Genomic DNA, 72,089 nt, shown 5'->3' on the forward strand with positions numbered 1-72,089 from the left:
CACTGTTCTATAGCACCTGCTTATAAAACATGAGTGGTTGACATGTTTCAGCCCTTGTGTGCCCAGTTGGGTCATTGGGCTTTCTTCAGGACCAAGTGGTTGCACGTTTACTGTTCTGTTACGTGCATAGGTAATTGATGCACTTACCCTTCTTCTTACATGCGCTAAATAGCACAATGACTGGTTATAGGTGAGTTAAACCTCAGCAGACCCCACTGACCTCAGGAACTACCGACCCATCTCCCTCCTCCCCTTCACTGCCAAAGTCACAGAGAAGACCGTCAATGTAGAACTAACCAAATTCATCAAACAAAACTCCATCCACAGCAACCAAAGCACCGAAACCGCTCTACTCGCCACCACAGACGACATCCACATCCTCCCCGACCAAGGACACACCACAGCCCTGATCCTACTCGATCTCTCTGCAGCGTTTGACACCATCTCCCACCTCACACTTTCCGCCAGACTCCACGACACCAGCATACAAGGAACCGCCCTCGACTGTATCCACTCATTCCTCACCGGCATAACCCAAAGAATTAGACTACCACCTTTCCTCTCCAAACCCACGGAAATCTCAGCCCCACGCTCTTCAACATCTACATGGCCTCCCTCGTCACCATTGTCAGACAGCACAGACTCAGCATAGTATCCTATGCCGACGACACCCAGCTCATCCTCTCCCTCAACAAGGACCCTATCACCACCAGACTCAACTTCCAGGAAGGAATGAAGGATGTAGCATCCTGGATGAGCAGAAACTGCCTGAAGCTCAACTCGGAGAAGGCAGTAGTCCTTGCCCTCGGACCCTCTCCCTTGGCAAGGGACAACGCCTGGTGACCTATGGCCCTCAGCATTTCCCCCACACCCACAAACCATGCCCAAAACCTCGGAATCATACTCAACTCCTCCCTCTCCATGACACAACAGGTCAACGCCATCGCCTCCAGCTGCTTCAACACCCTCCAAATCCTCCGAAAAACGTCCAAGTGGCTCCCCCCGAATCAAGGAAGGCCATCACCCATGCACTCATAACCAGCAAACTGGACTACAGAAACACCCTCCATGCCCGCATCAACAATTCTCTGCTCCGCAAGCTCCAGACATACAGAACACCGCAGCCAGACTCATCATCTGCATTCCTCGACACAAACGCACCTCCCAACACCTACGGAACCTACACTGGCTCCCCGTTGAGAAGAGAGTCACTTTCAAGATACTCACCACGCTTACAAATGCCTCCGGAACACCAAACCCCAATACCTCAATGAAAGAATCTCCTTCCACATACCCAACAGAAACCTCCAATCCGCTGACCTCGCCCTTGCCGAAACCCTGTGCATCCGCAGAGCCAGAACAGGTGGAAGAACCTTCTCCTACATCGCAGCATAGACCTGGAACAAGCACCTGCTCAATATCAGACGCGCCCCCTCCCTGAACGTCTTCGGGAAGACTCCCAAGACCTTGATTTTTGACTAACAGGGAGCAACTCACCCCGCCCCCACCCCCACAACACCTTGAAACCCTCCCAGGTGAGTAGCGCGCTTACAATTCCCCTGATTTATTGATTGATTGACCCTCTTCAAGAGGGTGGTAATGCAGTCGCAAATTGGAAGGGATCACCAGGGGACCCCTTCCACTTTGTGACTGTCTCTAAAAATATTTTTAAGGGGCAGGCAGTGGTCCCAGTGACCACTACCTGCCATTAGAAAATGAAACGAAAACTTTTCCTTTTTTTTTTAAATGCATCCTGTTTTCCTTTAAGGAAAACGGCTGCATTTTAAAAACAAACTGCTTTATTTAAAAGCAGTCCCAGACCTGGTGGTCTGCTGAGCCCAGATGACCACTATACCTGGCAGGGCTTGTCATTCCCAATGGGCTCGCAAATTGCGACAGGCTCATTAATATTAATGAGACTCCCAATTTGCGACTCCATTGGGAATCGTGAACAGTGTTAAACACACTATTGTGCATGGCAAATTGCGCCTCACAAATTGCGCCTTGCAAATGAGTCGCAATTTGCAAGGCACTATTTAGCTGGTTGTACATCTGGCCCCTGGTGACCTTTGTTAGTTGGCAAACAGAGCAGGACCCACAGGGATAGTGACCAATAAATGGTGCAAGGTTCCACATGTTTGTTATGGATTCTGTTCTGGGTGTGTTTGTGTGTGATCTTATGTGGACCAGCAGATCTCGGATGTTCTTTATTCTTCTGTTGGCGGATCTTGTGAAGGAAGTAGCCCGATTCTGGTCACTCGGGCAACTCACAGCCACCTCTCTGCCTTCAACAAAATGAGGAGTCGGTCAGACAGTAGAGAATACAACCCAATATCTGTTTATTTTGAGTACGCTCAGAGAAGAGCCCTATCTGCCTAGTCGCTCAGAGTGCTGCAGAGAGAGTCTGACATCTGCAAGCATAAAAATGCATTATGTACATTTCAGAATCAATGAAAACACGCCCACCATGGAATTTTCCAGTGAAATGCAGCTGGACAGTAAGTTACAAAAGAGAAAGTTTTAATTCTGGGGCCGGGCACACATTATCTATCTCTTAACATTTCTCTGCCTGTGCCCGCCACCGGACAAGTGGGAGAAAGATTACATCTCACAAGAAAGGTATGCGTTAATAAGAACAGTGCATTCATTAGTGTGCCAGAACCCAGCTCTGAAGAAACATAACCTAAAGAAAGATGTTTCTTGGAAATAGCAAAGACTTAGTTTGGGTCATGATTCAAAATGGCGCCTGTACAGGAAATGACGCTGCAAATGCTAACTTATGTAAAACAATACAGAAACAGCATACTGTTCAACAAACCATGAATACATTTAAGAACACTCCATATCTTCAGCATATGGGGGGGGAAACAGTAAGGAGGGACGAGGTCTCGAAAATACCCTTGTCTACATGCATAAGGCCATCGAGCTCTTTCTGAAGCATTATTGTTGCGTTAGTATCATGAACTTATATTCGTTTAGGGGCGAGAAGAGTGGTGCAGTAAGAGCAACATAAAGGGAGACATTCCAGCAGAACGCAGCAAGCAATCAAAATCACAATTAAATGGATCACAACCCCATCCACTAAAGAGGGACCAACACCAATTTCTGCTGTCCATTCCTTTAACATTTTCCAAAATGTCTAAAATATGTTGGGTAATATTCTTTTCCATGTTAGTGATCCCAACTACACACTGGTCTCCTACTACTGAGCACACACCAACGTTCTTAGCTAGGATGAATATAAAAGCATATCTGGTTTGCTCTGAATTTATTCCCATACTTTCCAATTGGGTGGTGATGCCACGTAAAGCCGCTACTGTGGAATTAGACAGTATCTGCAGCTTACATCCAAATTATTCCCTAGCCCTAGAATATACCCAGAGGTGATACCATTATTAAAATTAATGACCTCAAGGTCTGTCACCCCTTTGTCAGTGTTCTTTTAATCCATCTGACCTTAGGCTTCATATGTTTACAAGGAATGCCTAGAGTCAACACCATCCCAAGGGCCACATCATTTGTATCATTGAAGTCCCATTAGATAAAAAGAAAACCCCTGGCTGTGCATAGATAGGCCTATCATAATCCACAGCTGCATACCTAGAATTTCACCCAACGGTACTAGGGTCTTTTGGGTTTACCCTAGAGTATGTGCCCTTATGCCAAACTATCCCTGAGCAGTTAGCATACAAAATGAGTTTGGTAAAATTAACAATTGGGCAACATGTAGGGCAATAACCAGCCTCTCAGGGAACTGTCAATTCTTTGTACTACCAAACCACCAATGGCACGTTCTGTTTTTCCATATAGAAATGATAACATTAGGAATTGTTGTTACATCCTCGATAGCCTATACCTTGTGGCTTTCGATAATACAGACATTGGCCTGTATAACCTAACCCAAATGCCCCCTTTACTTCTACGAAACCAGGGGGCCAAGCATAAGTATAATTAACAAGTGACAATGGATATGCAGTTCATAAGCTAGTAACAGACTTAGTAGGGTAACAAGCAATACCTTATTAAAAGAACCTTTTATGTGTGTCTAGGAATACATTACTCGGGGCTGTCCTTGAACTTGAGAAACAATCTTGCATTTAGTACATGATGGTGCATTCTGATCACATTCCCAAAACCCAAGACACCCCGCCCAAAATTAACAACAGCACTAACACAAGAACAGCACAGAATATTTTTTGGTTGGTAGACCAAAATATCCGAACGTGAACAAGGGGAATTACTGGCTGCTCTTCGTCAGCAACCATTCTGCCAAAAGGGTGCATAGCAAATGATAAAGCAAAGGGATAAATTGACAGCAAGAGAAGTATAGAAGTTTCCAGTGTCTGTTAGAGTCTCACTGGTACAGGCTCCTATTGTTCATCAAAACGTTGTCTCTCTTGGTAGAGCTTGTTCTGTCCTAAGCTCTTGATGTATCCCACGCCGATCAGGATAATGTATTTTCAATCTATCCTGTCAAATGTTCAAACAGTGCACAAATCTCACATCACCCTAAACTAACTTTGTTGGTACTATAGCAAAGTACACCCTAACTTACACAGTCCATCCTTGACTAATCTGACTTTTCCTTTGGTGTACTATTCCTCAGCCCCTGACGCAGATTGTATCTGGTAACTCCAGGCACAGAGGGATTAGTGAAAAGGGGATCCTGAATAGCTCCTATCTCTGGTGGGATAGCCTCGTTCAGGATGTCATAATTCTCCTTGTCACTTTGGGTCCATGTAAGGACAGTGTTGCTAAATGGAACAAAACGAGGAACCTGTTCACACTTGTGGCCAGCTACCACCTCCTTAACCCACTGGTCATAAAGTAACAGCAGGGGCACGCTCCTACAATGGGAGGCATGAATCCAGTTCTTTCATCCAGAAACTTTAATGGCAGTGCGGGTGGCCAGCAAGACCTGAAGATGCCCATTCCAGCGCGGCTTCAAACTCTTCTTCCGCTGAAAATTTTGAACTAATATGTCATCGCCGGGCTGAATGTTGTGTCCGGGCCCCTCTGGCATAGCTGGTAGGGTGTCCCGGACCTCTTGGTAAATAGAACACAAACTTTCAGTTAACTGGCTTAGGTAATCAGTCAACAAGGGGTACTCAATATCGGAAACCCGTCAAGGACGCAGGACTCCCCAAACATTTGCGGGGCGTCCAAACACAACCTCATACAGTGACAATCCTGTCCTAATGTGCTGTAGTTCATGTTGATAAAAGTGCTAATTGTAGGGCATCTGGCCACTTTAACCCTTTAAACAACCACTAATGCATACTTCAAATAATTTCACTGTTCCAGTTCTATAAAGTCCATCTGGAGGACTTCAATAGGGAAAATAGGTGGTGCAAAATTGCCGGGTGGGGTAGGAGTACCTTTTCCAGGATTGTAAATCATGCACACTATGCAATACTTCACCAAATGTGCAGCGGTCTTCAAAATGTTATCATTCTGCCATACAGGATCTAACAACTTGCAAATATGCTTAGCAATAATGTGGGTTGGGCCGTGGGCCATTGTAACTACAGGGAGAACGTATGCATCTTGCAACATCCATCTCTGTTTCCCTGACTTGTCAACCCAATATCCCTCATTGTTCATTTGTACTGTATTTTCTTGCCACACTGCTATCTCTTCTGTTGTGCCTTGCTTTGTATCTCCTCGACATTCTTAAGTGTGTCTTAGAACATAGTAACCTCAGGAACCCACCTAGCAGGACCTGCTACAAAACTTCTTTACATTTTGGTCCGGGCTGTTTCCTTAGCTGTCTGATCTGTAAAAGCATTTCCCCAACCTATATTGTCAGTGACTTTCCAATGGGTACTACACTGCACTAGAGCCAATTTCTTAGGGAGCATCAAAGCAGACAAAAGCCTTAATATGAGGTGCCCATGCTGTAGTTTGGTGCCATGTGAAGTTAGGAACCCTCTCTCAGCCCAGAGTTGCCCAAAGTTGTGCACAACTCCAAAGGCATACTGGCTGTCAGTGTAAACATTGACAACCAGTCCTTGACTCAGTTTGCAAGCTCGTATCAAAGCAATAGGCTCTGCAGCTTGGGCCGACTGATAGGGAACTTGTGATGTCTCAATGACTGTACGCAGTGTGGTAATAGCATATGCGGCAGTTGTAGTGCCATCTGGTCATTGAAAACAAGAGCCATTAATACATAGTTCCCCTTGTGGGTTAGATAACGAAACATCAGTCAAGTCTACCCATCCTTTCGTCTCTTCTTCTGTCGGGAAGATACAGTCATGTTTATCAGTCTCATCATTCTCAGAAGGGAGGGGCAGTAACATGACTGGATTCAGAGTGGCACATCTTTGAATTGTGATGTGTTTAGCAAACAATGTTAATTCATAGAATATAAGACATGCACTGGTGTGGTGCTGTGTCTTAGTCTTATTCAAAAATGTGTCACCAGCCTGAGGTACCATGACTGTGAGGTCAGTATCAAGTACAAGTCCAGCCGCTCTCAGACAGCTCGGGAGGGCTCTTGCGACACGGTCAAGAACCGCAGAGAAATAAGCACACAGCTGTCGTTATCTCCAAATCTTTGTGTTAAAACAGAATGCGCGCAACCGGCCATCTCATGAATGAACAACACAAATGGTTTAGTGTAATCTGCCAAGTACTGGAGCCAAACAAAGCACAGTTTTCAATTGCTCAAAAGAATGCTGACATTCAGGCATCCAGGGTAGTGGCTCATGCGTACCTTTTAATGTTAGTGAACGCAGCGGTTTAATTAGTAACGAATAGTTAGGTATACACTGACAACAGTGGGAAGTGATATCTATAAAAGCGCGCGCATCTTTCTGAGTTTGTGGAATGGGCCTTTTAACAATGGTGCTGATGCACTCCGGGGTCAATCTTCCCCACTTCAACAGTAGGTGGCCGAGATAGGTGACCTCCTGTTGACATTATTGAAATTGGGAAAGAGGCACCTTATGGCCATGGTGGGCCAAATGCAACAACAACTTAACTGTACTATCTTTACAACCTTGTTCCGTGTCGGAAGTGATGAGCAAGTCATCAACATACTACAGCAATACTTTATGTGCGGGAAGTGAAAGGGAATCCAATTGGCTCTTTAATGCTAGACTACAAATATTCAGACTTTCTGTATAGCCCTGAGGAGCTCGACAGAATCTAAAGATTCTACTAGCTAGGGGAAAACCAAACAAATACTTGCTATCTGGATGAGTAGGAATACTGAAGAATGCGTTTTTCAAATCAATGACAGTAAAAAAAATTGCAGTAGAAGGAATAATTACCAAAAGAGTAGTAATGTCAGGGACGACTGGAAACTGAGGGACCACTATTTTATTAACTTTGCACAAATCAATCACAAAACGGTAAACATCTTCATGGTCATCAGAGCAACCTGAGGGCGTCCTTTTAAGAATTGAAAGAATAGGGCTATTGCAAATATCAGCAGTTGTCTCTTCAACCACTCTCTTCTGAATCAAATCCTGTATAATTTGTAATAAGGCTCCAAACCCATAAAATTTTCACCACAATTAGATAGCAACAAGTATGGTGAAAGGACTAATAGTCAGTGCAACAGGTTTGGAAATGGGGCTTACAACCTGTGCACCAGAGAAACCAACCAACACATTATTATGGCCAGACAGAGCCGCCCCAGGGACCATATTTCGAGAAACAGAACTTTTTGTCGCACCTGTGTCCACCAAAAACTCCTTAGTCAAACCTTGCAGTTCTGCTAATAAGGACGACGCTGGTCTATAGGTATCAGAACTGGTCCCCCACTCTGTACCTGGCCGTCCTAGCTGGAATCAGAAATGGTGGGTTGTGCTGTGCACTCGCGTTATTAGTTTGGTAGTTTATTTACTCCTAATATTGTTTTTAGCCACTGTTTAAACAGGGCGTGCTAGGTGGGAAGGAGGAAGCTGCCCTCCTGTTTTTTCAGACCTGTATTACAAGTGTCAACGTGATCACTTGACCCTCCCTGCACAGCGAATGCAAACCAATGATTTGCCATTTTTAATAACACAGTTTCTTAATCTTTATGTGTTTAAAAACCCAATTTTTGAAGGGACAGTAGGATATATTCTCTGAGGGGGATGTGGAGGCGGGGTCGGCCATCCAACAATTCTTCCACAAAAGTATCATCTTCCTCCTGAACCACATATGATTTGTCAATATGTAATCGAAACCTTCTATCTTCACATTCCATACCCTACTCCTGTTTTTCCCTATCATATGGTACAGCCTTCTGGGTCAACGTCTGCATTCTCCTTTTCCTGGCCTCCTTCTCTGCCTTCATTTGTCTCCGCTTAGCTGCCTTTTGCCACGTTCTGAGGTAATCAAACAGACTGCCTACTTCACTTCTTTAACAACTATTCCTGTAAATACGTAATCTTTTGTTGCCCGTCAAAGGCCACTGAAACGCAGCATTGTCCCTCGTATATTTGTGCCATATGTACTAAACATAATAGGGCCAACACCATGCTTCACATACATATCAAAATTCGGAGTGCCTTCTGGAGGTGCGGGCTGACTTTCTTCCAATCGAGCATTAATAGAACAACAATGACAGCACAAGGCAAACAATTTACTGAAACTAGGCATTCTCAAAAGAAAACAAGTTCACTATTTAATGCCTAGCAAAACAATAACTTTTGTCCCAGAGACGGTCTTTAGACAGTAGCAAATACAAAACAAAATGGTACCAGTCCATATCCACAAAGAACCAAACCAAAATCACCTGATATTTGCTGGTCAAACAAATCTATTCTCTACTGCCTAATCTTCAGACCAAACAGTTAGATTCAAGGGTTTTTCCGTTCAAGACTCCAATCAGGATGACCTCAAGTCACTATCTGGCCAGACAGAAGGGGCAGCTGTGAGTATCAAGAACTCTTCGTGCAGGGTTCCCTGATCCATCAGTCCGACCTGAAAATAGCCTCCACCTCCCCCCGACTGTGGAAGGGAAAGGGCCACTCCCCCGAAGGAGTTCCTGTTGGGGTGACAACTGCAAGAAGTGTCCAGATTCGGGTCAATTAGGTCACTCACAGCCACCACTCTGCCTTCTACAAAACAAAGAGTCGGTCAGACAGTAGAGAATACAAACCAATATCTGTTTATTCAGAGTACGCTCACAGCGGAGTCCTATTTGTCCAGTCGCTAGGAGTGCTGCAGAGTGAGTCTGACATCCCCAAGCATAACAATACATTATGTACATTTCAGAATCAATAAAAATACGCCCACCATGGAATTTTCCAGAGAAACGCAGCTGGATAATAAATTACAAAGGAGTACGTTTTGATTCTGAGGCTGGGCACACATTATCTATGGCTCAAGGTTACTCTGGCTGTGCCCGCCACTAGAAAAGTGGGAGAAGGCTTACATCTCACAAGAAACGTATGCGTAAAAAAGAACAGTGTATTCATTAGTGTGGCAGAACCCAGCTCTGCAGAAACATAACCTAGAGAAAGGAGCTTCTCGGAATTAGCAAAGACTTAGTTTTGATCATGATACAAAATGGCGCCTGTACAGGAAATGGTGCCACGAATGCTAACTTACATAAAACAATACAGAAATATAATTTTTATTCCAACACTTGGTTTCAACCATTTAAGGGTCCCTGACATGGGAATACACCAGTTCCTGTTTGCAATTTTTTATACTGTGTTGAATGCCATATTGTACGTTGTTACGCACGTGAGTATATCTTCAGTTTGTTCTTTTGTGGTGGTTTCTAAGAGATTTTCTCTGTGCTGGTTTTTTGCTCTCTTTTGGCACTGCTGTATTACTCTGTCCGGGTAATTTCTCGCTTTCAGTTTTAAGCTCAGGTCTTTAGCTTGTGTTTTATAGTCCTGGGTTTTGCTGCAGTTTTGTCTGACCCGCAGAAATAGATCGTATGGTAGGTTTTCTCTTAGGGGGCATTGGTGAAACTGTTAAAAGAGAGGGGACTATTCTTTGAAGTTGGTTTCTAAAACATTTTTGTGTTGATGTTGTCATTTTTTATGTTTATTGTGATGTCAAGACAATCCAATTGATGTGCATCAGCTGTGTATGTGAATTGGAGGAATTCATCTCTGGTGTTAATCCATCAGTGGAATTCTGGTAGGTTGTCTGGGGTGTCATTCCAGATTTTGATGACATTGTCGATGTTGCGTTTCCAGAAGAGTATCTTGGCTCTGTAGGGATTTGTGTCATTGAGAATATGTTTGGTTTCAAAATTGTTTACATAGAGCCCTGCTATACTGGGGGCAAATATGCTCTTGTGTATTTTGGGTAGGGAATAGAAATAAGGCGTACTGGTTGACTTGGTCTTGAGAAAATCTGACTCATTTTTATTGATCCATTGGTTGGTCTCTGCTTCGTCTGTCATCAGTTTAATGGTCCTTTGTAGTCTTGGTGTCGGGTCCGTATTCAGGATCTTGTAAAATTTTTGATCTGACAGGAGATCCGAACATTGCTTGTCATAGTTGTCTTTGGTTAGTAAGACGATTCCCCCACCGTTGTCTGCCGGTTTTATGATTAGGCCTTCTTGTTTTTGTAGTTCCTCAATTGCCTGGCATTCTCATTTCATTATGTTCATGAAGGGCTTCTTTGTATTTCCACTGGTACTAGATGGATCGGTGGACAAAGGTGGATTTATTCCATAAGTTGGTGTCGCTCTTCGTGGTGTTAATCTCTTTATCTTTGAAGAAGGCTTTGAGTTTTACTTTCCAGCAGAATTCTGCCAGTTCACATTGTAGTTTCAACTGATCCATGGGTGGTGTAGGTATGAAGCCTAGGCCTTTGTTCAATACCATGGGGTGATAGTCTGTGAGTGTTAGGTCAGTTAGATTTACAATTAACGAGCTGTCTAGCTGGGTCCCGGTCTCTCTTTGGACATGCTGCAGGATAGGACTTGATGGTCTTGTTCTGTTCAGGTCACTCCTTTTCTTCTCCCTCGACGGTTGTTTGCTTGAGGTGGTCCCATTGGTGGAGGTCCTTGCATATAAGGATTCATTCATCCTAGGAAGGTTGGCGCATATGGTTGGAATAGTGGTTGTAGGTGTTCCCCAAATTGGGGTGTTCTCCAAGAGTTTTGCCACGACGTGTGTGGCGTCTGTTTTGTCCTTTGTTGCGTCATTGGTATGGTGCCTTATCGCTGCTCCAGTCAGTGTTGTCCAAGGAGTTGCCTTCAGAAGACTCGTTGTCGCTTTGTTGTTCAGATGTGGTGTAATTTTCTTTTGAGTATGAGTGCATTTTTCTAGAGAGAAACGTTTAAGATCTTTTCTGCATTTCTATTTCTTATTTTCTGTGATATATTTTCTAGTTTCATTCATTTCTTTATTAATTTCTTTGAGTCTTTTCTTATAGACTGAAATGTGGTCCGTGAGATGTGGTCTGTTGTCTTTAGTTTAGCTTCGCTGACCTGTAACTTGACGGTGAGGGCTTCTGAGAGTCTTGTAGCTGTTTGATGATATGGACTAGATAGTCTCTTGTGCATTTCTATGATATTGCCTACCAGTCTTTTCAAAAGAGGATGTCCTGTAAAAATATTCTGGGGGCGTTGTCGACCCATAGGCCTTTGGGGGCAACATTGACGCAAAGGTATCCAGTCATGATCAGGCCATGGATGGCGGATTTGAAGTATTCCTTTTTTGTTTCTGTGAGTTCGTCCCAGTAATTAGTTTGGGCCCGCGTTTGGTTGAGCTCGCTTTCTTGTAGTATAGATGGACCAGATAGGATGGCGTTAATCTCTTTGTCCGTGTAGCTGAGTCCAGGGTTTCCTGCCATTCTCAGGGTAATGGTATTCTGGATGTGTATCTAAAGTTCCCACAAATCAGGTCGGAGATAGCAGATTCTGATTGTCCTTTTTCAGAGATACTTTCTGGTGAGTTTGAAGGTGTTGCAATTCCTGCGAAGACTCCCACAGCTGTGCACTGCTTTAGTAATCTAATAATGTATGTGAGTATCCGACCCCGAGTGAGTGCACGTTCTGGCTCTTAGCTCGCTTTGAAATTGCACTGGTCCACTGTTTGCTGTCTCTACCTAGCTCCGCTAAATTTTAACTCGCCGTTTTTTTAATCATTTGGTTTGTAAATTTGGTCATTATCATAGCGCCGATATTGTGTGAGCATTTCTGTACCTTGTATTGCTGGGATTTGGTTCTGGTCACTCCCCCATAGTCTGATCCTCGTTCTACCTTTTGTCATATGTCTCCGCCCTTAGCGTTCGGCCCCAGCGGTCCCCGGAAGTGAGGCGGGGCCGCATTGCACCGGGGTTGACGCTCTAGCCTTTTGCTCGACCGCCCCTATTAATTTGGAGCTGGGAAGGGAGCGCAGCTGTATGTGAGTATCCGACCCCGAGTGAGTGCACGTTCTGGCTCTTAGCTCGCTTTGAAATTGCACTGGTCCACTGTTTGCTGTCTCTACCTAGCTCCGCTAAATTTTAACTCGCCGTTTTTTTAGTCATTTGGTTTGTAAATTTGGTCATTATCATAGCGCCGATATTGTGTGAGCATTTCTGTACCTTGTATTGCTGGGATTTGGTTCTGGTCACTCCCCCATAGTCTGATCCTCGTTCTACCTTTTGTCATATGTCTCCGCCCTTAGCGTTCGGCCCCAGCGGTCCCCGGAAGTGAGGCGGGGCCGCATTCCACCGGGGTTGACGCTCTAGCCTTTTGCTCGACCGCCCCTATTTAACGTCACTATGAGGCGTGCGCGCAGCGGACGCGTGCAGAGGGCGCGCCGTATGCGCGCCGAAGGAGCGCCAAAGGAGGGCCCGTCTGTGCCCGTCCGTGCTCTGGCCGGGCACAGGGCCATGACCCCTGGCAGTTTCTCTCCAAACTCTACCCCGCATGATGTTCTCCGGTACTCATCGGAAGTTCTCAGGTCTCTAAACGTTCCCGCCTGTGAGTCAGCGCATACCTGGGTGGCTCTGGATAGTTGTTCCAGAGTTTGCTCTTGCTGCAACTACCAACTTATTAGTCCTGACCCCCTGTCCACCCAATCCGGCCATGAAATTAAGAGCTTTCAGGCGGGCCTAATCAACGCCAGATCACTGGTGTGCCACACGGCGGAGGTCTTTGACCTTTTAGCAGAAAATGATTTGGATCTGCTCTTTGTTACTGAGACCTGGATGACCGACTCTTGCGCGCCTGTAGTCGAGCTGGCTATTCCCCGTGGCTTTAGGATCTGCCGTGCTGATCGCCAACAGGGAAGAGGTGGAGGGGTTTGCTGTGATCTACCGGGATCACTGGACCCTCACCTGTGAACATCTGGATGAGCTGGTGGAGGCAGAACTTCTCCACTTTTGCCTGGAGCTCACTCCGCACTTTACTTTAGGTGGCCCCTTAATTTATCGCCCCCCAGGTTATGTTGGCAACTTCATTGGAACCCTGGAGGAGGTCATTGTGCCACGAGCCCTACGGTTTCCCCGTTTCCTTCTGCTGGGCGACTTCAATATTCACGAGGACTTAGGGAATACCACTGTAGCTACTCGTCTCAGTGAGACTTTTAGCATGGCCCATCTCACTCAATGGGTGGACGCCCCCACTCACGTGGGTGGCCATGTCTTGGATCTGGTTTGCTACAACTTTGACATTAGTATGTCCCCTCCCTTGCCTGTGCTGTGGTCCGACCACTGTTTGATTAAGTTCACTTGGCAGTTAGATAAGGACTCGAGTAAAATTCCTTCTTTGGTACATAGGCCACAAATTAATCTGGCATCATTAACTGAGCACCTCTCCTGCACCCGTCCGGACCCGTCGACGGAAACGGAAGCGGCGGTCGATGCATTCAATCTCTGGATTGCGAATGGCTCCGCAGCCTCCACTAATGTGGGAGGCATCCGTCGGATGCGATCAAGACCCTCTCAACCGTGGTTCACGCATGCCCTGCGAGAACAAAAGCTGGTTTGTAAGAAACTAGAAAGAGCCTGGAGACATGCTTATCTGCCAGCCGATAAGAAGACCTTACGGGTTGCACAAAAGGAATATTATGCTGCGATTAAGGCAGCCAAAAGCAGATATTATTCGGACAGAATCGAGAAGGCGGATAACAACAGCAAAGAGATCTTCTCGATTGTCCAGAACTTCTTATCTCCTTGCGCCGCCCAATCCTTGCTTCCTTCTTCTGCACCATGGTGTGAAGAACTGTCTTGCTACTTTACGGACAAAATAAAAAAAATCCAACTGGACCTGGAAGCTGCTCAAAAGGCCTTTGTGACCTCTTCTGTCTTTTCACTACCTGATAGACGATGTCCTGAGGCTCAGTTTGCTGCCTTCCGGCCAGCATCGGAATCTGACATACGGCAAATCCTGGTGGCCTTAAAGTCCGGATCTCCCTCGGACCCCTGTCCTGCCAGGGTTTTGGGAGGGATAGTGGATACCATCGCTCATGAGGTGACCCAGATTGTCAACCTCTCCCTTTCCACTGCCTCGATTCCGAGAAGTTGGAAGGAGGCAAAACTGCTTCCGCTGTTAAAAAAGGCTGGTCTAGATCCATCAATACCATCGAGCTACCGGCCTATCTCACTGCTGCCAGCTCTAGCTAAGGTGTGTGAGAAGGTGGCCTTTAAGCAGCTGGATAGTTTCATCGAATCCTCTCACGCCCTGCATCCTGCTCAGTCGGGTTTCAGGGCGGCTTACAGTACCGAGACGGCACTGGTTGAGGTTTCCGAGGCAGTTCGGGAGTGCCTGGACGGGGGCGGCAGAGCGGTCCTGATTTTATTGGACCTCTCTGCTGCCTTCGATACGGTGCCCCATGCCTTGCTCACTGCAAGACTGGGAGCCATTGGCATCTCAGGGCTGGCCCTTGATTGGCTTTCATCATCCTTGAGTGACAGAACTCAGCAGGTCTGGCTGCCCCCTCATTCTTCGGCCCCAAAGAGACTGACAACTGGAGTTCCGCAGGGGTCTACGTTGAACCCTTTATTGTTCAACGTTTATATGACCCCCCTACTCTATCTGGCGGAACAGCTGGGAGCCAAAATAATGGCATACGCTGACGACACACAGCTGCTTTTCACCTGGCCTAAGGATGTGTTGGATCCATCAGCAATCCAGCACTGTTTGTCGGAAGTCTTTCGGTGGCTTGCACAAGTCCAGCTTAAGTGCAATGAAGACAAGTCGGAGGTTTTGTTTTTTGGCTCCTTCCCTGCTAACTTCAAGTACCAGATCTGGCCTTCAGACCTTCCCTGTCCTAATGCGATGGGTGGCCCAGCTAAGAACTTGGGGGTGTGGTTCGGCCAGGACCTGAAGTTTTCGGAGCACGTAAAAAAATTAACTGGTATCTGCTTTGGCACCCTGCAGACCCTGAGAAGATTTTTTCCTCTCCTCCCCAGGGCTGCTAAGGAAACTGTTCTTCGAGCCCTGATATTGTCTCGGCTCGATTATGCCAACGCCTTATTTTGCGGCTTGCCTGGGTATATGATTCATCGCCTTCAGGTGATACAAAATGCCGCAGTACGCCTGCTCTTCTCGCTCCCTAGGAGGTCGAGCGTGCGGAGCCACTTACGTAGCCTGCACTGGCTCCCGGTACCACACCGAATTATGTTTAAAATTCTGGTGTTGGCATTTAGAGCGGCACATGGTCAGGGTCCGATGTATTTGCGGAGACGATTTTCATTTTACATTCCTAATCGTGCCCTGCGATCGGCTAACCAATGCCAACTGATTGTTCCTAAATATAGATATGCTCGATTGGGAGGCCAATCTATCTCAGTTAAGGCAGCTTATGCTTGGAATGCCCTCCCCCTCTCTCTCAGAGCCTCTCCAACCATCACTGTCTTCAAAAAAAATCTTAAGACCCATCTTTTTAACGCCCCACTATAATAGATGTGCTCCACTCTCGAGGCTGAACTACTCACCGCGCCAGGATACCCCATGGTAATGGAGCGCGCTATAAAAGCTTTTAAAATAAATAAAATAAATAAATAATCAAATGAGGGCAAGAGAAGCTGAGATTCATTTGGCTTCCATCCGATAAGCAAGTAATCAAAGGAGAATGAATCACTCGTCCTGTTTATAGTCAGGGTCTAGTGTTCTTACCTTCTTTAAAAACCCTAATTCATGTGAAAGCTGTTAGTGTGGTATATCTTGGTTTTCCGCAAGGATTGTTATGTGAAAAGCATAATCATCAGGTCTTTGTTATGCTTTGCTCTACCTGGAGGGAGAACAACTGGTATTCACAGTAGCAATCAGAGATGGTCAGGGTGAGAGTGAAGTGTGTTTAAAATTACCTCCATCTATCAAAGCTAGTTTTTATTCTGTTGATGATGTGGTAAAGCTAAAAAGGGAGTTGGTGCATGAGTAGAAGAGCCATTGTTCTATAGCACCAGCTTAAAAAACTTGAGTGGTCGACATGTTTCAGCCTTTGTGTACCCAGTAGGGTCATAGGGCTTTCTTCAGGACCACGTAGTTGCACGTTTACTGTTTCGTAACATGCATAGGTAAGTGATGCACTTACCCTTCTTCTTACGTGCGCTTAATAGCACAATGACTGGTTATAGGTGAGTTGTACTTGTAAGTGGAAAAGGAAAAAGACAGTAAAGACAGAACACAGGAATCGATCTCTTATGCTCTAATCTTGTAACATGTGATGCTGAATTCCAACCTGCAGGGCCAAAGGGGAACCTGAGTAAACGTTCCTAAGGAAAGCATCCACGTTCTTATCTAGAAGATCCCTAATAACTGCATCCTCAGCCAATGAAGTCTGACCCACCATACTAGCAACAAAAGAATAAATTGGGATGGAGTCTGGCAAATCCTTAGACATGTCCTGAAGAGGATACAGCTTGGCATTGAAACAGGGAAGTACAATCAGGTCCTTCCACTCCCGTTTCAACACCTCATGTATGTAGGGATGGACAGCACATCCACTGCGGCTGAACTCTGAAATTGACGCAGCAACAAACCATCTGACATGCTGGGAGCCTCCTCGCCAGGAAAACCGATGTCAGATTTTACATGTTTTAGCAAATCCGATAACAGGTCCTCATCAATGTACTTCCGCTTGTGCTCATCTCCCCCATCCAATCCTCCTCATAATCAGAAGAATGAAAGTGCTGACCCGGGTGAGAGCTCTTGGGTTGGGTCCCCCATCTCCTGCAAGGATTCTTTAATCAGCCTTTTAATCGTAGCATCATTCCCCCTTCCTGCAGCGCTTACACCACGCCGGAGAAGGAGAAGCAGATGAAGAAGACCCAGAAGACGTAGAGGAAGAGTGCTCCATATGTTTGTGCTTCCTGAAATGTTTGCCTATCCCTGCAAATACCAAAAGAAGCACAGTGCAGAAAAGAACCAGGAACAGGGGCACACCAGGAACCAAGTCACTGTCCTATAGAAACACAGATGTCCAGCAATCAAGGTATCAGGTAAAGGATCACCCAAAACTCCTTGTGCAGCCAACTGGCACCGTAAGGTCTGACTTCCTGGACTGCGAAGACACCAGAGGTTAGGATACATGACCTGGAAGTATCCCGCACTCCGGGACCACACCAGCCGAAACAGTAGACGCTGCGCCTCCCAATGTGCCCAGCCACCCAGGAGGTGCCGCCCGATAAACGACACCTCTGGCAGTGATCACTGAGCTAGAGGGACCAAGCAAGTCTCCCTCCAAGCCCGGCAGGGAGGTCGACACGACTGCCAGCAACGTCCCCACCATCCAGCAGCAGAAACATGAGTCCAGCAGAAGCCCACCAGCTCCTGGCTCATCCCATTCTGTTGGAAGACAGTCAGTCAGTCAATAATACTTTTATTTAATTTTGTTAAAAATCATAAAAGAGTGGATAAAGCACTTAGTAGAAAAATGTTAAAAAATGGGGGTGTGGGAAGGAGGAGCAGGAGATCCCTTCCACTGCGGAACATATCCAGACTTCCTGCTTGCCACCAACCACGAATCCGGAAGTGTGGGGCAGCGCTCTAGCGCTCGGCAGGCTGAAAAGGGAGGAGTCGCGTCCACCAGCGGAAGAGAATGGAGCAGAGGCGGGGATAAGAAGCAGAGGCGGAGAACGGACGTTGTGTAGTGACATCGAGGAGAAAGCGGAGCACCTGGAGGAGGACCGAAGAGTGGAGAGCGAGAGGAGAGCGGAGGAGGACCGAAGAGTGGAGAGCGAGAGGAGAGCGGAGGAAAACCGAAGAGTGGAGAACGAGAAGTCCGAGCAGGGAGACAACGCGGTGTGGAGCAGGACGACACCAGGACCAAAGAACAGAAGAAGGCGAGTCCAGACAGCGTTTTGTATACCGCTTCCAGACCCGGTGGGCTACAGGAGGGAGAAGACGCCACGAGTCCCAACGCTGCGGTCCGAGAGGCGGGCCGTAGCCCAAGGCAAGTACCGTTGACGGGGGGATTCTGGTGGGGAGTGTAGGGAGGGGGAGGTAAAGCATTAACGGGAGGCGGGAGGTCGGGCACGCACTGAGGTGTAACCCCCCTAATAACTTAGCACAACAATCCCTAGTACACACTCCTTGGTGACGGTAGCACTGCTCCCAAGTGATTAGCGCTGTGTATAATCCCCGGTTTTTTTTCCCTTCTGAGGCCAAGAACCCGGGACTACCACAAGAAGAGGCAAGACTGAGGCCGGTTTGCCCTGGACGATTGAAAAGACAGGATCAGGCACACCTCCGCAATTAAGACTTTACATTTTTGTTGATATTACCTAAATAAAACCCCCTTCTAAGGCTGACCTACCGTGGTCTCGTGCTCTGTACCCTACTACCCCTGACAGGAGGTTAAAGAGGTACAAATATTAAAACACGATGCTGTCATGTACTGAATCATCATCAATAGATAGTAAACAAAGTATACATTTGTAGTTGTTACAATTTTGAGCAGTGCAAAGCTGTACAGTGAGCAAGAAGTCTGGAAATAATATCAGTGCAAAAGAGAAAGGTCCAAGCAGTCTTGTCGAAACTGCTCCAGTTCATTCATTTTTGTTGTCTAATTCTTTGGATGCCATTTTCCAGAGCGTGATGGCTTTACAAGATAGTTCGATTGACTAGCCTCCATGTCATTGTATGACTGTGGCTCTGCATGTAGCTGTTTTTTTCTCAACAGCTCGCAGAGGACCATTTTCCAAATTTTTAAAAGTGAGGGGCAGATGCATAGGAGATGTAAAAGACTCTCTTCTCCTTGTCCGCACAGCCGGCATTCTTTTGTTAGCCATACATGTTTGTATTTTGGGGTTAAATCCTTCGTGGGGAATGACCCCAGCCGTAACATTGACAAATAATGCTTGTTATGATTTGAAAAGTGTTCTAAAAAATATGGTTGTGGTTTAAGCGTCTGATAAGATTGAATCACTGCCCAAGCATGATTTTTCTTTGAGAATGCAGTTTTGTCCATTAACTGCGAGATTTGTTTGGTTGCACTGTTTACTGCATTTTTAAAACCAGAGGTGTTAGAACCGTGGCGATGGAATTATTTAGCCTTGCTTGCTTTTTGATTTCTTCCCAGCAAGAGTGGGCTAGTGTATTATCTTCTGCTTGCCTCAGTATTTGACAACCGCCCCTTGTCTGGCTGGTTTCTGTTTTTTAAGCCCGTATTCCAGTCGAATCTGCTTAGGGTTTCAGAACAAACTCTTGAAAAAGCTCGATTGGGCTTGGTTTAGGGCGGCTGCGTCTTTTGTGTACATTATTTCCGACCCATATGATATTGTTGGTATGAATTTTGCTGCGATTACCTTAAGCAGAAGCCCTTTTGAGAAGCCTTTTAATTTCCTATGTAAAGTTTTGAAGGCGTGGAGGAGTTGTTTTGCTTTTATATTCCCTTGGTGCAGCTGTTATTTAAAGTTGAGGTTTTGATCAAGTTGAAAACCTAGGTATTTGTAAGACTCCACCTGGGATATTGGTTTGACACCTAGGTTCCAGATGAATTTGCCTTTTGACCCTTTTTTATGTTGTTTTGAGAAGCACAGCACCTTGGTTTTCTTGAGATTTATTGTTAATTGGGCTGCGATAGCATAGGCTCCTGGTTGGGTCATTGATTGCTGCAAGCCAATCTGTGTTTGTGATAGAAGGACAATATCGTCTGCATATTGAAGGCTGGTGATTAGTGTTTTGCCCAGTTTTGGGGGGTCAGTTTGAACTTGTTGAAGGTGTTTCTCGAGGTTGGCGGTATAGATGTTGAAGAGGCAAGGGACTAGCACACACCCCTGTTTCAGCCCGTTTTTTGTTTGGATCTTACTTGGTATGCTGCGCCCGTCTCCTTTTTTTATTTGGACCCACGTATCTGAGTAAAGGTTGATAATTGCCTCCAGAAGTTTTGTTGGTGCCCCCAAGCTTTGCATTTTGGCCCATAGCTTTGCCAACTGTACTTTATCGAATGCTGCTTTGAGATCAATGAAGCAGGCATAGAGGGAACAGAATTTTGCCATGGCTTGATTGACTAGGAGTGTGACTGCGGAGATGTTAGTGAGGGTGCTCATTCCAGCCCGTAAACCAGTTTGCGTATTTGGCATCAAATTTGTGTGACTCACCCAGTCTTCTAAATCTGCCAGCAGGTTCGAGGCGTAAATCTTGGCTTCAACGTCGATGAATGCAATCAGTCTGTAGTTAGCTGGGTCAGAACGAGAGCCCGATTTATATATGGGGTTTAGGATGCTTCCTCTCCAGGATTCTGGAACCGTGCCTGATGATAGTGCATGTGTGAATAGCGGAGTGAGGATATCGGACCAAAATAAAGGTTCGTCCTGGAATACTGCGTTTGGCAATCCGTTGGGTCTTGGAGCTCCATCAGGCCTTAGGTTTTTTATGATTTTATGGACCTGCTCTTGTGAAGTCTGCGGGGGGAGTTCTGGCAGTTCTATCTTTGATATGTCGTGAGCTATTCCTGCAGTAGAGGTTCCGTGATTTATAGCTCCTGAGGCTGGGGTGTCATTGTATGTTTGATCAATGTGTGCTTTCCAGGTGTCCTCCATTACGATTGAGTTGAAATGTTGGGTCTTGCCATTTGATAGCTGGTTAATTATATCCCAAAAGAGCTTGGAGTTTCTTTGTTTACTGGTGTGGAGGAGCTTTGCCCAGAGATAATCTCTGAAGTCTTTCTTAGCCACCTTGGTGTCTCTTTTTAGGTCTTTTCTTAATTTTGATATCAGTGAGAGAATGTCCTGAGGGGATTCTGGGCCTCAAGTACGCAATTGCCTTAGATGTTAATTCAGTTGATTTTTTTGTTTCCTTAGACTGTTGGTGAACCACCCTGCCCCTGCTGGTCTACCTGCTTTACGGCCTTTTCCTTGCTTAGAGAATTCTTTGTTTAGATCTTGAGCAAAAGATTCCCGGGCCTTTATACGTGATGGTTTGACTTTAAAACTTTCCAAAAGAGCAGTGAATGTGGTTGTGTTGTCACCAATATTTTCCTTTTTCCAAATTAAACATCTCTGGTTGTAACATTGCGTTTGTTTGGGACATTGCTTTATCTGTTATTGAGTTAGCCGTGCTTAAGAGTAGAGTGAAGGTTTGAGGATGGTGGTCACTTTCTGACCTTTCTTTGATTTCGAAGTTAGAGATGCGTGGGAGAATGTCCAGGTCTGTTATTGTATAGTCAATGATTGAGCATGTTTTCTGCTTAACCCTGGTATATGCTGGGAGGCTCTCTGATGTTACTCGTCCGTTTAAAACACCCAATGATAATTCTTCCAGCAGGGATGCGCATCTGTTACCGTGTGTGTCACGTTGTTTGCTAGCTAGAATATGGCCCGTTGGACTTTCTTTCCTCACATTTAGTAAATTCATGTTAAAATCTCCTGATAGAATGATATTGGCGTGTGGGTGAGCAAGTTTAAGAGTGTCCAATGTTGCTACTGGTGTATCGATATTTAATCTCTTTTGTTTGGATGATGGATGGATGTAGATGTTCAGTATTAGTAAGCTGAAGAGGTTAGAGGCCGTAAGTTTGATACAAAACATCCATGTTGAGTCTAAATCTACTTCCGAGGCCTGCCATGAAATGTAGGTCGAGACATAGATTGAAAGGCCTCCTTTAGCTCTTCCGTATTTCGAGTCTTTCTTGGCCGGATTAAGGTATTCTTTGTATCCTACTATTGGTGAAAAATGTGTCTGCCATGTCTGTTGAAGGAGGATAGGTCGTCTGTTTGAAAAATTCCATGAAATGCGTCTTTCTAGTTTTGAGCTTAGGCCGTTTACGTTCCAGGAACAGATGTTACACCCGTTGTCTGTTGTTTTAGCTTTGGTAGAATTTGTTCTAGCCATACATTGGTGGGATCCGGCTGTATTCAGTTTCCTTTGCCCGGTATATTTAACTGCTTCGGGGTGGGCGAAGGTTATGGTAATTTTCCTCCCCGCTTGGTTTGTGCCCTTTGTTGGGCTTTGTTGTTCTGGGCCTTTCGTACCTCTCAACATGCCCTCTGTGGTATTTAGTTGTAACGGAGCTGGGTAGCAGGGGGGAACTAGCTTTTTTAATTTTATACCCCATTTAGCAAATGAAACCTGCTGCTGCCAGATTTGCTCCATGATGGAATTGTCAGAGAAAGTTGCTGCAGTGATTTCTCGACCAGATGAGTCAGAATTTGGTCTAAATTCTATACTTTCAAGAGTGCCCGTGTCGATATGATGCAGAGAAGGAAGTGCCTTGAGCAGTTTTAATATTACGCTTCTATTGAGGATATCGTGAGTTCCCCTCGATACGTAATGAGGGATGAATTGCAGCTTATTGTTAGATGTTAATGATGTCAGAAAAGACCAGCCCGCATTCGGTGTATTGGCTCTTTTCGGTTTATTTTTCCTCCGCGGTTTGTCCTAGGGGGATCGGGCGAAAATTCTAAGCATTGCATGCAATATTTTGAAGTTGTTTATCGTTGTTCATTGCAGTCGTTGGAGCACCGCTTTCCGTACGATTCCTGTATGTTATGTCAAGGGTACTCCCGTCCTTACTGACTCCCTCATTGGACAAGTTTACATCATTTAAGCTGGTTTTAACGGGTTCTGTCATGTTGCGTCCGGGAGTTGTTTTAGGGATTTGTGTGGCCTGAGATGTTGTGTGCCGTTTCTCATCATTTTCAACAGTCTTGAATATACTACATAAGTTTGCTGGCTGCGAATGTTTCATTATAGGTTGGTTGTGGATTGTTGAGCTGGTGGGTTTCTTGATAGATGGCGTTGTGTCGACCTCAAGGCTTGCTTTCTCAATATTTGTAGTTGTTGCGTCGTCTTCACTTTGAGTCACATTTAGCTCCTTCTTGGTGCTGGTTACGTTCAGTACCTGTCTTGTTTTTTCCCCTTTCTGACCTTTCTCAGGTGTTTTCTCTCCCGCTTAGATAGTGGAGCTGCAGCATTTGTTTCTTTTGCAAGTTGCTTGTTGCAATGATCTATTAGTGGACTGGTCGAGATGCCTGTGTTGCCCGTAGCTGGTTTTGGTTGTAATGTTTTTGTGCTTTCGGGTGTTGGAGCTATGTTAGGACCCAATGCTTTTTCATTATGCTCTTTTAGGGGACAAGGATGCACCTGATCCACTTCCTTCTATTTTTCTTTGGGTTTCATAGTTGGTAAATTAGTCTTGGCTGAGGTGTCCCTGGTGACCCCCAGTAGCTCGGACATTAAATTTGGAACTACGGATAGTTGGTATATTATTTGGGTGCAGTGGCAGTGACTCATTAGGTAACTTGTTTCTCGATCTTGCTGCACCCTCTTGATCATCTCATTAAGGTTTTGCAGCTTTTGTTTCACCCCCTGAACGTAAATGGCTAGAATGTTTAAGAGATCCACTTGGGCATCTAACTTGTCTGCATGGTAAGTCATGGCTTTGCCGATGGTGTCCAGAGTGTTTAACAGATGAAGCCAGACTGCAGAGGGTGGTGGGCTGGCTACCTGTTCCTGTAGTGGTAGATGCTCCGAAGACGTGAAGTCCAGAGGAACTGGAATTTCACATACATTCTCCCTTTTTTGCGACTGCGGCACCGTGGGAGAATTTTCGAAATTATTGAAATCATGAAAGAAGTCATTGTGTTGCATGGAAAGCAATTTTTTTCTACTGCTTTGATGGACAGAATCCGATGAATAATGTGGCGAGGCAAATTGGTATTGCTTGTTGGTATTTGCTTGGACAAAGTCGTTCTCAAGTACATCCGGCGGCGGCATGTGTGTATTTCCGAAAGGGCTTAGAATGTCTGTGCTTATCTGATGTGTTGTGACGGCTTCTTTGTTGCCGTAATTGCCATTGTGGCTGAGTAACAATTGTTGTTGCCCCTTCGGTTGAAATTCTGGGATGGGCGGGGATGGTGTATTTGTGCTTCGATGGCATTGACTTTGTGGGTATGACCACTTTCTAAAAAGGGATTTAATTGTTAGAACTTGGGGGCAGTGGGCTTCGCTTTTTGTTCCGTCATCAAGATCTAGTCCCGTTTCCCAAAGTTCAACTGTTTCATTGCTGTGACTCTTGATGCTCCTATCCTGAGAGATATTCATTTCGGCTTCACTTTGAACGTCGTTGGTGTCGTTGCTGAGATTGGCGTATTTAGAGTGTTTGAATAGTTTAGGGTTGTTGAGTTCCTGGTTTTTCTTGAGAGTTTTTGTGGCCACTTTTAGGAAGTCGGTGATCAATGCCCGTTTGCTACTGTTTGGGCATGAGTTATGCCTAGTAGGTGCCGAAGGCGTGCCCTTCTTGCCGCCTTCATGAGTGACAGGCGGGGCAGACTCTGTGACTTTTTTGCTGATGGTTGACTTTGCGCTTGAGAATCCAGAGGTAGCTGTAATACGCGTGCTTCTTGTCGCTATTTGTATCCCTTCTGTTGGTGGGATAGGATTATTTCATTTGTTTATGAATGGAATGAGGACAGGAGGGATCTGGGGGTAATGTTCATTCTCCCCCTATTTTGATTTAACCCTCTTACTTTTGAATATTTCATTGTAAAGTTCCCAAATACAGCTGAGGACCAGATGCGATACATAAATGCCAAAATGATATAAATTGTAAAAAATGCAACTGAATAAATATTTTACTATGTTTAGCATAAATCAATAAATGGAAATTAGAGTTGGTGTGTGTCGGAGAGGCCAAAAGAAATGGTGCCTGACAACATATGCAGCAGGGCTGGATAAAATCCACACAGGAGTGTCTGCAGCAAATGAATATCTTTTGGAAAGTTATCGTTTTGTTTAATGATTATGGTTTGACAGAGTTTTATATGTAGCTAGTTAGCGAATCAAGTTCCTTCTGTGGGTTGGGAGTTGGTACTGTGAAATAGGAACTATGGGGCAGGTTTATGAAGGCCTTGCGCCGCCGGTGCGTCATTTTTAACATGGGAAAAAGTGACGCACCGGCGGCGCAAGGCCTTCATAAATCTGCCCCAATGAATTGATGTGTGATCTAGAGGAAGGAATTTGTTCCAGGGAACTAGCACACATTTTACAGGCGATTAAAATGAAATAGGCGCATTTTAAAGATAATAGTGAAAATCACACCATGCAAAAACATTAGTATCTAAAAAGAAAGGCTAAAGTGTTTGACTGAAAATAAGTAATGTAATAAGTCCGTATTATATCACATAGGAATTCACCATATAAACATTTGTCATGGATTTACACACAATTATCGAAAGAAATCATGAAAATTGCATTTATTAGTGCAATATTGGTATTGGCGCAATATTGATATTTGCGTACATAAATCAGCCTATTGTATCCAATTTTTCAAAAAACAAAACTCGCAGAGGACCATTTTCCAAATTTTTAAAAGTGAGGGGCAGATGCATAGGAGATGTAAAAGACTCTCTTCTCCTTGTCCGCACAGCCGGCATTCTTTTGTTAGCCATACATGTTTGTATTTTGGGGTTAAATCCTTCGTGGGGAATGACCCCAGCCGTAACATTGACAAATAATGCTTGTTATGATTTGAAAAGTGTTCTAAAAAATATGGTTGTGGTTTAAGCGTCTGATAAGATTGAATCACTGCCCAAGCATGATTTTTCTTTGAGAATGCAGTTTTGTCCATTAACTGCGAGATTTGTTTGGTTGCACTGTTTACTGCATTTTTAAAACCAGAGGTGTTAGAACCGTGGCGATGGAATTATTTAGCCTTGCTTGCTTTTTGATTTCTTCCCAGCAAGAGTGGGCTAGTGTATTATCTTCTGCTTGCCTCAGTATTTGACAACCGCCCCTTGTCTGGCTGGTTTCTGTTTTTTAAGCCCGTATTCCAGTCGAATCTGGGCCTGAGAGATCTGCTTAGGGTTTCAGAACAAACTCTTGAAAAAGCTCGATTGGGCTTGGTTTAGGGCGGCTGCGTCTTTTGTGTACATTATTTCCGACCCATATGATATTGTTGGTATGAATTTTGCTGCGATTACCTTAAGCAGAAGCCCTTTTGAGAAGCCTTTTAATTTCCTATGTAAAGTTTTGAAGGCGTGGAGGAGTTGTTTTGCTTTTATATTCCCTTGGTGCAGCTGTTATTTAAAGTTGAGGTTTTGATCAAGTTGAAAACCTAGGTATTTGTAAGACTCCACCTGGGATATTGGTTTGACACCTAGGTTCCAGATGAATTTGCCTTTTGACCCTTTTTTATGTTGTTTTGAGAAGCACAGCACCTTGGTTTTCTTGAGATTTATTGTTAATTGGGCTGCGATAGCATAGGCTCCTGGTTGGGTCATTGATTGCTGCAAGCCAATCTGTGTTTGTGATAGAAGGACAATATCGTCTGCATATTGAAGGCTGGTGATTAGTGTTTTGCCCAGTTTTGGGGGGTCAGTTTGAACTTGTTGAAGGTGTTTCTCGAGGTTGGCGGTATAGATGTTGAAGAGGCAAGGGACTAGCACACACCCCTGTTTCAGCCCGTTTTTTGTTTGGATCTTACTTGGTATGCTGCGCCCGTCTCCTTTTTTTATTTGGACCCACGTATCTGAGTAAAGGTTGATAATTGCCTCCAGAAGTTTTGTTGGTGCCCCCAAGCTTTGCATTTTGGCCCATAGCTTTGCCAACTGTACTTTATCGAATGCTGCTTTGAGATCAATGAAGCAGGCATAGAGGGAACAGAATTTTGCCATGGCTTGATTGACTAGGAGTGTGACTGCGGAGATGTTAGTGAGGGTGCTCATTCCAGCCCGTAAACCAGTTTGCGTATTTGGCATCAAATTTGTGTGACTCACCCAGTCTTCTAAATCTGCCAGCAGGTTCGAGGCGTAAATCTTGGCTTCAACGTCGATGAATGCAATCAGTCTGTAGTTAGCTGGGTCAGAACGAGAGCCCGATTTATATATGGGGTTTAGGATGCTTCCTCTCCAGGATTCTGGAACCGTGCCTGATGATAGTGCATGTGTGAATAGCGGAGTGAGGATATCGGACCAAAATAAAGGTTCGTCCTGGAATACTGCGTTTGGCAATCCGTTGGGTCTTGGAGCTCCATCAGGCCTTAGGTTTTTTATGATTTTATGGACCTGCTCTTGTGAAGTCTGCGGGGGGAGTTCTGGCAGTTCTATCTTTGATATGTCGTGAGCTATTCCTGCAGTAGAGGTTCCGTGATTTATAGCTCCTGAGGCTGGGGTGTCATTGTATGTTTGATCAATGTGTGCTTTCCAGGTGTCCTCCATTACGATTGAGTTGAAATGTTGGGTCTTGCCATTTGATAGCTGGTTAATTATATCCCAAAAGAGCTTGGAGTTTCTTTGTTTACTGGCGTGGAGGAGCTTTGCCCAGAGATAATCTCTGAAGTCTTTCTTAGCCACCTTGGTGTCTCTTTTTAGGTCTTTTCTTAATTTTGATATCAGTGAGAGAATGTCCTGAGGGGATTCTGGGCCTCAAGTACGCAATTGCCTTAGATGTTAATTCAGTTGATTTTTTTGTTTCCTTAGACTGTTGGTGAACCACCCTGCCCCTGCTGGTCTACCTGCTTTACGGCCTTTTCCTTGCTTAGAGAATTCTTTGTTTAGATCTTGAGCAAAAGATTCCCGGGCCTTTATACGTGATGGTTTGACTTTAAAACTTTCCAAAAGAGCAGTGAATGTGGTTGTGTTGTCACCAATATTTTCCTTTTTCCAAATTAAACATCTCTGGTTGTAACATTGCGTTTGTTTGGGACATTGCTTTATCTGTTATTGAGTTAGCCGTGCTTAAGAGTAGAGTGAAGGTTTGAGGATGGTGGTCACTTTCTGACCTTTCTTTGATTTCGAAGTTAGAGATGCGTGGGAGAATGTCCAGGTCTGTTATTGTATAGTCAATGATTGAGCATGTTTTCTGCTTAACCCTGGTATATGCTGGGAGGCTCTCTGATGTTACTCGTCCGTTTAAAACACCCAATGATAATTCTTCCAGCAGGGATGCGCATCTGTTACCGTGTGTGTCACGTTGTTTGCTAGGTAGAATATGGCCTGTTGGACTTTCTTTCCTCACATTTAGTAAATTCATGTTAAAATCTCCTGATAGAATGATATTGGCGTGTGGGTGAGCAAGTTTAAGAGTGTCCAATGTTGCTACTGGTGTATCGATATTTAATCTCTTTTGTTTGGATGATGGATGGATGTAGATGTTCAGTATTAGTAAGCTGAAGAGGTTAGAGGCCGTAAGTTTGATACAAAACATCCATGTTGAGTCTAAATCTACTTCCGAGGCCTGCCATGAAATGTAGGTCGAGACATAGATTGAAAGGCCTCCTTTAGCTCTTCCGTATTTCGAGTCTTTCTTGGCCGGATTAAGGTATTCTTTGTATCCTACTATTGGTGAAAAATGTGTCTGCCATGTCTGTTGAAGGAGGATAGGTCGTCTGTTTGAAAAATTCCATGAAATGCGTCTTTCTAGTTTTGAGCTTAGGCCGTTTACGTTCCAGGAACAGATGTTACACCCGTTGTCTGTTGTTTTAGCTTTGGTAGAATTTGTTCTAGCCATACATTGGTGGGATCCGGCTGTATTCAGTTTCCTTTGCCCGGTATATTTAACTGCTTCGGGGTGGGCGAAGGTTATGGTAATTTTCCTCCCCGCTTGGTTTGTGCCCTTTGTTGGGCTTTGTTGTTCTGGGCCTTTCGTACCTCTCAACATGCCCTCTGTGGTATTTAGTTGTAACGGAGCTGGGTAGCAGGGGGGAACTAGCTTTTTTAATTTTATACCCCATTTAGCAAATGAAACCTGCTGCTGCCAGATTTGCTCCATGATGGAATTGTCAGAGAAAGTTGCTGCAGTGATTTCTCGACCAGATGAGTCAGAATTTGGTCTAAATTCTATACTTTCAAGAGTGCCCGTGTCGATATGATACAGAGAAGGAAGTGCCTTGAGCAGTTTTAATATTACGCTTCTATTGAGGATATCGTGAGTTCCCCTCGATACGTAATGAGGGATGAATTGCAGCTTATTGTTAGATGTTAATGATGTCAGAAAAGACCAGCCCGCATTCGGTGTATTGGCTCTTTTCGGTTTATTTTTCCTCCGCGGTTTGTCCTAGGGGGATCGGGCGAAAATTCTAAGCATTGCATGCAATATTTTGAAGTTGTTTATCGTTGTTCATTGCAGTCGTTGGAGCACCGCTTTCCGTACGATTCCTGTATGTTATGTCAAGGGTACTCCCGTCCTTACTGACTCCCTCATTGGACAAGTTTACATCATTTAAGCTGGTTTTAACGGGTTCTGTCATGTTGCGTCCGGGAGTTGTTTTAGGGATTTGTGTGGCCTGAGATGTTGTGTGCCGTTTCTCATCATTTTCAACAGTCTTGAATATACTACATAAGTTTGCTGGCTGCGAATGTTTCATTATAGGTTGGTTGTGGATTGTTGAGCTGGTGGGTTTCTTGATAGATGGCGTTGTGTCGACCTCAAGGCTTGCTTTCTCAATATTTGTAGTTGTTGCGTCGTCTTCACTTTGAGTCACATTTAGCTCCTTCTTGGTGCTGGTTACGTTCAGTACCTGTCTTGTTTTTTCCCCTTTCTGACCTTTCTCAGGTGTTTTCTCTCCCGCTTAGATAGTGGAGCTGCAGCATTTGTTTCTTTTGCAAGTTGCTTGTTGCAATGATCTATTAGTGGACTGGTCGAGATGCCTGTGTTGCCCGTAGCTGGTTTTGGTTGTAATGTTTTTGTGCTTTCGGGTGTTGGAGCTATGTTAGGACCCAATGCTTTTTCATTATGCTCTTTTAGGGGACAAGGATGCACCTGATCCACTTCCTTCTGTTTTTCTTTGGGTTTCATAGTTGGTAAATTAGTCTTGGCTGAGGTGTCCCTGGTGACCCCCAGTAGCTCGGACATTAAATTTGGAACTACGGATAGTTGGTATATTATTTGGGTGCAGTGGCAGTGACTCATTAGGTAACTTGTTTCTCGATCTTGCTGCACCCTCTTGATCATCTCATTAAGGTTTTGCAGCTTTTGTTTCACCCCCTGAACGTAAATGGCTAGAATGTTTAAGAGATCCACTTGGGCATCTAACTTGTCTGCATGGTAAGTCATGGCTTTGCCGATGGTGTCCAGAGTGTTTAACAGATGAAGCCAGACTGCAGAGGGTGGTGGGCTGGCTACCTGTTCCTGTAGTGGTAGATGCTCCGAAGACGTGAAGTCCAGAGGAACTGGAATTTCACATACATTCTCCCTTTTTTGCGACTGCGGCACCGTGGGAGAATTTTTGAAATTATTGAAATCATGAAAGAAGTCATTGTGTTGCATGGAAAGCAATTATTTTCTACTGCTTTGATGGACAGAATCCGATGAATAATGTGGCGAGGCAAATTGGTATTGCTTGTTGGTATTTGCTTGGACAAAGTCGTTCTCAAGTACATCCGGCGGCGGCATGTGTGTATTTCCGAAAGGGCTTAGAATGTCTGTGCTTATCTGATGTGTTGTGACGGCTTCTTTGTTGCCGTAATTGCCATTGTGGATGAGTAACAATTGTTGTTGCCCCTTCGGTTGAAATTCTGGGATGGGCGGGATGGTGTATTTGTGCTTCGATGGCATTGACTTTGTGGGTATGACCACTTTCTAAAAAGGGATTTAATTGTTAGAACTTGGGGGCAGTGGGCTTCGCTTTTTGTTCCGTCATCAAGATCTAGTCCCGTTTCCCAAAGTTCAACTGTTTCATTGCTGTGACTCTTGATGCTCCTATCCTGAGAGATATTCATTTCGGCTTCACTTTGAACGTCGTTGGTGTCGTTGCTGAGATTGGCGTATTTAGAGTGTTTGAATAGTTTAGGGTTGTTGAGTTCCTGGTTTTTCTTGAGAGTTTTTGTGGCCACTTTTAGGAAGTCGGTGATCAATGCCCGTTTGCTACTGTTTGGGCATGAGTTATGCCTAGTAGGTGCCGAAGGCGTGCCCTTCTTGCCGCCTTCATGAGTGACAGGCGGGGCAGACTCTGTGACTTTTTTGCTGATGGTTGACTTTGCGCTTGAGAATCCAGAGGTAGCTGTAATACGCGTGCTTCTTGTCGCTATTTGTATCCCTTCTGTTGGTGGGATAGGATTATTTCATTTGTTTATGAATGGAATGAGGACAGGAGGGATCTGGGGGTAATGTTCATTCTCCCCCTATTTTGATTTAACCCTCTTACTTTTGAATATTTCATTGTAAAGTTCCCAAATACAGCTGAGGACCAGATGCGATACATAAATGCCAAAATGATATAAATTGTAAAAAATGCAACTGAATAAATATTTTACTATGTTTAGCATAAATCAATAAATGGAAATTAGAGTTGGTGTGTGTCGGAGAGGCCAAAAGAAATGGTGCCTGACAACATATGCAGCAGGGCTGGATAAAATCCACACAGGAGTGTCTGCAGCAAATGAATATCTTTTGGAAAGTTATCGTTTTGTTTAATGATTATGGTTTGACAGAGTTTTATATGTAGCTAGTTAGCGAATCAAGTTCCTTCTGTGGGTTGGGAGTTGGTACTGTGAAATAGGAACTATGGGGCAGGTTTATGAAGGCCTTGCGCCGCCGGTGCGTCATTTTTAACATGGGAAAAAGTGACGCACCGGCGGCGCAAGGCCTTCATAAATCTGCCCCAATGAATTGATGTGTGATCTAGAGGAAGGAATTTGTTCCAGGGAACTAGCACACATTTTACAGGCGATTAAAATGAAATAGGCGCATTTTAAAGATAATAGTGAAAATCACACCATGCAAAAACATTAGTATCTAAAAAGAAAGGCTAAAATGTTTGACTGAAAATAAGTAATGTAATAAGTCCGTATTATATCACATAGGAATTCACCATATAAACATTTGTCATGGATTTACACACAATTATCGAAAGAAATCATGAAAATTGCATTTATTAGTGCAATATTGGTATTGGCGCAATATTGATATTTGCGTACATAAATCAGCCTATTGTATCCAATTTTTCAAAAAACAAAACTTAAATGCAATTGTCAAATCATTACATTCAGAGTGCTCTCAGTGAGAGGGGGTGAGGGAGTGTGGAGGTTGTGAAGGACCGGGTAAAGGTGGTGTGATTTTTTCAAGACATCACGTTAAAATCAAAACGCCTTTACAAGAAATGTACAAAAGGTTCCAGAGTAGCATCACACATAGGTCAAATTAATAGTTTTCTTTGTGTCCTATGGTGTGTTCAGATGGCGTAGTCTACGTTTCGACCCCCAATGTACGCTAGAAGGGTAATTATTGCCTCATGTTGGGGTCTTCATCAGGACAGTGGTATGGAGAGCATAAAAAGACGGTCAACATCTGTGCCGTCTTGGCGTGGGCCTGGGCGGGCTCCTAATGATTTTGGACTACGTTCCTTTCTGACGTCGGAGCCTCGTGTCAGGGCAAAGTCCTGGTGTTTTCACAAAAGTTTGACGCATTAGGCGTGTTAAGGGCCGAGAGTGCTCCTAGCTTGCTTGCTCGGTGTTCGAGGAGCAGCCGCTGAGTGCTGACTGGAAAAATGGGCTCGTCAGTGTGGACCACACTGACGAGCCCGACGTCAGTAAGGAACGTAGTCCAAAATCATTTGGAGCCCGGTCCTTCACAACCTCCACACTCCCTCACCCCCTCTCACTGAGAGCACTCTGAATGTAATGATTTGACAATTGCATTTAAGTTTTGTTTTTTGAAAAATTGGATACAATAGGCTGATTTATGTACGCTAATATCAATATTGCGCCAATACCAATATTGCACTAATAAATGCAATTTTCATGATTTCTTTCGATAATTGTGTGTAAATCCATGACAAATGTTTATATGGTGAATTCCTATGTGATATAATACGGACTTATTACATTAGTTATATGGTAACTCGGACCATTTGTTATTTGTACTGTTACATGGACCCAGGTCCTTGAGTTATAAGGGCCTACCCCTTTATTACTCATAATGACTGAAAATAAGGGCACAAGTATTTCATGTTTTTTGTTTTTTATGTAATCATGTAATTTTAACTACATTCTGAGTGATACTCTTTGCTTTCTAACTAAGAGGAGACAGAACTGTTTTCTCCATATGATCTGAGGATGAATACAGGCCTACAATTTATCCATGGAGGAATCTCTGCCATCTGAAGGGAAATATGAAACAGAAATTGCAAATATGTTGCATTTTGTCAGCAAGTGAAGTCCCAGCATGCGCGCTGGTAAATGCTGTAGTCTTGTGAGCAGAATAGGTGCTGTGCTGATCTTCACCGTGTGCTTGAGTCACAACCTTCAAAGGTAAAACATCAGAAATCTTCTCTGCAGACTGCCTTTTATTTTGAAAGTACATTTCTGTTGTTTTAGGGATTCACAAAGAATCCCAGGATAACTAAATGAAATTAACAACAGTCACAGATGTTGTCGTATGCTCCAATTGTTAACATTTTTTAATGTAAACTTGTCTCCAGATGCAAACGTTTGAGTGACTAAATGAAGTGTAAATGAACATTAACACGTATAGCTTTTTTTTCTCCACAGGAAAACTCCTTCTCATCTGTGATACATCCTCTAGTCACTCTGGAAATTCGCTCTTTCCTGAGTTTCACAGGAACAAATTTACATGTGTTGCCATGGTGGGGAAACTGACCAACAACAGGTATGAGAACAGCCACACATGTGTCAATTCAATTCATAAAGCTTTATTGGTTTGTTACAAATTTACAATCATAAAAGCACAGGTGAAACAATTTACATTACATCCAATCAGATAAAGTTATGAATAGCAGCAATCTTGTTGGGCAAACACATTCATAGATAACATTTATACAATAACATTGTTAAAAACAGTTCAAACAAACAGTTATATTTCATCAGTAGTAGTTAGACTTTTCCTTAAATAGAGTACTCTCTTTAAAAACATGGCAAGCCTCCATATTACATGTTCGTTATCCAGCAGCTGAAGTTTTAAAAAAGCAGGGCGACATTGTCTTAGCCCATAAGTTTTTAAAAGCGGAACTAACCACACTTTTCCTAATTCAGAGTAGAATTTACAAAAGAGAATGGAGTGGATAGTAGACTGGCTTGAGTGGTTATCACAAGGACATGGTGGGAGCTGGCTCGACCAATCAATCATTTTGGGCCACGACACCAACCTATGAAATATTTTAAACCTACATCTAGCCAGTAACATTCTGTCATAAATAACAGTTACAAAAGACAAATATGGCTCCATTCCAAATGTGGTTAAACTATTTTGATGGTGGTTAACGGTGGTCTTCGTGAGTTCACTAGACAGTCTAGCCTCTTCCAACATACAAAGCCCATCCCTTTTTAGTGTTTCCCGTGAGATCCTCTGCAAGGAACTTGGATTAGTAAAATATTCGAGGTGTCCTAAGTACTTCATAAAATGATGAACCAAACTGATCCATGGTATTTTTAAGGCTCCATCTAATTTAAGACAATCAGCAAGAATATCCAGATTTAACTGTGTCTGCTCCTTAAGCCAGATACTATGCCACAGTAGTATTGGTTCTATTTTAATTAAAACCGATATAAAGGGGAAAACCAATTCTTCATGGCAAACAAAAGAAGATGTACTAGGGGGAACGGATAATATAAATATTAAAAAAGAATTATCCACTTGTTGCAGCTGCATGGTATTTGCTAATCCCCATACCCCCGCTCCATACATTGCAGAGGTGATACACTTCGCTTAATAGAGTTTTATCTACTCCACAGGGGGTTTTGGCCCAATTTCTTAGAAAACCCCACCAAAGTGTTAGATAATGGGATAAACATCAGTTTTTTTGCATTTATAGTTTGGGCCCACGATTCATTTTGAATAAATAACACGCCCAAATATGAAAAACTCTTGGTTGAGCTTAATTTCTACCCCTCTACAAAGATGTTCTTCACTTGCATAGGCCCACGGCCACATCTCATTACATATGTCTTTGAGATATTAATGCTGAGGCCTAGATTATTCATAAAAATAGAGAAACCATTAAGGACCCTTTGGAGAGCAATTTGGGTTCTTGCCAATATGACTGCGTCATCCGCATAAAGGAGTGCCGGAATAGGTCGGCATGCAACATGGAGAAGGTCGTCCTATCCCGTTAGTATACAAATTAAAAAGAAAGGGGGCCAGCACGCAGCCCTGCCTCACCCCCTTCTAACGGGAAAGTTAGCTGTACGTTCCACCCTGACCCATGTGAATCAGTGGTTGTTCGCAATACCATTGTAATTGCAGTTTTTTCCTATTTGTATTTGTAAGTGGACACAAGGAACATGCATTTCCACAAATACTGACTCAGGCAGTGGAATTTACTTGCACACAACTTTTTGTTGCACTCCTAAGTGCTACTGATGTGCTCTTCAAAGTTGGTCAGTAATGCCTCATAACTTCAACACTTATAGCACTAGAAATTGGAAGACTTAGATAACAGCAACTGCAAACAAAACAAGAGCTGAGTTATCGAAACCAGATTCATTTACACCGCATTGCGGTTGTGAAGTTTGAGGCATTTTAGAAAATGTGCTAAATGTTTGTAGCTTCCAAAAGTGTACTCATTATTCAACTGAAGTGCGAATGGTACAAAATGATTTGTATTTAATGGAAAGAAAGTGAAAGCTTTCTGTAAGTGCTATGCATGAGTGGGAGTTGCATTGAATAAATACAACTACTCAGCACTCGTTCTACCCTCAGCAGCCTTTCCATTACCATAGAAATGCAAATACAGATAGGCCTGTCTTTCGATCTGTGAATGCTTTGCATAAAACACAGACTTACTGAAAGTTGTCTGTATTCTGGATTTAATGGTTAGCTCAGGTGAAATGTGATGTATTGACAAACATTGGAGCCTGTATCTTTATTATTCATGGTGCATAGTGTTAATAACTCTATAAAGAAAGTAGTTTGAAAATAACTTCACTTGTGAAGTTTCCATGAATTAACTGACCCTCTCCAATTACTTTAGGAGAAGTTTGTCTGCCTTCATTCTTTCTATTTGGAAGTGGCCTTTCCTTCACTTTCCATAGCCGGTCAGATGATTGTGTGTCCATTGACTGCTACTTCAATTAGCTTCTGGTCCTTGCAATGACACAGAACACACTATGGCTCTGATTATGAATGGGTCGGTGTTTTCTGACCCTTGCGGAAACCCTGTTTGCACGGATTTACAACATTCCGAGTTTCATGGTATTTACTACACCCAATATTTACGGGGTGCCTTATAGGTCTCACCCTTCCTTACGTTTCTGCAGGTTAAACACGCCGGAAATTAATATGGAAAACCGTGCAGTACTTACCCTGATATGCGGATTTTGGTGCACTAAGCAGCAGATTCACATTTTCCCCCAAAAACTCAGAATAAGTGCTTTTTTTCACACCCAACACATTCCCAAATCAAGGAGTCAGGCTTTATTGGGGTCAATAAATAGCAACTAGGCCTCCAGCACACTAATAATCCGGGCAAAGGCCTAGTATGAGTGTGTCAAAAACCTGCCTGGTAATTCCCCCACTGCAATTATTTATACCACATACATTGGTAATGGCACAGGGAGTATAATTTTTCACGATTACAGATTTTTGGGGAATGCCATGAGAGACTCAGTATTTCCACATCAACACCTGCATGTTTTGCCCAATATTTCACCTAGAAGTTTCACCTACTATAACAGGTAAACAGTCTCTTCAAAATCTAGGTAAACTAATTCCTTGAGGATGATGCTGCAACCTCTAGTAAATAACTAATTATTATCACTTTGACTAACGAATACCATTAGGTGACCTCAAGATCCAATTGGATTGCTTCGAATATATCTGATAACTGCATGCTTAATGCCCAGTTCAATATTTTCCCTTCAAAGAGAGGGAACCTAAAATGTTTATGTCCAATCAATGGACAACCATAGACGCCTTTAGTTTCTAGTTTTGTTTGTCTTGACTTCACTAGGGGAGCCAGAGAAAAGCGCCCCTACAGTCTGTTAGGTTTCATTAGTCCCGAAGCAGTACTTTGAATTTTGGATTTAAGTCTATTCTAGTGCAACTCTCCCAAATAATGTTCTGGAAAATACCATTCCAAAATAGTAATGGTAATTCACAACTTCAAATTTTACTCCACCAATCCTTCTGGAAGGTTTTACTAATTTCTACTCAAATGTAGGTGAAATATAGATCTACGTCAAGTGTTGTGGACCACAGGGTCTGCTCAACAATTTCTTTAAAGGCCAGAAGATACTTGATAGATATTGGGTTTTAGATTGAGGAGGGTGAAAACCCTTCTCAGGCAGCAACCACAATCCTTGTCAGGGTGAACCACAAAAGTCACTAAATTAGTCTATGCTTAACCTTCTGATAGCTTTTCACAAAAGAAGTCAAGCTTAACTGTGAACAGTATTTATGGAGCACTTAACAGTATTAAAGTGAAAACACAATGCAAGAAAAATCCCACATCAATTTAGAAAAATAGAGTAAAATCTAATAAATAATGTAACACCAAACAAACAACAAAAATCCAATCAGTAGAACCAGAGTTATACATTTGTAAAGTTTTCAATGAAAAATAGTACTTAATAGATCAAAGCACCAAATACGGGCATCTAGTTGCCTGAGACAGGGGCAAAGTCAAAAGTTACGGCTACCGCAATGGCGCGCGGTTCATTTATATGAAGTAGATTGGGCTCGGTCATGGCTTACCTTCTAACTTAGACGAAATTTTGAAGAAAATGTCTCTGAAGGATAATTTCAGTGGAGCAAGGCAGCCTGCCGTGTCAGCGGAGGTAGTGTTGTTGTTGGGGAGCAGCTGGACGCTTTTGCGGTGAAGATTTCTACATTCAGACTTAGTCATATTTTTGGCAGTTGAAAATCTCCAGCAGGCTGTAGCTGATGAGACTCCCCTTCTGCGAGGAGGCACTGAATGGGATTTGATGCAGCGGAGAAGAACGTAGCTGGAGCTACCGCAAAGAAGAATGGGCCCCATTATGATGACGGGCGGACATTGTTCACCCGCCACGTAACGGGAAACGGGACCGACCGCCAGAGGTGTGGCAGTCCTTCCAGGCCATTTAGGATGCGCCCGCTACACTGGCGGGCGCATCCTCGACTTTAACATTGCCGCGGGCAGTGCTGTAAGCAGCACCTGCCGTAATGTTAAAGTCCATGTTGTGTATTGCCATGCACAACGTGACAGGCACCGCACGATGCATGCCACATTGTGCATGGCAATGAAGGGGGTACCCTAGGTACCCCCCAGTGCAGCCACCCACCCAGGGGGCCCGCAGTGGGCCCCCAAAGCGATTTACCATATGCCTTTCCAAGGCGGAGTGTGCGCCATGGAAAGGCATCCCCACCACAGGCATCATAATATGAATGGCAGTGCCTGCAAGGCACCGCCACCATATTATGGCCTTCTTCCGTCCGGCCAGCAATCATAACAATTGCCCACTGGCGGAGAAGCAGGGGACGGTCTTTCCATCCGCCATGTTGCCCCTCGCTATACTAATATGATGGGTGGTAAACCGTAAAACAGGAACAGATGGCGGGCAGATCACTACCGCTGGGACCGCGGTGGCCACAGCCGGCCTGGTAGTGGCGATCCACCGGCCATACTATTAGGCCCCTAAGTGTTGAGAGTCCTATTTAAAGGTCTTGGCTAGACATTGCATGCACTGTCTCGAAGAGACTTGTGTTTAATCTGTGGGTTTCAGCCTGCCCACAGGCTTTCCATTTGCTTGCTCCATCGTCTGTCTCTTATTCTTTGTCACCATTTGTCCCTGGCATGCATGTTCATGCCTCTTCTTGAGTTTAGCTCCCCCTAGAGCATGGACCAAGTACTTGTAAACATCCATTGCTCCCTTTTTTTACTCCCATTTTAGGAACTAATTTTCTATTTCTCTTTCAGCACTCTACACAGCAATCATGCTTTTACCAGCTCGCTCTCCTTCTACTCACCCTCATGTCCCATCCACAGGTCAAACCCTCCCCATCACTGCTTTTCCCATCATTGCTGCTTTTTGTTTCCCCCACCTCCTTCCTTCTGTTTCTGCTTCCTCCATCGCACCTCGTGGTGCTTGCCCCATCCACAAATCACCCCTTCCCCATCACCGCTTTTCTCTCTGTTGCTGCTTTCAATCTGCCCCACCTCCTCCCTTCCATTGCTGCTTGCCTACTTGCACCGCCAGGTGCTTGCCCTGTTTACAGAAAACCCCCTACCCCTACCCCGTCACTGCTTTTCCCTTTGTTGCTGCTTCCATTTCCCCCACCTCCTCCCTTCTGTTGCTGCTTGCTCCCTTGAACCTCCAGGTGCTAGCCCCATTCACAGCTCACCCCCTCCCCCACCCCGTCAGTGCTTTAAACTCCCATTGTGGTCTATTTTGCTCTAGTGAGTGGTCATGTGCTGCCTTCTAATGTTCTGTTAGTGTATAGCTGACACTCTGATTGGAGCATGATTGCACAGCTGCTATTACTTGGCACATGTGTAGTCTCTGTTTATTATCAATGCATGTGGGTACTAGGTGTTTGCATGTTTACATCATATGTGGTAATTCTGCAATGGTGTTTATAGCTGGAAAATCAGACATCAAGTGAATCAGGTAAGCATTATCACAGGGCATTTCAGAGCTTCTGCAGTACCTGTCTCTTCTGCTATAATTGAAACGCCACGTGTTCCTGTGCAAAAATATTGAACTATTTGTGTCTCATCTTGTTGATTCTTGTTTCATAGGGTGGGATTCAATTTCTTAAAATTTCTCCCATCTGGACACTTTCTTACTTTTTTCCACGTTCACTGGTGAAGTGTTTCCATGCGCCATTGCTGCTTAACTTGAATTCTCTTCAAAGGAGCCAGGCATAGTCTAGATGTAATCAAGATCTGTCTGCCCCTTAGTGTCCATGGCAAGAGTAGTCCTTTTAATGTGGTTGTCGATCTGATGTATTTCCTCATATTCACTAATGTTATTGTTAACACTGTGATTACTACAGGGTTTTGTTGTGCAGTTTCATATAGTGTCAACACCCCTGAAGGTAGTGGAGTGCTTTACATTAGCACCAGTTACTTTTTTGTGCAGTGTTATATAGTGCCACCTGAAGGTATTCAAGCACTTTACATTAGCACCAGTTCCTTTACACTAGGACATATTAATATTTGTAGGCACGGGGAGATTGAAGAGCCTTATTATGACTTTGGCAGTTTTCCAATTGCTGAAAGTCATTGAAAAAAGTGCTATGATGTAGCCAGCACAGGCCAAATCAAGGCACTTTTTTGTGTTAGGAGGGGCAAGACAATAAATTCATAATGGGGCAAAGAGACTCAGCGTTGGCTCAACATCCTGTCATTCTGGGCTTTCATTGAATTTCAGCCATGCTGAACAGCAGATGTGCTGCTAGACAACAAGACAAAAAGACAAGGCCGAAACCTATTAGCTTTAACATTGCTTGTTATACCCAGTGTCAGCTTTGAAGTGGAAGAAATGGCTAGAGGTTTCCGCCACAGATGGTTCTGGAATGTCATTCTTCTTTGCCCAGGCTCCAAGGGGTCTAGGGTGACAAAAGACTAGTGTCGATTTCTTAGTGAGTATGCTGAGGCAATTCCTTTGAAATGTAAGTGGGGAAGGGAACAGCTCTGTTCCTCGCGTGTTGGCAGGATGGTCCATCTGTCCAACATCTAGCCCCCTCCTTTGTCTCACTGTCTAGGAGGCAAACACAAAGGCCGGCTGCCACTCTAATTACAGTGATGTGTCCCAAGACACAGGCTATAGGCTCAAAAGGGTTAGTACAAGAAAACACAAACTTTCTAAACTTGACATTTTCAGAATTCTGATTCAAAATTTAAATTATATTTTTTAGAGACCAAACATGAAATTTTTACTTATCTCCAAACAAATGTTATCACTTACTAAATGTATTAAGGTAACGCAATGTTATCCTATGGGAGAGGTGGTCCTCACAGTAGTGAAAAACAAATTTAGGAGGTTTTCTCCACAAGGACTTGAAAGTACATGTCAAACGTTTTAAATACAATGAACCCTGCCTTATGGGCTATTGAGGGCCTGCCTTAGTGGTGATTTATTTGTATTAAAAAGGGAGGTGTAGGCCTGGCAAGGGGGTAATTTTGCCAGGTCCAATGAACAGTTAAAAAATGTCCACAGGCTGCACCAGTATTTTAAAGTGCGACATGATTGAGTGGCATAATAAGAGTGGCTGGCTCCCTGGTAGCATTTAATTTTCAGGTCCTGGGTATATGTTGAACCAATTTACTAAGGACTTATAAGTAAATTAAATGTGCCAATCAGAAGCAGGCCACTTACATCATGTTTTAAGGAGTGACAACAAACACTTTAGGATTTGTTTGAAGTAGTAATGTGCATATAACCCTAAAGCCAGCAAAAACAAATGTTGGCAAAAATAAAAATGTAGTAGGCAAAATGTTTGTGGGAAGACCAGCCAAAGTCTGGCAGGTCTATCAATACTCCTAGAGAGGATGGGAGTCAATGTTTCTTTAAACTAAAGAATGAAGCTTTCTTGCTAAGACCCAGACACATGCTTTACCCAGTCAAAATCCTCCCCACATTCTTGAAGACAGCAGTTACCTTTTTAGCTTCAGCAAGAAGCCTCAGATTACTTGACCATGTTAAATGTGGCCTGTACCGCATCCCTTATCTTCTCTTTGGATTTAAAGAAGAAAGGTAAAGTTGAAACCTTGCATTTACCAAGAGTTACAGTGGGAATTTATAGCAGGAGAGATAATGATGGTGTTTCCACCATGCAAACTTGGCGCAAACTTGAATCTACTCTATGTCTACTGGGCTGAACCTTTATATCAAACTGAGGCTAAAATCATAAATTCAGCAATATATCAATATCTGTGAAGCAAAATTTGCCCCACAGGAATGACAGAGAAGGGTCATTTTTCAAAGCATGGAGGTTCATAAACAAATTAGTAAAGTTACAGTCTCACATAAATTCAGTTATGCAGATATTAGTAATCACCTGAATACAGCATGTACAAATATAATCAAGGCAGATCAAAACAGCAAATGCAAGTAGAAATTATTATAAGACAGCATATGCACATTTAATTTCTCCTGGGTTGATGCCTAAACCTAATGAGAAAAGAGGCAAACTGCCACCAATATGTAATGGAGCCCATTGGAAATAGGCATACTGCCAAAGTTGAGCTGCATGCAATAAAGGGACCATCTGATAACCCTATGTGACTTCTGAGGACTAGAGTTCTTCTTCCCTTACATTTAGGACATGGCACAACTTGACATAACCCAGCTGCAATTGCAGGGAACTTGGGATTCAACCAATTTGTGCAAAAGAGATGACACATCACTTCTCGGCCTATGTAGGTAACACCATATGAATAACGTACCATGGGGACAGCATAGAGTCAGATAATACAGGACGACCAACTACTGAGACCCACACATCATACTCATTCTTAGTACATCCTGCTGTGATCCACATCTCTTGTTCACACTTTGAATCTTCTTCCTTTAATCTCTTCTCCTCTTCCCATGTATCAGCAACACTCAGCAAAAGATTAATAGATGTGTCACACTCAATTTAATTTGAAAACTTTCCATAGAATGTGCAAGACTGGAGAGTGCAACATATTGCTATCTCATCTACATAGTTGTTGCCAGCTGTCACAATTATTTCTGCTCTTGTGTGCTGCATACTGTACAATGGCCACGTTGGCTAGCATTTTGCAATTAATTAACAATTCCAATAACATAGTGGCCATTTCTGATAGGAGAGTCAGACGAGGTCATGAAACCCCTCTGGCACCACAACTGCCCAAAATCATGGTCCACGCCAAACCCGTACTGGCTATGGGTATACCTGGAGACTCTTAATTTGTCAGAGGCACAACAGGCTATAGTAAGAGTGACCATTTCAGCCCCTTTGCAGAGGTTACATTACACCAACAGGTGGTTTCAACTACACCCTCTAAGCTGCAAACAGCATATGCTGCTTTCAAAATCCCTCACTTGCCTTTGACAAAAGCTGTCCACACAAAACATATAATCAGGCTCTTCCGGAGGGATAGCTTGAATATCAGGTCTTGGCTTGGTGCACATTTCTGTCACATCAAGGCAGTCATGATCTACCCCATCATCATGTTCATAATCAATAGGCAATGGCAACACTGTGGCTGGATTGAGACACTCCTCAAAGTAATAGTGTCCACAGCTAGGATAAGTTGCTCATACTAGGAAAGTCAGCTGTTGGACATGTGTTGAGTTTGTATGTGGGAAAGTAAGAACTCTACAGAGTGGGGGACCATAACTGTGAGAGGGTAACCCATAAAAATCCCCTCATGTAGGAAAGTAGGATCTGCTTCTTATTGGTTACCCCCACTCTTTGCTTGATGTGATGCTATTTTTGACTAGTCTGACTGGGATCCTGCTAATCAGGACACCGGTCTATCTGCTCTCTCCCTAAAATGTTATGTCATGTACTTAGGTACACTCCAGATTGGATACTGGGGTACCCTTGTTGGTCCCTAGTATATAGTACCCATGTACCCAGGGCATAGGTACCCCAGGGGCCTCCCCTGGGCTGAAGCATGCAATATGCCACCCATGAGAGGCCATACAAAATGGAACTACAGGCCTGCCATTGCAGCCTGTGTAAGTTGGTGCATACACCACTAACTTAAAATATAGGTTTACTATATTTGAGGGTCACTGCACTTAAAACCTATAAGTCACCCCAATAGCAGGCATTTACAATCCTGAGGACAGGGTACTTAAGAAGTGAGAAGGCTTCCCTGCATGAACTGGACACCCCTGCAACCTACGATTCAATTCTCCCTGGTTGTCAGTGAAGCAGCCGTATACTCCTGTAGAGGGGCAATATGCGACCATGTGATGACCAATTCTAAAATGGCTGAAACAAACCCTATCTTGTTTGGTGTCAAACATGTTGGAATCATACACCCACACAAATAACCGGTGTGGGAGTTATGATTCTACCCCTCAGAAGCATCCTTCATGGGGCTCCTGGTGTTCCCGGTACCAACCTTCTAGTCCGGGACAGCACAAAATGGTTGCTGCCGACCAGAGACACATTTCTGCCTTCCTGCTGCTGAGCCAAGATAGAGCAGGTGAAGGCATGACAGTAGGCATCCTGTTATGGGACCACTTCCCAGACAGGTTTTTAGTGTATTAAGGCTAGGTGGCTGCATTTGACAGTGAGAGTCCCTGTGCATAGTCCAGTTCAAACCATCCCTGGGAGCTGTTGGCTTCTGCTCTAGTATGAAACTTGGCAAAGAGCATGGGAGTAACCTCCACCCTGTCCAGACCCTCCCCTGAGAGGGTCCCCTGAATCTGTCCAACCCTCCCCGTGGGTACTTAAGGGCTTACCTGGCAGTACGACCCTAGATTCATTGTGGATGAGATTCAGAACTGAAACTACTGCAGTTCGACCGTCTGGGCACTCTGGACTTTGCTGGAGTTCATTTGGGCCTGACTTTGTCTCCCTCTTAGTCTGCTCCATTGTCTGTGCCTGTGCACCATACAGGATCCTCGTAGGACCTGTGGAACATCCAAGACACCTGAAGATAATCTCCCTTGGAGTCACTCCATTGCGTTCACAGGCACCACAACACTGATGACCAGTCTGCTGATCCTGAGCTTCTACAGATTTTGAAGTGTCCAGCAACACAGGAGGTGGGTTGCTACATCCCTTGAGGCCTGAGCTGCCCCTCACTCAGTTTGAAGCCAGAATCCCTTATGGGGACTGCAGTATCCGAATCCCAGTGCACCGTGTACTTGTTGGCAATCCTACAACAAGTGCATTGGGCTTCGAGTAGCCCCCAACCTCTGGCAACTTCCCCTACAAAAATCTTCAACCACCTCACACCGAGTGCTCTGTGACCTGCTACTTTGTAAAACTGCTTGAGGTCCTCTCATGACTCCTGTGCCTCCGACCTGTGGGCCCAATTGAGGGTCAACCTTGCTTTCCTTGGGCTCCCCTGATTGCTCCAGGCCTGCCCTGACTCCACTGTGTGTGGTGAGTCTCCTGGACTTTTCTGGTCAGAACCATACACTCCCTTGACCTCCTGCGTGGGTTGCCGTTGCCAAGGCTTGTAGGTGCTCCTGCCAGACACCGACCCCTCAGCACCCAACATCCTATGTGGGCAGCTCCTATCTGGCTCCTGGTCATCCTCAACAGCGCCTGGTCCCCACAGCTGCAGAGTCAAGGTCCCCATCAAGTATCCTGCAGCACCCGATACTGATGGGCATTCTTCTACTGAGCCCCTGGTCACTCCCAAGTGACCCAGACACTGTCTCCTCTGCATTCAGGTACTCCTCAACAAGAATCCATGTTTGTATTCAAATGGATACGTTCTCCCCTTCCAGCAGCGGCACTTTATCGAAGTCCTCCATTGGGTTCAACAGCGGTTTCTGACACCATTTCAGACCTATGCACCCGGCTTCCCTGGGATCGGAAACTTGGGTACTTCGGTGTCCATGGGTGGGGTGATTCTCCAACCTTTTGTCTTCCACAGGGTTTCTTCGAAGTCTACTGAGAAGGGTCCTCAAACTTTAAAATTCCAAGCCCGTCTTTCAGATGGACCTGTACGGAGCACGCAGTCGTGTTCACACTCTGCACATGACCTCTGTGGGGTCCCTATCTTCTCACCTGGGGTGGTTCCTTTGGTTCCCAACAATTCTACATTCTCTCGGCACTGTCTTGACTCGAGTCGTTGTTCTTATACCACTTACTCAGTATATGGTTTGGTCCCTCCTGGGGCCTACTGTGTATTAGTGCTATTTATTGTCATTTGTTTGCTGAAGTATTGTGTGTATTGAGTCTACCTCTGTGTAGGAGATACTGTAACGTACTAGATAGTGTTATATAATAAATACATATTTTTATAGCTTCCTGGCATAAGAATAGCTTCCTGGAACATAAATGGTCTCGGAGATCAATCTAAACAAGAAAATGTAAGGGAAATAGGAAAAAACACCAAGATCATCTGTATACAGGAAACCTGGCTATACGCAAGACTCCGACATTCGCTGGCTTTTGTCAGTTCAACCATTTAGCAAAGAAGCAAAGATTTGGGTGCCCAACAGGGGGAATAATGACATTGCTATAAACCAAAATAGTGAAAAGGGCGATCGACATAACTGTAAAATGTAAATGGCTACTTGCATGTAGGGTAACTTTATCTACCTCTGATAAAAAGAATACAATGATGTTGTTAAATGTGTATATGCAATGGGCTAACAGAGAGGAATATGTTGTTGAAATGATGTATTTCAAAGATGATATGGATACAATTTATGAAAAGTATGGCATGGATTTGCTCCTACTAATGGGCGACTTTAACCATAAACTGGACCCAAAGAAAGTAGATTGCTGGTTCCAAGATTTGATGGAGGCTTGGGATATAATACAAGCTACCTTCACTGACTGTGTATCTACATCCAATGATACTCAGCAGGGAAATTATTTGGGGTCTAAAAGCCTCCTTTGCCTAAACGGAAGGTCAACCTTAGACTGCCCAGCAAAGAAAACATTTAAATTAGGTTTGCAAAACTGCCCAATAGATTAGGTTTTTACAACACCCTGGTGTTTCCATCTAATTAAAGATTTTAGGATTACTAATAGAGAAGGGAGTGACCATAATCTCTTAGAATTAGAGCTCCCAGATCTACATTTGAACTGCTGTAATAAAGTTATCGAACAGGTGGGATATCCTAGGCAGATCACCACAAGATTAACAGAAGAGTAGGTAGCTCGGCTAGTAAAATTGCTACAGAATTTAGATCTGGGCATAGTAAGTGGTCAGAGCCTGGATTGGTATGAGGATAAAATTGAAGTAGTGGTATAAAGCCTCACAATGGTCTGAGGAAAGACAAAATAAATGATAAAAGGAACCAAAGAAGGCAGGTGAAACAAAGAAGGTGGTTTAAGAATTGTTTGAAAAAGAGAAATGAGGAGAACAGCTCATAGCCTAAGTATAAAATATGATCAGGGTAAGGCTGATGCCCTTACGAAATTAAAAAGAGAATATAATATGTTAATTAGGAGGACAAAAAGAGAGTATAAACAAGACTGTTGGTCCGAGCTGCTTGAGGCAATAGAAACAAAGAATATTCGCCAGTTCTGGAAACTAGTTCAATCAGTAGCGGAACACCCCGCGGCCACAAAGAGCTTTGCGGTCGAAGAAGCAGCTTGGGAGGAATATTTGATCGACCTATATAGCCCAGGCAGAGAAACGGAAGAGGGTTTGCAACCAGATATTTGAGCGGTCTGGTAGCAGCTTTAAAACCCTACTTTTCGGCCTCTGAAGTAAAAATTACGATAAAAGGTTTGAATCTAACAAGGGCAGCAGGTCCTGACAACCTTCCTGCCCTGATAATTAAAACCCAGTTAGACTGGTGGGCAGAATTCTTTGCTAAAATGTTCCAAGTTATCTTAGACCAGAAGGAAGGGTGCAATTATAAGGCCCATACACAAGAAAGGCGATCAGCAAGCTCCAAAAAACTATAGATTAATTAATCTAATAGATACTGGGGAACATTTTTTCACAAAATAGTATTAGGTAAACTCAAAGTTTGGGCAGACCAGAACGCAGTGGTACCGGTTGAACAGAGGGGATTCAAAGAAGATCATTCAACCATAGACCACTGTTTCGCCCTCTGAGCACTAGCCCGGAAGTCAATAGAACAAAAGGGCGAACTGTATTGCTGTTTTGTTGCTTTCTGGGCAGCCTTCGATCTAGTGGATCGAAAGAGCCTATGGGAGTGCCTGATAAAATATGATACACCAGAAAGCCTATTGACCATCCTAAAAGAACTACATAGAGGGAACTGGGCCCAAGTAATAAAGGACACACAAGGGTCACTGACACAGAAAATAGCCATAGATAATGGGCTAAGACAGGGCTGTGTCCTGGCCCCCCTGCTCTTTGCAGTAGAAAGAAGTGCAAGTCCCAGAATGAGCGGCAGGAAAGTAGCAAGCCTTTTATACGCCGATGACCTTGTGATAAATGATCAAACGGAACTTGGGCTCCAAATGAAATTAAATGCTTTTAAAGAATGCTGTGATGCAAAGTTTTTAGTTCTAAATATGGATAAAATAAAGATTTTATGCTATGGTAAGAGAGATACAAATTTTAGCTGGTATTTAGGACAAACAAAATTGGAAATAGTAAAAGAATATAAATAACTGAGCCTTTGGTTCGACAGCTCCCTAAAATGGTGTACTCACCTAGAAGCTCAAAAACCAAAAGCTTTTTCTTCCATCTGCGGGTTGAAGAAATTTAACAAAGACTATGGGGATATGGAGCATAAACCTTTGTTAAAATCTTATGAAGCGTAGATCCCACCCCAAGTACTGTATGGGGCAGAAGTCCTCCTTCTAAGTGGCAAAGGAGGGTGGGATTGGGAGGAAGGTAAGGCCCTAAAAATGCTATTGTCCCTACCAAGCTCTTCAATGATCCAGGCAATTAGGATGGAGTTAGGAACAATAGCATGGAACAGCCAGGTCCAAATGTCTTTTGTAAGATTCTGGAAACGCCAGAACCCAGGGGGAGTGCAGAAAGTCTCATACTGGTGCAGTGAGGAGATCCGGCACAGTAGTTTAAAATGGGCATAGGAAGCAAGAAGGAAAATCCAGGTAATAACAGGGAGTTTAAAAGGGAGCTCAATACAGCAACCCCTGGATGTAGAATTTACAAAGACGTCACTTAGGTACCAAGACATGGAACAGTCAAGGAATAATTACCTAGAATACCTGAGGAATAAAAAATCAGTGCACTGTTTAATAAACTCCTGGGTAAATGCTGCATGGTATCCATACCTAGAAACCTTACCAAACTATGGGTTTCGGTGCAAAATCCTAAGGTTATGATTTGGCATCAACCCATGCTTAATGGATTGAAAAATAAAGGCAGAAATGTTACACCCAGATGGAACATGCAAATGTGGCCTTGGTACCAAATCTGAAATCCAGCACATATTGCTAGATTGCCTTGCAGTTTTAGAATTGAGAAAATTATTTTTACGCCTAGTATTTTTAAAATATGGAATAAAGTCACGAGCCCAAGCCCTTGTGTTACTGACAGAAATGATACATCTTGACATTGCTATTGCACTAGGAAGCTACATGAAGACTTAAATCGTTTTGTATGGGACAAACTTAAGCAAGGGTAGTCATTGTATCTATTGTTAAAATCCCTTATCCTGAGGATAAAATTTTTGGAGCTTAAGGATCAGTCATAGATCCAATGGCTTTAATCAACTGCTGCTAAAAAGGAAGGCTGTGGATAATGAATAACCGTTTTATGAGAGTACCGCCGATACCGCTGATTAATAATTTTTATGCAATTTTAATTATTTAACTGTTTGTAAATATTGAAATGTTGATGCCACCAGGGGAGAAGGTGGTTATCGTTCCCCCTTTTACAAAGTATTGAGCTAAATTAATTCTGAGGATTTCGTTGGTTTTATCTGTTCATGAGATCTTTATGTGTATGGTTTTATTGTTTATGAGATCTTCTTTGTGTTTAAAGACTATGGTCTAAATAAACAGAGAGTATTGACTTGACTTGACACTACTGTGTGGTTCTCCTTTCATTTAATCTATACCATAAAATTGCATTCTGGTAAAACAAGCTGCTTTACACTCCTTGAAGACTAAGCTTGAAGGCTGCTCTCCACAGCTACCACTTGGATAGCTTTCTAAGGTTGTCTGAGATCTCTTAAATCACCATAAGTACTGTCTGGACTTGTGAAAGGTGCCCACTTTAATTAGTGGGCATCATATTCCAGGCCAGCTTCTCCCACTTCACATTTTTTAATGCTGAGGCCCACTGCAACCAATGCCCTTAGCAACCTAGTAACGCTGTGGGCACTGGGTCAAGAATGGCTTAGGAGTAAGTTACAGCTGTTCGGAGTTTCCATAAATTTAGGCTAGCATTGACAGGTGCACCCTTCCCTCTCAGGACTATACGGAAAAATTGGTCTCTCATAGGCTAACCTTCCTAGAGCCAGGGTGCAGCAGATGAAAGCTTTTTTACAATCGTTGTCCCATGGTAACCGATCTGACACATCTTTGTGTGTTTGTCTCTGTAGAGGCTTCACCACTTGTGACAGTTGGGAATCCTCTGAGGACAGTACTAGTAGCCCATCATTCCGAAGAACATGCTGACCTCTCTCTGAATTGTGGGAGGTTTAATTTACAATATGACAGATATTCTCACTTTTCTTACTACTTTCTCAATGTGATGTCCAAGATACAGGATTTCTCCCTGATAGTACTGCAGTTTAGTTGGGGATATCTTATTCCATGGTCAGTCAAATGGGTCAACAGGGCATCTTGCCTGCACGCCTCTTGTATTGTCGACACCAGCAATAAGTCATAAATATATTGAATCAGGATTGACTTACATGCAACTTTAGGGCAGAGGTCTTTAAAATTCTTTAGGTTGCACCCACCAGCTGAATTTTTATACATGTATGGCCCCCTTTCACCTGACAAAAATGTCTGGAACACTACATAATCGACTGCCATCAGCATATCCCAAGATATATCCGGCAAATAATTTTAAACACAGTAAGATAGTTTAGCCAACTGCAGGTTTGTTAATGGGTGTGGTTAAATGACAGAGGCTTATTACACAGTTCAATCAAAAAAAATCCAAGATAAAATGTGCGCAAATAGTTTTTACTAGGATGGTTTGTTTGTCACATATAACACATAATTTGACATAGATTGATAATAACACCGCCAACATTAATGTGACCGGTGTGCCTGTTTTTCACCACAGAGACGGTCAATCTGTGGATTGATTTTTGCTACTGCCATCCTCAGGTTGTGCTCCACATCCAGTCTTGAACGGTACTTAGGGGTCAATTAGGATGGCGGTAGGAAAACCATTCCGACTGCCGTGGTATCAGAAATTAACCGTCCGCTGGCACCGCGTCAAAACCGGCTGTCCGCTTAGGATCCCCCGCCCAAAAAATCCAACTGTGGCGTAACGATGCCACGAAAGACTGCCGTTAGAGTGCGGAGCAGGTGAAAATCCATCCAGGGCAGTCAGATTCGCAGTTGAAAAACCCCTAACCGTTGCATGGTCAGTGGATTGACAGCACATGAAATTAGGATACCATTGAGGTGACAGCGGAACAATCCGCTGTTTCGGACCGCCGTAATTGCCACCATTGATGAATGGGAGAGCCGGCAGAAGGGCAGTTGTATACCCACCACTGCAGTCGCTCCAGGAACAGTAATGGTGGTCGACAAAAAAAACACACAACAAGGCTACCAAGTGTACCCATTAACCTGGCTCAGTCTTAAAAAATACATAACACACCCCAATTACACATCCCCATAGCAAATCCCAGGTCAACCCACACAACCCACCTGACAGCAATACTCCATTTTGACACACCCACATAGCTGAGTATAAAACTAGCCCCTTCCCTGACCAACATTCTTTGCACAACTCTACTACTGAAGGAACCAATCACACAGCAGAAAGGAGAGGCAAATCACCACACATCTCACCAGCACAACAACACACACACACACACCACACACATCACCACCACCACTCTCACACCTGCACCTTCAACCTATTTGCACATCACACACCATGTCACAGAAGAAAACGCCCAAATTGACAATGAGTTGTCGGGCATGGTAGATGAGGTAATCAGAGTAAAACCACATTTGTTTGGAAGCCTGGTCCGACAGACACCATTAACCACCAGAACACAAATGTGGGCAAGGATAGTCAGTAAGGTCAATGCAGTAGGGACCATCCCGCGCTCCAAGAAAGAGATTGTAAAGCGGTGGCATGACCTCAAAAGCAAGGTGAAAGAGAAGAACAATAAGAACCGTGAGCTGGCTCAGAGTGGCGGTGGCCCTCCAATTCACCCACGAACATTCACCGCATGGCAGGAGACGGTGCTTGGCATACTGCATCCAGAGAGTCTCACAGGAATAGCCGGAGGGGTGGAGGCTGGTAAGTACCGAGAAGTGTCTACCATCACAATGATGTACTGGCTTGCAAAACTACAAAGCGACACCTCCTAGGCCCAAATGCACTCATGTGCACCACACTCTCCCCAACACATGTCTCACAGACCCAAAATTCCCTTCCTCTGATTCTCCCCAAAGGTAGCTAGCAACATTACCATGGGGCATGTGCAGAGGCAGCCAGCACTACAACTCCCACCCGGCCCCTTGTCCCACAGCTGAGCAGGATGGAACACTCCACCTCAGCCAGAAGCATGTGTCAGCCATTGCATTGCTCACTTCAAACTAACAGGTAGGTCGTCATCTTAACAGGGAGGGGTGTTGGTGGGTGGGAAGCCTGCACTACAACTCCCACCAGGCCCCCTTGTTCCACAGCTCAGCAGGATGGAGCACTCCCCACAACCTGAACCAAGTGGCAGCCATTGCATTGCTCACCTTCACCTAACAGCTAGGTGGCCATCTTAATAGGGAGGGGTGTTGGTGGGTGGGAGCCAGCACAACAACTCCCACCAGGCCCCCCGTCCCAAAGCTGAGCCGGATGGTACACTTCACCCCCCACCCACAACCATGTGGCAGCCATTGTATTTCACTCTTCAAACTTAGAGGTAGGTAGCCAACACCCCTAAGCAGGATGGAACACTCCCCCCACCCCAGAGCCATGTGTAACCATTCCCTTCCTCTGCTCCACAAGAAGGCAGACATCTCAACAGGGATGGGTTATGGGGGGGGGGAGCCATCACTACAACTCCCACCAGGTCCCCTTGTTCCACAGCTCAGCAGGATGGAGCACTCCCCCCACACAGAAGCATGTGGCAGCAATTCCCCTCAACTATGTCACAGAACAGGTAGGTAAACAGTGCATGCACCCTGCCATTCCTCTCAAAAAGCATGGAGCCATATGACCACACCAGCCCTCACATGTCACCCAACTTAGCATAGATCCAATAGCCACTTCCAGTGTACAGGCAGCTAAGCGTATGTAACTGTCGCAGAAATTATAGCTTGACCCACCAAATCACATGTTGAAAAAATTCAGGGCACAATTATCCACAGTACCGAATGCTATCTGTAAGTGTCATGGTGGCCGAGCATCGAGGCCCTTATGAACACAAAACATGCATGGTCAGTTGTAAAAAAAAGCAAAGCACATGCTATGACAAAGGGATGAGTTAGACCTGGCACCATTGGCGTGGGTCTCCCTTCCATTTTTTGCTGTTGCCTCATGTGTTTTTGCTGGTGTTAGATGCTTTGGGCACTGTGCCACTGCTGTCCAGTGCCACAGCGCAAGTGCTCCCTACTGTAAATTAATGTATTGATTAGTGATTCCATGATTGGCTTGTTTGGTTTACTTGTCAGACCCTAGTACAGTGCACTGAGTGTGCCCAGGGCGTGTAAATCCAAATGCTTCTGGTGGGCCTGCAGCACTGGTTGTGCCACCCACAAAAGCAGCCTTGTAAAATGTGTCTAAGGTCTGCCATTGCACAACTTGTGTGCAGTCTGGTACTGACACACTGACTGGGCAAGTGCAACCACTTGCCAGTTCCTAAACCTTCCCTTTTCTTCATATCAGACACCCCAATGGTAGGCCCAAGGGCAGGGTGCATTGTAAGTATAAGGTAGGACAAACCCTGATGTGTGTGGCATGTCCTAATAGTGAAATTTCAGCCATTTTCGTTTTTCACCATTGCAATGCTATCTGTTCTCCATAGGTCAGAATGGGCAGTTAGATTATTACATTCTTATAATCCTAACTGACTCAGGAGACCCGGTAGAAATTCGAGTTTAGTAAGCCTGTACTCAGAATGATAAAATACATATTTTATTGAAGTTAGTTTTAACATTCTGGGGTCGATTCCGATTCGGGAAAAAGCGCTCCGATTAGCTGTACTGAGCGTTTTTCCCGTACGAATTTTACTACTACAACGTCCCCGTACGTACCAGCAAGTACGATTCCAACCCAAAGCGCCACTCCGTACGACTCGTACCAAACACCGTACAACTAGAAAGTACATACACATTGTCTCCGGGTGACGCTGTACGCTACATCCGTATGTAAATAGGCAGCCATTCCTGGACCAGGAAGTACGATCCATGTTGAAGACACTCCGTACAGCCCTTTTGCTACGAGAGCTGTAAACTGCCGTAAAACCAGAGTCCGGCCCGAACTGCACCCCAGTACGCGAAATGCACGACATGAACCCCTTCGAGCGTGTCATCCCAGCCCTGTACGCCTACGACCTCATATATAGAAACCGACAAAGGCGCAGACAGTGAGTATAACCTACCGCAACAACGGAAGTACCCCTGTACGGTGCGCCACAGGCTAACGCATATCACCATTGCTATAGTGATGCGTGCCACACATATGCCATTAACGTCGGGGTACGGTGCACCACACGCTAGCGCATATCACCATTGCAATAGTGATACGTGCCGCACGTACGCCATTAACATGGGGGGGGTATGGTGCGCCACACGCTAGCGCATATCACTATTGCAATAGTGATACGTGCCGCACACACGTCTGAAATGTCGGGGTACGGTGCGCCACACGCTAGCACATTTCACCATTGAAACAGTGATACGTGCCGCACATACGCCATTAACGTCGGGGGGTATGGTGCGCCACACGCTAGCGCATATCACAATTGCCCAACAGTGCCCAACCGTATAGGGGGTGGGTGCACAGGACTCCCAGCAGTGCCCAACAGTATAGGGGGTGGGTGCAGAGGACTCCCAGCAGTGCCCAACAGTGCCCAACGGTATAGGGGGTGGGTGCACAGGACTCCCAGCAGTGCCCAGCAGTGCCCAACCGTGCCCAACAGTATAGGGGGTGGGTGCAGAGGACTCCCAGCAGTGCCCAGCAGTGCCAAACAGTATAGGGGTGGGTGCACAGGACTCCCAGCAGTGCCCAGCAGTGCCCAACAGTGCCCAACAGTATAGGGGGTGGGTACACAGGACATAGGGGTATGCATGTCCAACATCATACAGCAAGTACATGCCTGTAAGTGTACATCCCTAACTGGGTACACTCATGATAGTTGCATATCAACACATTACACAGCAGTGACCTACTCCACGGAGAATGGTATCCTGTCACACACTGGGTGACACACCACATGTGGGTGTATTGTCAGATCCCACATGTATATCCACCCATCTAGTTCGCTGGCACACACCCCTCCATCATGACTCAATAGTGTATAGTCATGTAACAGACCACCAAACAAATGAAGCACAAATGGACTAATAAAGTGTCATGTACATCCCGGACATGATGTGAATGTCCAGGTGGTGCAACATGTACTCCCTCATGGATGTAACAGGGTAGTAATCCCCTTGATACAAAGAACCAACATGTATTTTGTGTGTCCAAATATAAAAAATTTACAATCTGAATCTACCATCAAGGCTGATAACATTGTCATGCATAGTGTGATAAAGTATGATGGTCTCCCTGAAGGCATTACTACATACTACAAACCCAAGCACAGTGAGTAGCATGGATGGCACTGACCAATTATCTGAATTCATTTGTGAGCAGGCATAGCCATTGCGGAAGGGAAGCTACACATCTATAGGGAAGCAACACAAACGTCATCACAACAATTGTGTAACTGTCCGTAGTGAAGATCACATGTGTCACTGAGGAAGGGACACTCTTTGGGATAATGTCTGCATGCAAACTGTACACACACCGATCTAGATATTTTGCTGCATCATTGGGATAGCTCAAACATACCATGGTCCACCTCATTACCATCAGGAAATAGACATACGTTACAATACCCAAAAATTAACATTACACCAACTCGTAGGCACACAGCAGCTAAAGCAATTTCCTGAAATTCAAAAGTTCAGAATGAAAAATGAAAAGCTTTATTCAGCGCCACAATCAAAAATAATAAAATAATGAGTCCAGGCTCACAGAAGGCCAATGGCCAGTCCAAATAAATGTCCTCAACAGTGGTGGCGTTGTGGATGTTGTCACACCCAAACTTGCCTACACATGGAGTTCAGATGTCTGTGGACACATGGGGGGCATCATCGGGGTAATTGTCCGGCACTGCAGGGACAGGAGAGGGAAGGGCAGGTGTAGTGGGTGCAGGTGGGGTGGATTCCTCCACAGTGTCTGGTGCAGCGCACAAGGATGACAAATATTCTGCGCTGCACACTGCTGCCAGTTCAGACAAACTACTACCTGAACCCGGGGACACAATGGGGGTGGAGTTAGAGGGCTGTGAGTCAGGTGTCGTGTGTCTGTGGATGCATGTGTGACGTCTGTCCCCTCTTCCTGTGGGTGTGCCTATATCCCCTTGAGATTGGGTGCGTGGAGATTTGTGTTTCGACTGCCGTGTGGGTGTGCTGGGTGTGTCTGTTGTGGTGTCTGACCTGTGACGTCTGCATGTAAGTTGGACAGGTATGGGAGAGGGTGATGTGGATAGGTCTGAAGGAAGGGGGGGGCTGACGCTGCAGGATGGACAGTGCTGCCATCAGTGAAGAGTCTATGGCTGCCAAACTCTGTCTTTGGCCAGACATTGCTGCTGACATGCCCTCCATGTATGACAACAACTGTGTCATGATGTGTGTTTGACTATGGAGGACAGTCAGCATTGACGTCTGACCAACTTGGATCTGCCGGAGCAGGTCCACAGACTCAGCACTGAGGGCAGCAGGGGAGACAGGGGCAGGGGCTGCGGTGCCGGGGACTAAGGAGACACAGGGGGTAGCACGGACCCTAGGGACCCTAACAACTGGGAGGGTGGAGATGGGTCTGAAAGAGGAGGGGACAGGCATAGTTGTTGTAGATGGCATAGCTGCATATTCCCCCTCCTCCTGGGAGTCCGAATCCGAGCCGTCCGCATGGTATGAGGTGTCGTGCTCATGAGGTCCGGCCGCCTGACTCCCCTCACCCTCTGTGCCACTGCCTCCCTCCGGCTCCTCAAAGCTGGTGGCACTGTTGCTGGGTCCCTCTGTCTGGTCCGTGCCTGTGTCTCCTCCAGGTTGTGGTGATGATGCTGTTGGCAACGAGAAAATGAAAAATATATCAGTCACCTGTACACATCAGACATATCAGCAGCAAATCATTTGGGGACATTTCTAATCATGGCATGCATCATGAGTCACATGCCACATAACTCTGCACATATATAAGTCTAGTAATGCACAATTGTAATAGACACAATGCTCATTGTATACAAAGATACAAGTAACAGACCAGGCCACAACTTGGATGAGAGTCACAATGATGAGCCACTGCCTGTCAACAGGATTGGTGTTGATCAATCACCGTTCAGTTGCCCACTCTGCCATCCAAGTCCAGACATGGTCATGTTCAAATCTGTTTGGCCCTGTGCCACATGGGTACAGTCCTGCCCAAACTGCCATGTGATGCCATCTCTGGACCCGAAACAAGTTTTCCATCACCTCTCACTGGCATCACAGCTGTCTACAGCCAGGCTTGTGTGAAACACAGATGTGTATACAAACAAGCATGGCTGAAGACGCCTGTAATGCCAGAAAGTGGTTCCAGGAACCTTGTTACCAGTCCAGGGAAGGCATGGCTTGACAATTATGGCTAGACTGTTCCCATGAGGCACATGGACAGACAGATTTGCACATGACCATGTTTGAACTTGGGAGGCAGAGTGTGCAACAAAAAGGTGATGGATAAAACCCTGACCCGTTGACTGGGTGTGAGTATATGATTGGTACAGAGGCTCCCTCCATCACCACACACTTTAGTGACACTCCTCACAGGGGCATCTATCACCAGACCATACAGTTGCTAGCACATAACACACACTGGCTGTCAAGTGAAGTGGCACACATGTCCAAAATCCAGAAAAAGACAAAGCTGATGTGCCTACAATTGTGAATGTGAAAAACATTGATGCATTCTTGACACACCCGCAACCACATGGGAAATGTGAATACAGTAGTGTGCACACCAAGATAAAACTGTTTTGCACCACCAATCCATACATGTAGCATAAAACGATGTGGAACAATCATCTCTGTGAGCCAATAACATCGCCTGTAAATCCTACAATGACTGCATTGTCCAGCAGTACAGGCTAAGTGCACAGTGACAAGTTCACATCAGAAATAACATACACAGCACACCACTGACAAGGCTAAACAGGCAGGATCATCACATCTCCCATGCACAACACCCCAATCACTCCGTCAATGTAAGTGATACAGCTCAAGTAGTGAAAACTCAGAATCTGGGTTTCAATACCTGGGCAGCTATTTTAAGTAAGCCAAGGTCACATTGTGTGGCAGCCCATCAATATTAGTCCCAAACAACCTGCAACATTTCTTGTGAATATGCACACACGCACTGCCCAGTGTTAGTATGCACAAGCCAAATTTTGTATACATGGTCAGTGTGCACATGTAGCTAACACATGAGAAATACAAAGTATACCAGGGACAAAGGCCACTGAGGCAGACCCGTGCTGAACTCCATGTTGAGACTCATGATCAGTGCCAAAATATCATGAAGGGCAACCACAGTGCACAGGTCGTGGAACAGTTAAGGTACCAACACGTGTCACAGACCTCCCTCCAACATGATGATGTGCTAAGCAATATGCATACTAATACATTGCACCCTAGGAGGAAATGCTCAAAAATGAAATACCCAAAGCAGGGGACAAATCTGGAGGAGCGAAGGGATGTAAAAGAGCATCTGCTGAATATGGGCCATTGAAATGACAATGCATAAAGTGCCTGTCGGACCAGACCATCCCAACTGTCGGAGTGTTACCAGGCTTCGGAACACTGCAGGTAACATGTGACACACATGACAACAACAGACATGTACCTACCCCCTCCTTGCTGCTGTCCCTCCTGCAACTGCCTATGGAGGTCCAAAAAAACCACGGTCAGGACCCGGAGCAGGGTGGGGGTGGGGTGACGTGTGCCGCCATGTCGGCGTGGAGCTTCAAGCTTCAGCTGCACCCGGGCGATATGGCGGCTCCAGCACCGGAAGTCCTGCCACCTCTTGCGGATGTTCCGGATCTTGCGGTGAGGGCCCCTCACAGACCTGACATCCCTGACAGCCCTGGCTATGTCCAGCCAGATCTCCCCCTTCTCATAGGCAGATACCTGTCAGGAAGACAAAGTGAAACACCATCAGTACACCTGCTGCATGTCCCAAAGACACACACTTGCACCACAGTGAGGATGCTGCCAGGACTTGCATCATTGTCCATGTGAATGTGGCCTGTGAGCAAGCACCAATTCACTACATGCCTTTGAAAGGCAGCAGATGCCCTAAGGGGTGCAAACCACTCACTGAGTATGGCTAACACTGAACAAGATATGCAACTCCAGGGTGGTGGACAGCATGTGACATGCTGTCACATATCCCACTACACCTAAGAACTCTCAGCAGACGACACATGCACGCCCTGGCACAGATCACTTGTTTATCACTGTCAACAGTGTATACCACCTCACCTTGCACATGTCACACTTTACAAAGATGTGACACAGGCCTCATGCTAAATGTCCAAGTCATGCACATGGCACTGCATACTTGTCACATCAGATGGGTACAGCTGTGGCATACGCCATGCATCAGTGTTGCAAAACATCACATACACAATTAGCCGGTGACAAGGAACATACACACTCTCCAATGTCCATGACTTCAAAGCATGCATTTGTCAAACATCCACAAAGGTCACGAGAAACAATTGACAACAGTGAGTACATTCATCTGTCACTCTGGGGGGAACACAGTTACACCTCAGTAAAAATGGCCCAAAAACATGCAAAATGTGTCACAGCAGAAAGAGTGATTCACATTGCATTGAATGTCACACTTAGCACAATGCCGGTAAGCAGTAAACACTATTTAGCTACATCATTCACTGCATGGTAGATACCTTAATGTACACACCCGGCACTCACTCCAAACTACATTGCATCTCTCTGTCCCATAAATACACAATGGCTGTGGTGACACTCACACATTCATCACTCACCTGATCCCCTGGTTTCCCGTAGAGCTTGCTGTAGTTAGGTAGGAGGGCATCCAGCATGGCCTGGTTCTCCTCCTCACTGAATGCAGGTGCCCTCTCCATGCTCAGCAAAATCAGGGTCCAGGGAATTCAGAGACAGCAGCAGTGTTGTCCACTCCAATGTTGTGCAGGCAAGTGCCCTCTCACAGCCACATGCAGCTTTAAATCAGTGCTGCTGAGGGGCTGTCAGTCTCAGGAAGACAGTGTGATAGGGCAGATTACTTTGCATCCTATGTTTCATCCAATCCCATTCCACATAAGGCCCTGACACACATTTGCATGGTTTAAAATTTGAGATCCAGCTACACAACAAACATTGCGACATTGTATAGTTTTGGCCAACCGAATTTTGCAGAACACCTGTAGCACACTCAAATCTCTGTCACCTTGACAACTAGCCTGCATTCTGGGCATTCTACTCGTCCCCTAGGTGTTCCCTATGTATTTTCTGGGATCCAGACACAAGTACGATGCGTGATTCATTGCAAACGCCAGTTTTCGATAGTGAGACGACCCGTACACACGCACGCACCAGTGGGGTACGCTCCGCATGCGTATGGCTACAATGCAATAGTGAGACGACCGTACACACGCACACACCAGTGGGGTACACTCCGCACGGGTATGGCTACAATGCAATAGTGAGACGACCGTACACACGCACGCACCAATGGGGTATGCTCAGCACGGGTATGGCTACAATGCAATAGTGAGACGACCCGTACACACGCATGCACCAGTGGAGTACGCTCCGCATGTGTATGGCTACAATGCAAAAGTGAGACGACCGTACACACGCACGCACCAGTGGGGTACGCTCCGCACGCATATGGCTACAATGCAATAGGGAGACGACCGTACACATGCAGGCACCAGTGGGGTATGCTCTGCATGCGTATGGCTACAATGCAATAGTGAGACGACCCGTACACACGCATGCACCAGTGAGGTACGCTCCGCACGCGTATGGCTACAATGCAATAGTGAGACAACCCGTACACACGCACGACCCAGTGGGGTAAGCTCCGCACGCGTATGGCTACAATGCAATAGTGAGACGACCCGTACACACGCACGCACCAGTGGGGTACTGGGCGTTTCACACGCTCTAGTGAATGCATGTGTACAGTACGTTGAACAAGCTCACGCATGGCACCATTACTATAGTGATAACAGGAAAACACATGGCAGGGATGTGGGTGTGAGGTCATTATGAGGATGTCCATGTATGTGTTGGCATTGCATACTCACATGAGCAGGCCCTAGGTGTGGCACACAGTTATATAGCAGAGGGCATGTGATCTAGTGGCACAGTCGATGTGTGATGGGCTGTGGAGACATGACATTTGTGATGGGCCACTATGTGGTTCACATTACGTTGACACTTGTCACATGAGTAACATCATGAACAAGTTGGTATTCAGATGAACACTGGGATGGCACACTCTTCAGTACGGGTATCTGTCACATGATGCCAGGGACAGGGGCACTGTCTCACTTGACCAATTGACGCTCAGCATGACCCTGTGTGGCAATGTAATGTGTGTGCCATGTAATAGATTGGACATGCTGTTTGTATCGGGTAAACGTAATCCTCTTTAGGTGCATCTATGATGGGTCTGTGTTGTGATTGCAAGTGTCTCACATGTACGCACACCATGCCACAGGGGCATTTCAACAGCTCATGTGTGTGATGGCATCATAGAGCATTTGTCCACAGACATACAGATCTACATTCAGAGGATGGCTGTGGTGTGGTTTTGTCAAATGCACAACTCATGCACAATATCACAGAAATGTAAAATATCTAGCACATGTGACGTGGGTGTGTTCCTTGCAGTCAGCTGTCTGGATGTGTTGACAACCTTCTCATGCAGGTCACTGACGTGATACATTGGTCTGCTAACTCAGACCTGCCCAGATGATCATTTGTGTGCATGTCATGTCCATTTCACAGACAACAGGTGAATCAGTTTTGTTGTAGGAGTGCCAACTAGCTGGCATAAGTGTCCATGATGTATAGCCCACGGCAGATTCATAAGGGACTTCATGTGTTGAAGCAGTGTTGATTGTGCTATGTACAATGTACACCTTTTTACCCAAACATGTTGTGCAGGGCACCCCATCTGCCAAGGCCGTTGCCTGACTTGGATGCCATGAGGGAACGTGATTGCTTCCGCCGCTACAGATTCCCTCAAGAGTTGATTTAGAAGTTGACGGACAGGCTGGAACCACATCTCCATCCACGACACAGGTATCCAACTGTGCTGACACCCAAGGTAAAGGTGATGGCAGCCCTACATTTCTTTGCCACAGGTACGTTCCAATTCACCATAGGTGATGTGGGGGGATGTCCCAGACCATGTTCAGCCGTGTACTACGTGATGTCTTAGCTGCTACATTGCAGCACATTGATGAATTCATTAAGTTCCCTACTCCAGAAGAGTTGAACAATGCCAAGAGTGCATTCCATGCCCTGGGCCACATGCCACATGTAATTGGGTCCATTGATGGGACACATGTTGGACTGGTGCCACCACAGGCTCAGGAGCAGGCCTTCCGCAACAGGAAACATTACCACTCCATAAATGCCCTGGTGGTGTGTCTTGCTAACATGATGATTTCCCATGTTTGTGCACGTTTTCCAGGATCATGCCACGATGCATTCATCATGAGGTGGAGCAGGGTACCACAGATGATGCTGCAGCTGCGCAACCATCGGGCATGTCTTGTTGGTGGGTAAACACTGTTTCTCATGTATGTCTCAATGTAATTTATCTCTCTCACGGCTTCTCATTACACACTCATTGCCATGATGTATTGTTGTAGGAGACGCCGGATATCCAAACATGCCGTGGCTCATGACTCCACTACGCAACCCCAGAACTGCTGCAGACCAGCGGTACAATAATGCGCACGGGCAGACCAGGCGTGTGATAGAGCGTACGTTTGGACTCCTGAAGAGCCGGTTCAGGTGTCTCGACAAGACAGGTGGATCCCTACCATACGCCCCGCTCAAGATGGGTGACATCTTCATTGTGTGCTGCATGCTGCGCAACATGGCAGTAGAGAAGGACGTGCCACTCATCCTGGATCCTGATGATGAGGAACATCTACCCGTTGAGGATGAAGGCCTTGGTCAGGATGCCAGCGATGAGGAGGATGATGATGATATCCGGAGTCAACTCATACGCAACTTCTTCTCATAATGGTGAGTACCTGTAAAATAGGGTGCAAGCTACTACCATAGAGTGACATGTGTAGCATACTGTGTGTCCAGCAGACTGTATACAATGTCACTTTGATGTTTGTGGTGCAGTGTCACACAAGTGCCGAAGTCATGCCATACACATGAGCGCAATGAGTGAACTTTGAATGTACAAGTGTACTACATTGTTAGTGTATTGTACATGACCATGTCTGAATGAATATATTCAGTACCTGACCCCTTGTGTGCCTGTCCTTTCCAGGTCACCCTGCCTGTTGTCTGTTTGTGTCATCTTGGTCCCCCTGCAATTCCTCTTGATGATAGCAACGTCGGATGAATCTGCGTTCCCTGCACGGACACGTGGAAATGTCAGTTTGGGTAAGAATTCCAAACAGGCAGTTTATTGTTGGTATGTTTTTTTTTAAATGTGTGGAAACTATTCATGCGCATGTTGTAGGCACATACATACATGTCACATTACCATGTATCAAATTTTATGTAGCGCCACTCCCATGACAAGACAATCACCTTTCTTGACAGTCATCTGTAGTTGAGTTTTGACTTTGGTGAATGCCTCAATGTGTGTTAACATTGACCCTGGCACATTGCGGATACCACGGGTTGACATTGTGTGTGACATCACAAACACAGGCTCGTGGAGAATTGCAGCCTCACTGTGTGCAGCAGGATGTGTCTGAATCATCCACTCAACCTTGTCGGCCAGTACAGTTTGATTTCCAGAAAACCATGTTGTGCCGGTGTGGGCCAGTGTATGTCCCACATGTTCAGTCAACTTTCCTGTGAGTCTGTTTGCATGGATGCATTGCCCCTTGTGGCAGTATGTCATGTCACTGTCATGTCGTTACCTCAGTGCCGGTGGAGAACACTGATTCGCTAGCCTTCTCAGTAAGTTGATGTTAACTTTCCATTCTCATGATGCCAGGTATGTTGCACTGATTACATCACAACGATGGGCTGTAGCAAATGTTCACACTTACGTGGCACCAGTCGGGTGAGGTCATTGCCCAAAATCTCTTGTGCCATGCAGCATATCCTGGTCACGGTAGGGTTGTTTTTGTTGCTTTGTTCCTATTTACTCCGTGTTGAGTTTGGTTACACATGCTTGTCCTGTCTGGCATAGTAAGGCACAGTTGCAAGAGGTAATGACTGGCCCCTATGGGGCTTCCTGGTGTTTAGGTGATTTCCTTCCTCATTTGAGGAGCTGCTTACGGCTCTTGCGGGTGATGTCTACTTTCCCTTCATGACCCTTACTGATTCACAGGGCTAACTACGGATTGTTGGCTTTGTGCCATTTGCACTGCTATCCATCACAGTTACTGAGATAGCGAGCATCGATCATACACTGTGACGTAGTTGATGACTGCATGGATCTAATTGCATTGTAGTAGCCTAGTGAGCGTCATACATGCACCATTTTGGTGACAACCTCTACTAACTCTCATGTGTCCATGTTGAAGCATCTGATCTTGTCTCATTGCAAGATCAGTGATCAGTAATAGGACACCATGGCAGTGGTTATACTACACAGGTGTGAGTGGTACAGTCTAGGTGCCAAGGTAAACTGTGAATCTGTAACAAAAATTATGGAATCATTATGCTTGTTTTCCTTTGTTTCAGATCTCCCTCCCTGCAGTTCCCATCCTCACCTTCCCTCGCCTGATCGCCCTAATGTGTCTGTTCTTTGTAGTCAGACCAAGGGGATATTGGGAGATGGAACCCTTTCAGCATCACACCACTCTGATGATCACAGGTATGGACAGTCCCTGGCAGTCGTGTGGACAGTGTTTCACCAGCATTTGAGGTAACATCATTGCATGAGTGTTATTGTCTTCAGAGCAATGCCACTGGGCATGTAAATTGGCTGAGGCAGCATGGCCTTGCAACTAACTTCATCCTATTGTGTAGGAACTGTGTTTCACACAGTACATTGTGCCTCATTGCTGTCACCGCCGATATCTTTCCAGTCTGCATGCGTTCAATATGGCATTGTTTACAATGATTGTTCATATGTGGTTATGTGTACAGTGACAAGCATGCTGTTCGTAATGGCTAATGGACCATATTGCGCATGATGTGCATGGTTGTGTATGTGTTGTGTAGCTTGCTACACACAACATGCAGGCTACAGCTGCTGACGCAGTGTGTCCTGTGCCCCGCTTGGCATTATGGTGACTCGTCCTGTGGCCGTGATCTTTGGTGAATGTTCACACATTTTCACGCAGTGACCCATGGGTAAACAGCCACTCCTGCCTTCGCATACACATGTCACTTATTGCCTTGCAAGAATCCTTGGGCTGTGTGCTTGTTTAGCATGTTCTATCGCCCCTTCTGCCATCATGTGTTCACTCATCCCGGCTGCTGCATCCCCAGCCACAACGCTGCACCACGTGGCCCAATCCAGCAACACACACACCTATAAGATACTCCTCCATCCATCCATCCATTATTGAAGCTGGCCGCAGCTTGTCTGTGCCACTGTTGCACAACCGCCATGACAAAGGCAGGTCCGTCAGCACCTGCAACATGCACACTGCAAGACACTCAGCTCATTTAATGACACATGTTACACAACAGACTTATGCCCCAGCCAACCTCCACACAGTGAACACTAGACAATCATCCCCCTGGTAACACGCTACCACAAACACACCCATGACAGCCTCTCAGGCTGTGTGTGCAACTCATACTGACAACACGACGCAGCCACACATAACAGTGAGTGTACGTACAACCAGGTCATGTGCCTCGTACTGCACACACTCTACTTCCAGCAGCACCACATTGTAGTGTATTACCTCGTTGACACAACACCACCACACATCGCCTACAATTCTGTAACCTGGTAGTACGCAACCTCAGCACACCACTTCTGCCTAGCCATCACAGACGGATTGTCAAAATCCCACAGGGACCACATACCCAATCCAGGATTATGATTGGTAAAACTTAACGGGGTACACCCTCAGAGTCACATCCAACACCATGGACACACTCTGCATTGTCAAACATCTGCACATCCAGTTTCACACCAGCATCCTGACCAGCCTCATTGTAACTATCATCTACAGCTCTACTATCCTACACCAACAATTTGGCTAAGCCATCTATCAATCAATCGATTCATTTGTTACACGCACTACCTACCCGCGACGGCCTCAATGCGATGGGGGGGCTGCTACTGATCAAAACACCCTGGGCTTGAGAAGTCTTGTGAAGGGCAGCAGGTCCTGGGTCTGTCGTTGACTTGTAGGGAGGGTGTTCCTGGTCTTTGAGTCGAGGTAGGAGAAGGATCTGTCACTGACGGTGTTTTTCAGAATGTGAGGGACAGAGGCGAGAGCAAGGTTGGTAGAGCAGAGGCTGCGTGGGGGTGTGTAGAAGCTGAGTCTGTCGTTGTGGTATGCTGGCCCTGCATGGTGTAGAGCTTTGTGTGCGTGGATGTGGAGTTTGAAGGTGATCCTGTTGTTGACAGGGAGCCAGTGCAGGCCTCTCGGGTGTCGTGCGATGTGGCCTTGTTGTGGGAATCGAGGATCAGCCGTGCTGAGGTGTTCTGGATGCGTTGCAGCCGTCTCAGGAGTTTGGTTGTTGTAGCTGCGTAGATGGCGTTCCTTTACTCAAGTCAGCTGGTGGAGAGGGCCAGGGTGACTGTTTTTTGTGTATTTGAGGTGATCCATTATAAGATCCTACGGGGCATTCAGAGGGTGTTGAAGCAGAAAGCAGAGATGGCGTTGTCCTGCTTGGTCATGGGGAGTGAGGAGTCGAGGATGCCCCTCAGGTTGTGTGCGTGGTTGGTGGGTTCTGGGGCTGTTCCTAGCGATGTTGGCCACCAGGAGTCATCACAGGCTGAGCTGGTGGGGCCGAGGATGTGTACCTCCGATTTGTCAGGATTCTGCATCAGCCTGCTGTCCTTACTCCATTTTGCAATGGCCTTCATTCATATGTGGAGGTTGATTTTGGCAATGTGTGGGTCTTTGGTGAGGGATATGATCAGCTGGGTGTAATCGGCGTAGGAGATAATGTTGAGGCTAGGATGTTGTGCCACATGGGTGAGTTGTGCCATGTGGATATTTAACAACGTTGGGCTGAGGGATGATCCCTGTGGGACGCTGTGGATGGTGTCAGTGGTCTTGGAACAGAACTGTGGGAGGCAGATGCTCTGGGTTCTGCCGGTGGCAAAGGATGTTGCCCAGACCAGGGCAATCTCTTTGATTCCTGCGTCATGGATGCGTACTGTTAGGGTGCTGTGGGAGACAGGGTGGAAGTCTGCTGATATGTCCAGAAGGATGTGGGCGTCTGTTTCTCCTTTGTCCATGAGGTTGCTGATGTTGTTGGTGGCGGCAATGAGGGCGGTGTCCATGCTGTGGTTGATGCAGAATCCAGACTGGGTTGGTTCTATGATGTTGTTGTCTTTGAGGTAGCGGGTCAGCTGTCTGTTGATAATCTTCTACGTGACTTGTTCTGGGAAGGGGAGCAGGGAGATGGGCCGGAAGTTCGAGAGTTATTTGTGGTCCACCTTTGGTTTATTCAGTAAGGCGTTGATCACGACATTCTCCCAGCTCCCAGTGAAGGTTTCTGTCTCGAAGGAGATGTAGGATATTTTTACGGAGAAGGGGTGAGATGGCTTATCTGGCTTGGTTGGAAATGTGGATATGCCATGGGTCAGATGGGGATCCAGAGTGAATGTAGTCCATGGTCATGATGGTGTCTTCATTGCTGAAGTTGTAGCAGGCAATCAGGTGATTTGTGTGGGTGTTGGTCGTGGGGGGGTGGTCTCGGTTGTGGATGTGGGGCTAGTGGAGTAGAAGCTGTTGTGGATGTCGATGATCTTACGGTGAAAGAAGTTGGCCAGTGAGTCACACAGGTCTTGTGATGGTGGAATGTCGTTGGTGCTGTATTTGGGTTTTGAGAGTTGAATAGCGACGTTGATGTGCTATTTGCTGTTGTGTGCCTTGCTGTCTAGGCAATCCTTGATGGCTGTCCTGTTGTCCGTCCTGATGAGTGGGTGGTGTCTGCGGGTGGCACTCTTGTGTGCGTTGTAGCTTTCTGGTGATTGTTTGCAGAGCCTGCTCCTCTACAGCTTCCGACAGGTGCACTTGGAGGTCCTGAGGTCTTTGGTTAACCATGCAGCAATGTTGTTGTTATGATAGGTGGCGGAGGTCTTGAGTGGGGTGAAGGTGTCTGCGCAGTCGTTGATCCACTGTTTGAGGCAGATGGCAGTGGTGTGGGGGTAGGTGGGGTAGGCTTGTGGTCCCAGTGCAAGGGTGGCTGTCAGTTAGTCCTCGGTGAGCTTGCACCAGCAGGGCCGTGGCATGGTCTATGTGCCGGGGGGTGTGGTGGGTTTCCTGAAGGTGAAGTGGACACTTCTGTGGTCTGTCCAGTGGTGTTAGGTGGTGTGGTTGAATGAGACGTGTGGAGTTTCTGAGAAGATGGGATCCTGTGTGTGTCTAGCGGTGTGGGTGTGGGTCGTCTCGAGTTGTTGTAATCCAAGGTTGGCAAGGTTGTCCATCAGGGCGGTGGAGTTTGCGTCATTGTTGTTATGACGGTGGAAGTTAATTTCCCCAAGGAGGATGTAATCCGTGTAGGCGAGGGCGTGCGTGCTGATGAGGTGAGCGATGGAGTTGATGAATAGTGGTAGGACACCAGGTGGTCTGTAGATGAGTGTTCCTCTGAGGGTGGTGTTGGTGTCGGTGTGGATCTGTAAGTGCATGTGCTAGGCGGTGGGGAGGGTGTCGTTGGTGTTGGTAGTGACTCTGGGAGTGTTAATGTGGATGATGGCAATTCCTCCTACCACTCTGTAGGTGCGGTGTTTGCAGGAGATGTCATAGTCTTCTGGTATGGCTATGGCGATGACTGTTGGAAAGGTGGTGTTCAGCCTGGTTGCCGTCCACATCACCAGCCAGCCCAACTACAGCAACAACTTCTACACAGGACCTGACTTCAGGAGTACTTGTGGAAATCCAGGGTGCATGCATACACCTCATCCTCAACATCCCCTGCTACTGCCACATGACCATCCGCCTGAGATACCTACAATGGTCCCACAGTCAAATGCAGGTTCACCTTCATACTCCTCAGCCACACTCAGTCGGCACTCCACAGACCCAGGCAAGATAAATGATATGGACTTCTACCATCCAACACCCCGTTGACCACAGTCCGTCTTGCCACCCTTAACCAGGCAAACAATCTTCACATCCACAGTACAACAGCATGTGGCTGCTAGTTCTCATACCTCATTAAACATATCCTGGTGCTCCCTCCGTGGACACCTACATATTAGCCATGCTCTTGACACCTCACACACTCTTCTATGACTGTCTGTCATTGCAGTATTTCAAGCAAACCCCACCTTCTGCAGTTAGTAACCATCACAGGTGAGTATTGCCATCCATGTATGTAGTTTTGGCAATCTTGTGACCTATGTGTGTCAACAGCCAGACTCAGATCCCAGTGTGTGGATGACTAGAGTTTGCAGGAGACTGTGTCATTTGAAGACATATCACCTCACGAATGTATTTGAATCTGGGTACATACGAATACATCAATGCATATTGTGCTAGTTAGATTTATTTTGGACTCTTGTGCGTGTAACGTGAGTAGGTGCTGTACAACAAGGGGGGAATCCAAAGTTCACAGCGGGAGATGTGATGCCTTACAGTATGTGTCAACTGAGTCCAGGCCACAGTGCTTGGCATCATTGGGCACACTGCGACCAGCAAGTCCATGTGGGAGAGTCTGAAAGTCAATAAGGTGGTGCTGTTGCACACGAAAGCAAGATGCCAGACCAGGTGACCTGGGAGTTGTGCATGGCCCTATGCCTCTCAACGTTCTGTCCGTGGACGACCCACCTTCCTTGGGGGACCCTCACGTGCAGGCCTTGACGATGCCTGGGATGCTCCGTCTGACAATTCCTCCTCCTCCTCCCTCCCTGTGCCTGTTGTTGGTCTTTTCTTAGATGTTTCTGGCCTTGTGACACAGGGAGGGTGCTGCATGTTGACAGCGATGAGACGGAGTGATTGGTTAATTTCCCTATGCATCGTCATGAGCTCATCCATTCTTGACTCCATCCGTCCATGGTGTTGTTATTGACTGGCATGTAGCTGGGCGTGATGATTTGTCATTTTGTTGAGGGCCTCCACTACCAGACTGAACTCCCTGGTGTCCCGCCGGTATACATCCATGATGTCTCTGAGTTCTGCCATACCGGGCCCTGCAGCTGGCTGGTCAGGTTCTCGCCTCCGCCTTGCGCCACTCCCACCACCCCTGCCCACACGAGCCCGGACTGCGTTTGTGGGCACATCATGTCGACGGGACCCATGAGTGCTGGCAGTGGAGGTGTCATCTGCCACCTCCTGGGTGCCCGGCGGACCATGTCCCTCATTGTCAGACTGGCTCTGTTGTGGATTATGGGCAGGGCTCCGAGATGTCTGCTGGGATGTGGCGGGAATGGGTGTGGTGGTTGGCACAGATGTATCTGTTCCAGCTGCTGCACGGGTTTGGGATCAGGTTGGTTGGGGTCATCCACACTGTGTTGAGAGGCCTCGCTGTTGGTGGGGTCAGGTCCGTGATGAGCCTAGGACTGGGATCCATCTCCCCCTGGTTGGGGGTAGTTTCCACACATTCCCCTGTGGGTGTGAGTGACAAACACTGTTAATGCGCTATCATGCAAAATCCACATTTTATATCCATTGTCGTTAGCACTGTTCCACCTGCTTTGGATTGTTGAAATTGTTCACTTGTGTATGGGTATGTTGTGGGATGAGATTGACATGTGCTCAGGTGTGCTTGACATGTTGGGTACTGTTTACGATGACTGGCACAGCCATTGCTGTGGCTTGTGTCGCCAGCACCACACAGATCCAGCTGTGCACTGTGTGGCCCAATCAGCACAATGCAGTGTCAATCCTTATGCCTGGTTCAAGCATGCACAGGGTTTTAATGCAGCATGTTTATGAAGGAGACTGAGTGGAATTTTGCTGATTTCATTCAGCAACTTTTGAGAGGTGTTGCTGTGCCGTGATGGCCACCCACTGCCAACCCCCCAGGACCAGTACACCCACTTCAGGCACAGGGCTTTAGAACGTGGCTCTTCTCCAAGATGCATTACCTTGTCAATACCCAGGTCCATGGTGCTACTTGAGTGCATCCACAGCATCACAAAGCTGTGGCAACAGCATGCTGTGAGATGCACAATGTACTTGTGATTCAGCACTGTGCTTTATTTGCTTGGATGCGTCATCAGATCAGTATTTTTAAGGTTGTGTTACATGACGATTGTGACAGTGGTGCACTCCATTGTCTGTCCCCAGGGCCCAGTTTCTGTAAGGGGTGTGTGTGACAGGCCATGCTAGTATTTTGAGTGTGATTTGCAAATGGGCGTCCCTCGTGGTGTGTCTGTCCCCCCGTGAAGCATGCTGCCATGATAGTGGTTGTGAGTTCCTGTGCAGGATATCTGACCTTGTCCTGATGTTAGTGTTTCCACTGGTCACAGGAGGTCCTTGTGCTGCCTACACCAGGGCCCAGTGTCAGCAATCTTGTCAGTACTTTCATACTCCCTGTGCATTGAGCATGGTGCATGGTGCATGGGTGT

The sequence above is a fragment of the Lissotriton helveticus genome, chromosome 11, assembly GCF_964261635.1.
Source record: "Lissotriton helveticus chromosome 11, aLisHel1.1, whole genome shotgun sequence".
Classification (NCBI taxonomy): Eukaryota; Metazoa; Chordata; class Amphibia; order Caudata; family Salamandridae; genus Lissotriton; species Lissotriton helveticus.